A 72,089-nucleotide genomic window follows, 5' to 3' on the forward strand; every position below is an offset into this window, starting at 1 on the left:
CCCCCGCTCACCCCCATACCGTGTCATTCCCACCCAGTCTAATCTCAACCCCCCGCTCACTCCCCATACCGTGTAATATCCCACCCAGTCTTATCTCAACCCCCGCTCACTCCCCACACCGTGTAATATCCCACCCAGTCTAATCTCAACCCAGCTCACTCCCCATACCGTGTAATATCCCACCCAGTCTAATCCCAACACCCCACTCACTCCCCATACCCTGCAATATCACACCCAGTCTAATCTCAACCCAGCTCACTCCCCATACCGTGTAATATCCCACCCAGTCTAATCCCAACACCCCGCTCACTCCCCATACCCTGCAATATCACACCCAGTCTAATCTCAAACCAGCTCTCTCCCCATACCGTGTAATATCCCACCCAGTCTAATATCAATCCCCGCTCACTCCCCATACCGTGTAATATCCCACCCAGTCTAATCCCAGCACCCCGCTCACTCCCCATACCCTGCAATATCACATCCAGTCGAATCTCAAACCAGCTCACGCCCCATACCGTGTAATATCCCACCCAGTCTAATCTCAACACCCTGCTCACTCCCCATACCGTGTAATATCCCACCCAGTCTAATCTCAACCCCCGCTCACTCCCCATACCAGGTAATATCCCACCCAGTCTAATCTCAACTCCCCGCTCACTCCCCATACCGTGTAATATCCGACACAGTCTAATCTCAACCCCCCGCTCCCTCCCCATACCGTGTAATATCCCACCCAGTCTAATCTCAACCCCCCGCTCACTTCCCATACTGTGTAATATCCCACCCAGCCTAATCTCAACCCCCGCTCACTCCCCATACTGTGTAATATCCCACCCAGTCTAATCTCAACACCCCGCTCACTCCCCACACCGTGCAATATCCCACCCAGTCTAATCTCAACCCCCCGCTCACTCCCCATACTGTGTAATATCCCACCCAGTCTAATCTCAACCCCGCTCACTCCCCATACCGTGTAATATCCCACCCAGTCTAATCTCAACCCCCGCTCACTCCCCATACCCTGTAATATCCCACCCAGTCTAATCTCAACACCCTGGTCACTCCCCATACCAGGTAATATCCCACCCAGTCTAATCTCAACTCCCCGCTCACTCCCCATACCGTGTAATATCCCACCCAGTCTAATCTCACCCCCCCGCTCACTCCCCATACTGTGTAATATCCCACCCAGCCTAATCTCAACACCCCGCTCACTCCCCATACCGTGTAATATCCCACCCAGTCTAATCTCAAACCCCGCTCACTCCCCATACTGTGTAATATCCCACCCAGTCTAATCTCAACACCCTGCTCACTCCCCATACCGTGTAATATCCCACCCAGTCTAATCTCAACCCCCCGCTCACTCCCCATACCGTGTAATATCCCACCCAGTCTAATCTCAACCCCGCTCACTCCCCATACCGTGTAATATCCCACCCAGTCTAATCTCAACCCCCGCTCACTCCCCATACCCTGTAATATCCCACCCAGTCTAATCTCAACACCCTGCTCACTCCCCATACCGTGTAATATCCCACCCAGTCTAATCTCAGCCCGCGCTCACTCCCCATACCGTGTAATATCCCACCCAGTCTAATCTCAACACGCCGCTCACTCCCCATACCGTGTAATATCCCACCCAGTCTAATCTCAACCCCCGCTCACTCCCCATACCGTGTAATATCCCACCCAGTCTAATCTCAACCCCCCGCTCACTCCCCATACTGTGTAATATCCCACCCAGTCTAATCTCAACCCCCCGCTCACTCCCCATACCGTGTAATATCCCACCCAGTCTAATCTCAAACCCCGCTCACTCCCCATACCGTGTAATATCCCACCCAGTTTAATCTCAACCCCCGCTCACTCCCCATACCGTGTAATATCCCACCCAGTCTAATCTCAACACCCCGCTCACTCCCCATACCGTGTAATATCCCACCCAGTCTAATCTCAACACCCCGCTCACTCCCCATACCGTGTAATATCCCACCCAGTCTAATCTCAACAGCCTGCTCACTCCCCATACCGTGTAATATCCCACCCAGTCTAATCTCAACCCCCGCTCGCTCCCCATACCGTGTAATATCCCACCCAGTCTAATCTCCACCCCCTGCTCACTCCCCATACCGTGTAATATCCCACCCACTCTAATCTCAACCCCCGCTCACTCCCCATACCGTGTAATATCCCACCCAGTCTAATCTCCACCCCCCGCTCACTCCCCATACCGTGTAATATCCCACCCAGTCTAATCTCAAACCCCGCTCACTCCCCATACCCTGTAATATCCCACCCAGTCTAATCTCAACCCCCCGCTCACTCCCCATACCGTGTAATATCCCACCCAGTCTAATCTCCACCCCCCGCTCACTCCCCATACTGTCATATCCCACCCAGTCTAATCTCAACCCCCGCTCACTCCCCATACCGTGTAATATCCCACCCAGTCTAATCTCAATCCCCGCTCACTCCCCATACCGTGTAATATCCCACCCAGTTTAATCTCAACCCCCGCTCACTCCCCATACCCTGTAATATCCCACCCAGTCTAATCTCAACTCCCCGCTCACTCCCCATACCGTGTAATATCCCACCCAGTCTAATCTCAACCCCCGCTCACTCCCCATACCGTGTAATATCCCACCCAGTCTAATCTCAACCCCCCGCTCACTCCCCATACCGTCTAATATCCCACCCAGTCTAATCTCAACACCCCGCTCACTCCCCATACCATGTAATATCCCACCCAGACTAATCTCAACCCCCCGCTCACTCCCCATACCGTGTAATATCCCACCCAGTCTAATCTCAACACCCCGCTCACTCCCCATAACGTGTAATATCCCACCCAGTCTAATCTCAACCCTCCGCTCACTCCCCATACCGTGTAATATCCCACCCAGTCTAATCTCAAACCACCGCTCACTCCCCATACCGTGTAATATCCCACCCAGTCTAATCTCAACCCCCGCTCACTCCCCATACCGTGTAATATCCCACCCAGTCTAATCTCAACCCCCGCTCACTCCCCATACCGTGTAATATCCCACCCAGTCTAATCTCAACCCCCGCTCACTCCCCATACCGTGTAATATCCCACCCAGTCTAATCTCAACCACCCCCCCCGCTCACTCCCTATACCGTGTAATCTCACACCCAGTCTAATCTCAACACCCGCTCACACCCCATACCATGTAACATCCCACCCAGTCTAATCTCAACACCCGCTCACACCCCAAACCATGTAATATCCCACCCAGTCTAATCTCAACACCCCGCTCACTCCCCATACAGTGTAATATCCCACCCAGTCTAATCTCATCACCCCGCTCACTCCCCATACCGTGTAATATCCCACCCAGTCTAATCTCAACCCCCGCTCACTCCCCATACCGTGTAATATGCCACCCAGTCTAATCTCAACCCCCCGCTCACTCCCCATACCGTGTAATATCCCACCCAGTCTAATCTCAACACCCCGCTCACTCCCCATACCGTGTAATATCCCACCCAGTCTAATCTCAACCCCCCGCTCACTCCCCATACCGTGTAATATCCCACCCAGTCTAATCTCAACACCCCACTCACTCCCCATAACGTGTAATATCCCACCCAGTCTAATCTCAACCCCCCGCTCACTCCCCATACCGTGTAATATCCCACCCAGTCTAATCTCAACCCCCCGCTCACTCTCCATACCGTGTAATATCCCACCCAGTCTAATCTCAACCCCCGCTCACTCCCCATACCGTGTAATATCCCACCCAGTCTAATCTCAACCCCCGCTCACTCCCCATACCGTGTAATATCGCACCCAGTCTAATCTCAACCCCCCCCTCCGCTCACTCCCCATACCGTGTAATATCACACCTAGTCTAATCTCAACACCCGCTCACACCCCATACCGTGTAATATCCCACCCAGTCTAATCTCAACACCCCGCTCACTCCCCATACAGTGTAATATTCCACCCGTCTAATCTCAACCCCCCGCTCACTCCCCATACCGTGTAATATCCCACCCAGTCTAATCCCAACCCCCCGCTCACTCCCCATACCATGTGATATCCCACCAGGTCTAATCTCAACACCCCGCCCACTCCCCATACCGTGTAATATCCCACCCAGTCTAATCTCAACACCCCGCTCACTCCCCATACCGTGTAACATCCCACCCAGTCTAATCTCAACCCCCCGCTCACTTCCCATACCGTGTAATATCCCACCCAGTCTAATCTCAACCCCCCCCCCGCTCACTCCCCATACCGTGTAATATCCCACCCAGTCTAATCTCAACACCCTGCTCACTCCCCATACCGTGTAATATCCCACCCAGTCTAATCTCAAACCCCGCTCACTCCCCATACCGTGTAATATCACACCCAGTCTAATCTCAACCCCCCGCTCACTCCCCATACCGTGTAATATCCCACCCAGTCTAATCTCAACACCCTGCTCACTCCCCATACCGTGTAATATCCCACCCAGTCTAATCTGAACCCCCGCTCACTCCCGAAACTGTGTAATATCCCACCCAGTCTAATCTCAACACCCCGCTCACTCCCCAAACCGTGTAATATCCCACCGTCTAATCTCAACACCCCGCTCACTCCCCATACCCTGCAATATCACATCCAGTCGAATCTCAAACCAGCTCACGCCCCATACTGTGTAATATCCCACCCAGTCTAATCTCAACCCCCGCTCACTCCCCATACCAGGTAATATCCCACCCAGTCTAATCTCAACTCCCCGCTCACTCCCCATACCGTGTAATATCCGACACAGTCTAATCTCAACCCCCCGCTCCCTCCCCATACCGTGTAATATCCCACCCAGTCTAATCTTAGCCCCCCGCTCACTTCCCATACTGTGTTATATCCCACCCAGCCTAATCTCAACCCCCGCTCACTCCCCATACTGTGTAATATCCCACCCAGTCTAATCTCAACACCCCGCTCACTCCCCACACCGTGCAATATCCCACCCAGTCTAATCTCAACCCCCCGCTCACTCCCCATACTGTGTAATATCCCACCCAGTCTAATCTCAACCCCGCTCACTCCCCATACCGTGTAATATCCCACCCAATCTAATCTCAACCCCCGCTCACTCCCCATACCCTGTAATATCCCACCCAGTCTAATCTCAACACCCTGCTCACTCCCCTTACCGTGTAATATCCCACCCAGTCTAATCTCAACACCCCGCTCACTCCCCATACTGTGTAATATCCCACCCAGTCAAACCTCAACCCCCGCTCGCTCCCCATACCATGTAATATCCCACCCAGTCTAATCTCAACTCCCCGCTCACTCCCCATACCGTGTAATATCCCACCCAGTCTAATCTCAACCCCCCGCTCACTCCCCATACTGTGTAATATCCCACCCAGTCTAATCTCAACACCCCGCTCACTCCCCATATCGTGTAATATCCCACCCAGTCTAATCTCAAACCCCGCTCACTCCCCATACTGTGTAATATCCCACCCAGTCTAATCTCAACACCCTGCTCACTCCCCATACCGTGTAATATCCCACCCAGTCGAATCTCAACCCCCCGCTCACTCCCCATACCGTGTAATATCCCACCCAGTCTAATCTCAACCCCGCTCACTCCCCATACCGTGTAATATCCCACCCAGTCTAATCTCAACCCCCGCTCACTCCCCATACCCTGTAATACCCCACCCAGTCTAATCTCAACACCCTGCTCACTCCCCATACCGTGTAATATCCCACCCAGTCTAATCTCAGCCCGCGCTCACTCCCCATACCGTGTAATATCCCACCCAGTCAAATCTCAACCCCCCGCTCACTCCCCATACCGTGTAATATCCCACCCAGTCTAATCTCAACCCCCCGCTCACTCCCCATACCGTGTAATATCCCACCCAGTCTAATCTCAACACCCCGCTCACTCCCCATACCGTGTAATATACCACCCAGTCTAATCTCAACCCCCGCTCACTCCCCATACCGTGTAATATCCCACCCAATCTAATCTGAACCCCCGCTCACTCCCCATACCGTGTAATATCCCACCCAGTCTAATCTCAACCCCCCGCTCACTCCCCATACCGTGTAATATCCCACCCAGTCTAATCTCAACCCCCGCTCACTCCCCATACCGTGTAATATCCCACCAGTCTAATCTCAACACCCCCTCACTCCCCATACCATGTAATATCCCACCCAGTCTAATCTCAACTCCCCGCTCACTCCCCATACCGTGTAATATCCCACCCAGTCTAATCGCAAACCCCCGCTCACTCCCCATACCGTGTAATATCCCACCCAGTCTAATCTCAACACTCCGCTCACTCCCCATACCGTGTAATATCCCACCCAGTCTAATCTCAACACGCCGCTCACTCCCCATACCGTGTAATATCCCACCCAGTCTAATCTCAAACCCCGCTCACTCCCCATACCGTGTAATATCCCACCCAGTCTAATCTCAACCCCCCGCTCACTCCCCATACTGTGTAATATCCCACCCAATCTAATCTCAACCCCCCGCTCACTCCCCATACCGTGTAATATCCCACCCAGTCTAATCTCAACCCCCACTCACTCCCCATACCGTGTAATATCCCACCCAGTTTAATCTCAACCCCCGCTCACTCCCCATACCGTGTAATATCCCACCCAGTCTAATCTCAACACCCCGCTCACTCCCCATACCGTGTAATATCCCACCCAGTCTAATCTCAACACCCCGCTCACTCCCCATACCGTGTAATATCCCACCCAGTCTAATCTCAACAGCCTGCTCACTCCCCATACCGTGTAATATCCCACCCAGTCTAATCTGAACCCCCGCTCGCTCCCCATACCGTGTAATATCCCACCCAGTCTAATCTCCACCCCCTGCTCACTCCCCATACCGTGTAATATCCCACCCAGTCTTATCTCAACCCCCGCTCACTCCCCATACCGTGTAATATCCCACCCAGTCTAATCTCCACCCCCCGCTCACTCCCCATACCGTGTAATATCCCACCATGTCTAATCTCAACCCCCGCTCACTCCCCATACCCTGTAATATCCCACCCAGTCTAATCTCAACCCCCCGCTCACTCCCCATACCCTGTAATATCCCACCCAGTCTAATCTCCACCCCCCGCTCACTCCCCATAATGTCATATCCCACCCAGTCTAATCTCAACACCCGCTCACTCCCCATACCGTGTAATATCCCACCCAGTCTAATCTCAATCCCCGCTCACTCCCCATACCGTGTAATATCCCACCCAGTTTAATCTCAACCCCCGCTCACTCCCCATACCCTGTAATATCCCACCCAGTCTAATCTCAACTCCCCGCTCACTCTCCATATCGTGTAATATCCCACCCAGTCTAATCTGAACCCCCGCTCACTCCCCATACCGTGTAATATCCCACCCAGTCTAATCTCAACCCCCCGCTCACTCCCCATACCGTCTAATATCCCACCCAGTCTAATCTCAACACCCCACTCACTCCCCATACCGTGTAATATCCCACCCAGTCTAATCTCAACAGCCTGCTCACTCCCCATACCGTGTAATATGCCACCCAGTCTAATCTCAACCCCCGCTCGCTCCCCAAACCGTGTAATATCCCACCCAGTCTAATCTCCACCCCCTGCTCACTCCCCATACCGTGTAATATCCCACCCAGTCTAATCTCAACCCCCGCTCACTCCCCATACCGTGTAATATCCCACCCAGTCTAATCTCAACCCCCCGCTCACTCTCCATACCGTGTAATATCCCACCCAGTCTAATCTCAACCCCCGCTCACTCCCCATACCGTGTAATATCCCACCCAGTCTAATCTCAACCCCCGCTCACTCCCCATACCGTGTAATATCCCACCCAGTCTAATCTCAACCCCCCCTCCGCTCACTCCCCATACCGTGTAATATCACACCTAGTCTAATCTCAACACCCGCTCACACCCCATACCGTGTAATATCCCACCCAGTCTAATCTCAACACCCCGCCCACTCCCCATACCGTGTAATATCCCACCCAGTCTAATCTCAACACCCCGCTCACTCCCCATACCGTGTAACATCCCACCCAGTCTAATCTCAACCCCCCGCTCACTTCCCATACCGTGTAATATCCCACCCAGTCTAATCTCAACCCCCCCCCCGCTCACTCCCCATACCGTGTAATATCCCACCCAGTCTAATCTCAACACCCTGCTCACTCCCCATACCGTGTAATATCCCACCCAGTCTAATCTCAACACCCGCTCACTCCCCATACCGTGTAATATCACACCCAGTCTAATCTCAACCCCCCGCTCACTCCCCATACCGTGTAATATCCCACCCAGTCTAATCTCAACACCCTGCTCACTCCCCATACCGTGTAATATCCCACCCAGTCTAATCTGAACCCCCGCTCACTCCCGAAACTGTGTAATATCCCACCCAGTCTAATCTCAACACCCCGCTCACTCCCCAAAACGTGTAATATCCCACCGTCTAATCTCAACACCCCGCTCACTCCCCATACCCTGCAATATCACATCCAGTCGAATCTCAAACCAGCTCACGCCCCATACTGTGTAATATCCCACCCAGTCTAATCTCAACCCCCGCTCACTCCCCATACCAGGTAATATCCCACCCAGTCTAATCTCAACTCCCCGCTCACTCCCCATTCCGTGTAATATCCGACACAGTCTAATCTCAACCCCCCGCTCCCTCCCCATACCGTGTAATATCCCACCCAGTCTAATCTCAACCCCCCGCTCACTTCCCATACTGTGTTATATCCCACCCAGCCTAATCTCAACCCCCGCTCACTCCCCATACTGTGTAATATCCCACCCAGTCTAATCTCAACACCCCGCTCACTCCCCACACCGTGCAATATCCCACCCAGTCTAATCTCAACCCCCCGCTCACTCCCCATACTGTGTAATATCCCACCCAGTCTAATCTCAACCCCGCTCACTCCCCATACCGTGTAATATCCCACCCAGTCTAATCTCAACCCCCGCTCACTCCCCATACCCTGTAATATCCCACCCAGTCTAATCTCAACACCCTGCTCACTCCCCTTACCGTGTAATATCCCACCCAGTCTAATCTCAACACCCCGCTCACTCCCCATACCGTGTAATATCCCACCGAGTCAAACCTCAACCCCCGCTCTCTCCCCATACCAGGTAATATCCCACCCAGTCTAATCTCAACTCCCCGCTCACTCCCCATACCGTGTAATATCCCACCCAGTCTAATCTCAACCCCCCGCTCACTCCCCATACTGTGTAATATCCCACCCAGTCTAATCTCAACACCCCGCTCACTCCCCATATCGTGTAATATCCCACCCAGTCTAATCTCAAACCCCGCTCACTCCCCATACTGTGTAATATCCCACCCAGTCTAATCTCAACACCCTGCTCACTCCCCATACCGTGTAATATCCCACCCAGTCGAATCTCAACCCCCCGCTCACTCCCCATACCATGTAATATCCCACCCAGTCTAATCTCAACCCCGCTCACTCCCCATACCGTGTAATATCCCACCCAGTCTAATCTCAACCCCCGCTCACTCCCCATACCCTGTAATACCCCACCCAGTCTAATCTCAACACCCTGCTCACACCCCATACCGTGTAATATCCCACCCAGTCTAATCTCAGCCCGCGCTCACTCCCCATACCGTGTAATATCCCACCCAGTCTAATCTCAACCCCCCGCTCACTCCCCATACCGTGTAATATCCCACCCAGTCTAATCTCAACCCCCCGCTCACTCCCCATACCGTGTAATATCCCACCCAGTCTAATCTCAACACCCCGCTCACTCCCCATACCGTGTAATATACCACCCAGTCTAATCTCAACCCCCGCTCACTCCCCATACCGTGTAATATCCCACCCAATCTAATCTGAACCCCGCTCACTCCCCATACCGTGTAATATCCCACCCAGTCTAATCTCAACCCCCCGCTCACTCCCCATACCGTGTAATATCCCACCCAGTCTAATCTCAACCCCCGCTCACTCCCCATACCGTGTAATATCCCACCAGTCTAATCTCAACACCCCCTCACTCCCCATACCGTGTAATATCCCACCCAGTCTAATCTCAACCCCCCGCTCACTCCCCATACCGTGTAATATCCCACCCAGTCTAATCGCAACCCCCCGCTCACTCCCCATACCGTGTAATATCGCACCCAGTCTAATCTCAACACTCCGCTCACTCCCCATACCGTGTAATATCCCACCCAGTCTAATCTCAACACGCCGCTCACTCCCCATACCGTGTAATATCCCACCCAGTCTAATCTCAAACCCCGCTCACTCCCCATACCGTGTAATATCCCACCCAGTCTAATCTCAACCCCCCGCTCACTCCCCATACTGTGTAATATCCCACCCAATCTAATCTCAACCCCCCGCTCACTCCCCATACCGTGTAATATCCCACCCAGTCTAATCTCAACCCCCACTCACTCCCCATACCGTGTAATATCCCACCCAGTTTAATCTCAACCCCCGCTCACTCCCCATACCGTGTAATATCCCACCCAGTCTAATCTCAACACCCCGCTCACTCCCCATACCGTGTAATATCCCACCCAGTCTAATCTCAACACCCCGCTCACTCCCCATACCGTGTAATATCCCACCCAGTCTAATCTCAACAGCCTGCTCACTCCCCATACCGTGTAATATCCCACCCAGTCTAATCTGAACCCCCGCTCGCTCCCCATACCGTGTAATATCCCACCCAGTCTAATCTCCACCCCCTGCTCACTCCCCATACCGTGTAATATCCCACCCAGTCTTATCTCAACCCCCGCTCACTCCCCATACCGTGTAATATCCCACCCAGTCTAATCTCCACCCCCCGCTCACTCCCCATACCGTGTAATATCCCACCCAGTCTAATCTCAACCCCCGCTCACTCCCCATACCCTGTAATATCCCACCCAGTCTAATCTCAACCCCCCGCTAACTCCCCATACCGTGTAATATCCCACCCAGTCTAATCTCCACCCCCCGCTCACTCCCCATAATGTCATATCCCACCCAGTCTAATCTCAACACCCGCTCACTCCCCATACCGTGTAATATCCCACCCAGTCTAATCTCAATCCCCGCTCACTCCCCATACCGTGTAATATCCCACCCAGTTTAATCTCAACCCCCGCTCACTCCCCATACCCTGTAATATCCCACCCAGTCTAATCTCAACTCCCCGCTCACTCTCCATATCGTGTAATATCCCACCCAGTCTAATCTGAACCCCCGCTCACTCCCCATACCGTGTAATATCCCACCCAGTCTAATCTCAACCCCCCGCTCACTCCCCATACCGTCTAATATCCCACCCAGTCTAATCTCAACACCCCACTCACTCCCCATACCGTGTAATATCCCACCCAGTCTAATCTCAACCCCCCGCTCACTCCCCATACCGTGTAATATCCCACCCAGTCTAATCTCAACCCCCCGCTCACTCTCCATACCGTGTAATATCCCACCCAGTCTAATCTCAACCCCCACTCACTCCCCATACCGTGTAATATCCCACCCAGTCTAATCTCAACCCCCGCTCACTCCCCATACCGTGTAATATCCCACCCAGTCTAATCTCAACCCCCCTCTCCGCTCACTCCCCATACCGTGTAATATCACACCCAGTCTAATCTCAACACCCGCTCACACCCCATACCGTGTAATATCCCACCCAGTCTAATCTCAACACCCCGCTCACTCCCCATACAGTGTAATATTCCACCCGTCTAATCTCAACCCCCCGCTCACTCCCCATACCGTGTAATATCCCACCCAGTCTAATCTCAACCCCCCGCTCACTCCCCATACCGTGTAACATCCCACCCAGTCTAATCTCAACCCCCCGCTCACTTCCCATACCGTGTAATATCCCACCCAGTCTAATCTCAACACCCCGCTCACTCCCCATACCGTGTAATATCCCACCCTGTCTAATCTCAACCCCCCCCCCGCTCACTCCCCATACCGTGTAATATCCCACCCAGTCTAATCTCAACCCCCGCTCACTCCCCATACCGTGTAATATCACACCCAGTCTAATCTCAACCCCCCGCTCACTCCCCATACCGTGTAATATCCCACCCAGTCTAATCTCAACACCCTGCTCACTCCCCATACCGTGTAATATCCCACCCAGTCTAATCTGAACCCCCGCTCACTCCCGAAACCGTGTAATATCCCACCCAGTCTAATCTCAACACCCCGCTCACTCCCCAAACCGTGTAATATCCCACCGTCTAATCTCAACACCCTGCTCACTCCCCATACTGTGTAATATCACACCCAGTCTAATCTCAACCCCCCGCTCACTCCCCATTCCGTGTAATATCCCACCCAGTCTAATCTCAACCCCCGCTCACTCCCCATACCGTGTAATATCCCACCCAGTCTAATCTCAACACCCCGCTCACTCCCCATACCGTGTAATATCCCACCCAGTCTAATCTCAACACCCCGTTCAGTCCCCATACTGTGTAATATCCCACCCAGTCTAATCTCAACCCCCCGCTCACTCCCCATACCGTGTAATATCCCACCCAGTCTAATTTCAACCCCCGCTCACTCCCCATACCGTTTAAGATCCCACCCAGTCTAATCTCAACCCCCGCTCACTCCCCATACCGTGTAATATCCCACCCAGTCTAATCTCAACACCCCGCTCACTCCCCATACCGTGTAATATCCCACCCAGTCTAATCTCAACACCCCGCTCACTCCCCATACCGTGTAATATCCCACCCAGTCTAATCTCAACCCCCCGCTCACTCCCAATACCGTATAATATCCCACCCAGTCTAATCTCAACACCCCGCTCACTCTCCATACCGTGTAATATCCCACCCAGTCTAATCTCAACTCCCCGCTCACTCCCCATACCGTGTAATATCCCACCCAGTCTAATCTCAACACCCCGCTCACTCCCCATAACGTGTAATATCCCACCCAGTCTAATCTCAACCCCCGCTCACTCCCCATACCGTGTAATATCCCACCCAGTCTAATCTCAACCCCCCCCCGCTCACTCCCCATACCGTGTAATATCACACCCAGTCTAATCTCAAAACCCGCTCACACCCCATACCGTGTAATATCCCACCCAGTCTAATCTCAACCCCCCGCTCACTCCCCATACCGTGTAATATCCCACCCAGTCTAATCTCAACACCCTGCTCACTCCCCATACCGTGTAATATTCCACCCAGTCTAATCTCAACACCCCGCCGACTCCCCATACCGTGTAATATCCCACCCAGTCTAATCTCAACACCCCGCTCACTCCCCATACCGTGTAATATCCCACCCAGTCTAATCTCAACCCCCCGCTCACTCCCCATACCGTGTAATATCCCACCCAGTCTAATCTCAACCCCCGCTCACTCCCCATACCGTGTAATATCACACCCAGTCTAATCTCAACCCCCCGCTCACTCCCCATACCGTGTAATATCCCACCCAGTCTAATCTCAACATCCTGCTCACTCCCCATACCGTGTAATATCCCACCCAGTCTAATCTCAACCCCCGCTCACTCCCCATACCGTGTAATATCCCACCCAGTCTAATCTCAACACCCCGCTCACTCCCCATACATGTAATATCCCACCCAGTCTAATCTCAACACCCCGCTCACTCCCCATACCGTGTAATATCCCACCCAGTCTAATCTCAACACCCCGCTCACGCCCCATACCGTGTAGTATCCCACCCAGTCTAATCGCAACCCCCCGCTCACTCCCCATACAGTGTAATATCCCACCCAGTCTAATCTCAACACCCCGCTCACGCCCCATACCGTGTAATATCCCACCCAGTCTAATCGCAACCCCCCGCTCACTCCCCATACAGTGTAATATCCCACCCAGTCTAATCTCAACACCCCGCTCACTCCCCATACCGTGTAATATCCCACCCAGTCTAATCTCAACCCCCGCTCACTCCCCATTCCGTGTAATATCCCACCCAGTCTAATCTCAACACCCCGCTCACTTCCCATACCGTGTAATATCCCACCCAGTCTAATCTCAACACCCCGCTCACTCCCCATACCGTGTAATATCCCACCCAGTCTAATCTCAACACCCCGCTCACTCCCCATACCGTGTAATATCCCACCCAGTCTAATCTCAACCCAGCTCACTCCCCATACCGTGTAATATCCCACCCAGTCTAATCTCAACACCCCGCTCACTCCCCATACCGTGTAATATCCCACCCAGTCTAATCTCAACACCCCCGCTCACTCCCCATACCGTGTAATATCCCACCCAGTCTAATCTCAACACCCCGCTCACTCCCCATACCGTGTAATATCCCACCCAGTCTAATCTCAAACCAGCTCACTCCCCATACCGTGTAATATCCCACCCAGTCTAATCTCAACACCCCGCTCACTCCCCATACCGTGTAATATCACACCCAGTCTAATCTCAAACCAGCTCACTCCCCATACCATGTAATATCCCACCCAGTCTAATCTCAACCCCCGCTCACTCCCCATTCCGTGTAATATCCCACCCAGTCTCATCTCAACACCCCGCTCACTCCCCATACCGTGTAATATCCCACCCAGTCTAATCTCAACACCCCGCTCACTCCCCATACCGTGTAATATCCCACCCAGTCTTATCTCAATCCCCGCTCACTCCGCATACCGTGTAATATCCCACCCAGTCTAATCTCAACACCCCACTCACTCCGCATACCGTGTAATATCACACCCAGTCTAATCTCAACCCCCGCTCACTCCCCACACCGTGTAATATCCCACCCAGTCTAATCTCAACCCCCCGCTCACTCCCCATACCGTGTAATATCCCACCCAGTCTAATCTCAACACCCTGCTCACTCCCCATACCGTGTAATATCCCACCCAGTCTAATCTCAACACCCCGTTCACTCCCCATACTGTGTAATATCCCACCCAGTCTAATCTCAACCCCCCGCTCACTCCCCATACCGTGTAATATCCCACCCAGTCTAATTTCAACCCCCGCTCACTCCCCATACCGTTTAAGATCCCAGCCAGTCTAATCTCAACCCCCGCTCACTCCCCATACCGTGTAATATCCCACCCAGTCTAATCTCAACCCCCGCTCACTCCCCATACCGTGTAATATCACACCCAGTCTAATCTCAACCCCCGCTCACTCCCCATACCGTGTAATATCCCACCCAGTCTAATCTCAACCCCCGCTCACTCCCCATACCGTGTAATATCCCACCCAGTCTAATCTCAACCCCCGCTCACTCCCCATACCGTGTAATATCCCACCCAGTCTAATCTCAACCCCCCCCCGCTCACTCCCCATACCGTGTAATATCACACCCAGTCTAATCTCAACACCCGCTCACACCCAATACCGTGTAATATCCCACCCAGTCTAATCTCAACACCCGCTCACACCCCATACTATGTAATATCCCACCCAGTCTAATCTCAACACCCCGCTCACTCCGCATACAGTGTAATATCCCACCCGTCTAATCTCAACCCCCCGCTCACTCCCCATACCGTGTAACATCCCACCCGGTCTAATCTCAACCCCCCGCTCACTCCCCATACCGTGTAATATCCCACCCAGTCTAATCTCAACACCCCGCCCACTCCCCATACCGTGTAATATCCCACCCAGTCCAATCTCAACACCCCGCTCACTCCCCATACCGTGTAATAGCCCACCCAGTCTAATCTCAACCCCCCCTCACTCCCCATACCGTGTAATATCCCACCCAGTCTAATCTCAACACCCTGCTCACTCCCCATACCGTGTAATATCCCACCCAGTCTAATCTCAACCCCCGCTCACTCCCCATACCGTGTAATATCCCACCCAGTCTAATCTCAACCCCCGCTCACTCCCCATACCGTGTAATATCCCACCCAGTCTAATCTCAACAGTGCGCTCACTCCCGATTCCGTGTAATATCCCACCCAGTCTAATCTCAACACCCCGCTCACTCCCCATACCGTGTAATATCACACCCAGTCTAATCTCAACACCTGCTCACTCCCCATACCGTGTAATATCCCACCCAGTCTAATCTCAACACCCCGCTCACTCCCCATACTGTGTAATATCACACCCAGTCTAATCTCAACCCCCGCTCACACCCCATACCGTGTAATATCCCACCCAGTCTAATCTCAACACCCGCTCACTCCCCATACCGTGTAAAATCCCACCCAGTCTAATCTCAACACGCCGCTCACTCCCCATACTGTGTAATATCCCACCCAGTCTAATCTCAAACCCCGCTCACTCCCATACCGTGTAATATCCCACCCAGTCTAATCTCAACACCCTGCTCACTCCCCATACCGTGTAATATCCCACCCAGTCTAATCTCAACCCCCGCTCACTCCCCATACATGTAACATCCCACCCAGTCTAATCTCAACCCCCCGCTCACTCCCCATACCGTGTAATATCCGACCCAGTCTAATCTCAACCCCCGCTCACTCCCCATACCGTGTAATATCCCACCCAGTCTCATCTCAACACCCCGCTCACTCCCCATACCGTGTAATATCCCACCCAGTCTAATCTCAACACCCCGCTCACTCCCCATACCGTGTAATATCCCACCCAGTCTAATCTCAACCCCCGCTCACTCCCCATACCCTGAATATCCCACCCAGTCTAATCTCAACCCCCCGCTCACTCTCCATACCGTGTAATATCCCACCCAGTCTAATCTCAACCCCCGCTCACTCCCCATACCGTGTAATACCCCACCCAGTCTAACCTCAACCCAGCTCACTCCCCATACCGTGTAGTATCCCACCCAGTCTAATCTCAATCCCCCGCTCACTCCGCATCCCGTGTAGTATCCCACCCAGTCTTATCTCAACCCCCGCTCACTCCCCACACCGTGTAATATCCCACCCAGTCTAATCTCAACCCAGCTCACTCCCCATACCGTGTAATATCCCACCCAGTCTAATCCCAACACCCCGCTCACTCCCCATACCCTGCAATATCACACCCAGTCTAATCTCAACCCAGCTCACTCCCCATACCGTGTAATATCCCACCCAGTCTAATCCCAACACCCCGCTCACTCCCCATACCGTGTAATATCCCACCCAGTCTAATCTCAACCCCCGCTCACTCCCCACACCGTGTAATATCCCACCCAGTCTAATCCCAACACCCCGCTCACTCCCCATACCCTGCAATATCACACCCAGTCTAATCTCAAATCAGCTCACTTCCCATACCGTGTAATATCCCACCCAGTCTAATCTCAACCCCCGCTCACTCCCCATTCCAGGTAATATCCCACCCAGTCAAATTTCAACCCCCTGCTCACTCCCCATAACGTGTAATATCCCACCCAGTCTAATCCCAACACCCCGCTCACTCCCCATACCCTGCAATATCACATCCAGTCGAATCTCAAACCAGCTCACGCCCCATACCGTGTAATATCCCACCCAGTCTAATCTCAACCCCCGCTCACTCCCCATACCAGGTAATATCCCACCCAGTCTAATCTCAACTCCCCGCTCACTCCCCATACCATGTAATATCCCACCCAGTCTAATCTCAACCCCCCGCTCACTTCCCATAACGTGTAATATCCCACCCAGTCTAATCTCAACACCCCGCTCACTCCCCATACCGTGTAATATCCCACCCAGTCAAATCTCAACCCCCGCTCACTCCCCATACTGTGTAATATCCCACCCAGCCTAATCTCAACCCCCGCTCACTCCCTATACTGTGTAATATCCCACCCAGTCTAATCTCAACACCCCGCTCACTCCCCATACCGTGTAATATCCCACCCAGTCTAATCTCAACCCCCCGCTCACTCCCCATACTGTGTAATATCCCACCCAGTCTCATCTCAACCCCGCTCACTCCCCATACCGTGTAATATCCCACCCAGTCTAATCTCAACCCCCGCTCACTCCCCATACCCTGTAATATCCCACCCAGTCTAATCTCAACACCCTGCTCACTACCCTTACCGTGTAATATCCCACCCAGTCTAATCTCAACACCCCGCTCACTCCCCATACCGTGTAATATCCCACCCAGTCAAACCTCAACCCCCGCTCGCTCCCCATACCAGGTAATATCCCACCCAGTCTAATCTCAACTCCCCGCTCACTCCCCATACCGTGTAATATCCCACCCAGTCTAATCTCAACCCCCCGCTCACTCCCCATACTGTGTAATATCCCACCCAGTCTAATCTCAACACCCTGCTCACTCCCCATACCGTGTAATATCCCACCCAGTCTAATCTCAACCCCCCGCTCACTCCCCATACCGTGTAATGTCCCACCCAGTCTAATCTCAACCCCGCTCACTCCCCATTCCGTGTAATATCCCACCCAGTCTAATCTCAACCCCCGCTCACTCCCCATACCCTGTAATATCCCACCCAGTCTAATCTCAACACCCCGCTCACTCCACATACCGTGTACTATCCCACCCAGTCTAACCTCAACCCCCGCTCACTCCCCATACCGTGTAATATCCCACCCAGTCTAATCCCACTCTCCTGCTCACTCCCCATACCCTGTAATATCCCACCCAGTCTAATCCCACTCTCCTGCTCACTCCCCAGAAACTGTAATATACCACCCTCCTGCTCACCCCCCAGACCCTGTAATATCCCACTCTCCTGCTCACTCCCCAGACCCTGCAATATCCCACCCAGTCCAATCCCACTCTCCTGCTCACTCCCCACAACCTTTAATATCCCACCCAGTCTAATCCCATTCTCCCCCTCACTCCCCACACCCTTTAATATCCCACCCTGGAATATCACACTCTCCCCCTCACTCCCCAGACCCTGTAATATCCCACCCAGTCCAATCCCACCCTCCTGCTCACTCCCCAGAATCTGTAATATACCACCCTCCTGCTCACTCCCCACAACCTTTAATATCCCACCCAGTCTAATCCCACTCTCCCCCTCACTCCCCACACCCTGTAATATCCCACCCAGTCCAATCCCACCCTCCTGCTCACTCTCCATACCCTGTAATATCCCACCCAGTCTAATCCCACCCTCCTGCTCACTCCCCAGACCCTGTAATATACCACTCTCCGGCTCACTCCCCAGACCCTGTAATATCCCACTCTCCTGCTCACTCCCCAGACCCTGCAATATCCCACTCTCCCCCTCACTCCCCTCAACCTTTAATATCCCACACAGTCTAATCCCACTCTCCCGCTGACTCCCCACAACCTTTAATATCCCACCCAGTCTAATCCCACTCTCCTGCTCATTCCCCAGACCCTGTAATATCCCACTGTCCCCCCTCACTCCCCACAACCTTTAATATCCCACTGTCCCTCTCACTCCCCACAACCTTTAATATCCCACTGTCCCCTCACTCCCCACACCCTTTAATATCCCGCCCAGTCTAATACCACTCTCCCGCTCACTCCCCATACCCTTTAATATCCCACCCAGTCTAACCCCACCCACCTCACTGCCCATACCCTTCACTATCCCACCTCGTTGACTTGAATTGAAATGAACATTGGGCATTGTGTAAAACGAGTCGCTGAATCGTTAGTGTCCATTTTGCACTATTGTCATGGCCATCCCTTAAATTTCTAAAACGGAACCTCAGATCACCATTGACATCACAGCAGCAGAATGATTGAGAAGTTCACAGCCATTGTATATCAGATAACACTATTTCTCCGGTAGTCTGAAAGGAATGCTCAGGGACTGTTTATAAAATCAGACACCTCACCTTGTTATGATAACCTGTCAATATAGAGTGAACATGGGATACATATTTTCAGGGATGCGTGACTGTTTGGCTGTGTTAGCTTCTAATATTTATTTGCTTCCTCTTAATCGGCACATATGAAGAAGGCAGTTTGCAAACACAGAGTCACTTCTGCTCAGTGCTGTGGGCTCGCCACATCAAAGGGCAAAATGAAGGTGTCGCTTTGCATTGTCATCGTCTGCACTTGTTTTGCTGAAGGTGAGTCTGTTCCATTTTAATTAGTTCTTGGGATCGGTGGGACACAGCTCTTGATGGTGCAAGCCCGGGGTACATGTTGTCCAGACCGGGGAATGGTAACAGCTTCCCTTCCTTGAACCAGTTCGGCAAACATCCAGCAGCTTTCCTGCTCAATATTGCTTCTGGTTCTAGTTCACAAATACTGACATTGGGGCCCCAGGTTGCGGAGGAGGAGTGAGGGGGTTTGATGGGGAGAGTGATGGAAATGGATCAGTGAAGTTAACCGGGAAACCGCCAGAGTGATGTTTGAGTCAAGTAATGGAGTAAAACAGACACCTTAATATCCCACCCAGTCTAATCTCAACCCCCGCTTACTCCCCATACCGTGTAATATCCCACCCAGTCTAATCTCAACACCCCGCTCACTCCCCATACCGTGTAATATCCCACCCAGTCTAATCTCAACCCCCGCTCACTCCCCATACCGTGTAATATCCCACCCAGTCTAATCTCAACACCCCGCTCACTCCCCATACCGTGTAATATCCCACCCAGTCTAATCTCAACCCCCGCTCACTCCCCATACCGTGTAATATCCCACCCAGTCTAATCTCAACCCCCGCTCACTCCCCATTCCAGGTAATATCCCACCCAGTCAAATTTCAACCCCCTGCTCACTCCCCATAACGTGTAATATCCCACCCAGTCTAATCCCAACACCCCGCTCACTCCCCATACCGTGTAATATCCCACCCAGTCTAATCTCAACACCCCGCTCACTCCCCATACCGTGTAATATCCCACCCAGTCTAATCCCAACACCCCGCTCACTCCCCATACCCTGCAATATCACATCCAGTCGAATCTCAAACCAGCTCACGCCCCATACCGTGTAATATCCCACCCAGTCGAATCTCAACCCCCGCTCACTCCCCATACCAGGTAATATCCCACCCAGTCTAATCTCAACTCCCCGCTCACTCCCCATACCGTGTAATATCCCACCCAGTCTAATCTCAACCCCCCGCTCCCTCCCCATACCGTGTAATATCCCACCCAGTCTAATCTCAACCCCCCGCTCACTTCCCATACTGTGTAATATCCCACCCAGCCTAATCTCAACCCCCGCTCACTCCCCATACTGTGTAATATCCCACCCAGTCTAATCTCAACACCCCGCTCGCTCCCCATACCGTGTAATATCCCACCCAGTCTAATCTCAACACCCTGCTCACTCCCCATACCATGTAATATCCCACCCAGTCGAATCTCAACACCCCGCTCACTCCCCATACCGTGTAATATCCCACCCAGTCGAATCTCAACCCCCGCTCACTCCCCATACCAGGTAATATCCCACCCAGTCTAATCTCAACTCCCCGCTCACTCCCCATACCGTGTAATATCCCACCCAGTCTAATCTCAACCACCCGCTCCCTCCCCATACCGTGTAATATCCCACCCAGTCTAATCTCAACCCCCCGCTCACTTCCCATACTGTGTAATATCCCACCCAGCCTAATCTCAACCCCCGCTCACTCCCCATACTGTGTAATATCCCACCCAGTCTAATCTCAACACCCCGCTCGCTCCCCATACCGTGTAATATCCCACCCAGTCTAATCTCAACACCCTGCTCACTCCCCATACCATGTAATATCCCACCCAGTCGAATCTCAACACCCCGCTCACTCCCCATACCGTGTAATATCCCACCCAGTCTAATCTCAAACCCCGCTCACTCCCCATACTGTGTAATATCCCACCCAGTCTAATCTCAACACCCTGCTCACTCCCCATACCGTGTAATATCCCACCCAGTCCAATCTCAACCCCCCGCTCACTCCCCATACCGTGTAATATCCCACCCAGTCTAATCTCAACCCCGCTCACTCCCCATACCGTGTAATATCCCACCCAGTCTAATCTCAACCCCCGCTCACTCCCCATACCCTGTAATACCCCACCCAGTCTAATCTCAACACCCTGCTCACTCCCCATACCGTGTAATATCCCACCCAGTCTAATCTCAGCCCGCGCTCACTCCCCATACCGTGTAATTTCCCACCCAGTCTAATCTCAACACCCCGCTCACTCCCCTTACCGTGTAATATCCCACCCAGTCCAATCTCAACACCCCGCTCACTCCCCATACCGTGTAATATCCCACCCAGTCTAACCTCAACCCCCCGCTCACTCCCCATACATGTAATATCCCACCCGGTCTAATCTCAACACCCGCTCACTCCCCATACCGTGTAATATCCCACCCAGTCTAATCTCAACCCCCCGCTCACTCCCCATACAGTGTAATATCTCACCAGTCTAATCTCAACCCCCGCTAACACCCCATACCGTGTAATATCCCACCCAGTCTAATCTCAACACCCCGCTCACTCCCCATACCGTGTAATATCCCACCCAGTCTAATCTCAACCCCCGCTCACTCCCCATACCGTGTAATATCCCACCCAGTCTAATCTCACCAACCGCTCACTCCCCATACCGTGTAATATCCCACCCAGTCTAATCTCAACCCCCGCTCACTCCCCATACCGTGTAATATCCCACCCAGTCTAATCTCACCAACCGCTCACTCCCCATACCGTGTAGTATCCCACCCAGTCTAATCTCAACCCCCACTCACTCCCCATACCGTGTAATATCCCACCCAGTCTAATCTCAACCCCCCGCTCTCTCCCCATACCGTGTAATATCCCACCCAGTCTAATCTCAACACCCCGCTCACTCCCCATACCATGTAATATCCCACCCAGTCTAATCTCAACCCCCGCTCACTCCCCATACCCTGTAATATCCCACCCAGTCTAATCTCAACCCCCCGCTCACTCCCCATACCGTGTAATATCCCACCCAGTCTAATCTCCACCCCCCGCTCACTCCCCATAATGTCATATCCCACCCAGTCTAATCTCAACACCCGCTCACTCCCCATACCGTGTAATATCCCACCCAGTCTAATCTCAACCCCCCGCTCACTCCCCATACCGTGTAATATCCCACCCAGTTTAATCTCAACCCCCGCTCACTCCCCATACCCTGTAATATCCCACCCAGTCTAATCTCAACTCCCCGCTCACTCTCCATATCGTGTAATATCCCACCCAGTCTAATCTGAACCCCCGCTCACTCCCCATACCGTGTAATATCCCACCCAGTCTAATCTCAACCCCCCGCTCACACCCCATACCGTGTAATATCCCACCCAGTCTAATCTCAACACCCCGCTCACTCCCCATACCGTGTAATATTCCACCCAGTCTAATCTCAACACCCCGCTCACTCCCCATACCGTGTAATATCCCACCCAGTCTAATCTCAACCCCCCGCTCACTCCCCATACCGTGTAATATCCCACCCAGTCTAATCTCAACACCCCACTCACTCCCCATAACGTGTAATATCCCACCCAGTCTAATCTCAACCCCCCGCTCACTCCCCATACCGTGTAATATCCCACCCAGTCTAATCTCAACCCCCCGCTCACTCTCCATACCGTGTAATATCCCACCCAGTCTAATCTCAACCCCCGCTCACTCCCCATACCGTGTAATATCCCACCCAGTCTAATCTCAACCCCCGCTCACTCCCCATACCGTGTAATATCCCACCCAGTCTAATCTCAACCCCCCTCTCCGCTCACTCCCCATACCGTGTAATATCACACCCAGTCTAATCTCAACACCCGCTCACACCCCATACCGTGTAATATCCCACCCAGTCTAATCTCAACACCCCGCTCACTCCCCATACAGTGTAATATTCCACCCGTCTAATCTCAACCCCCCGCTCACTCCCCATACCGTGTAATATCCCACCCAGTCTAATCTCAACCCCCCGCTCACTCCCCATACCGTGTAACATCACACCCAGTCTAATCTCAACCCCCCGCTCACTTCCCATACCGTGTAATATCCCACCCAGTCTAATCTCAACACCCCGCTCACTCCCCATACCGTGTAATATCCCACCCTGTCTAATCTCAACCCCCCCCCCGCTCACTCCCCATACCGTGTAATATCCCACCCAGTCTAATCTCAACCCCCGCTCACTCCCCATACCGTGTAATATCACACCCAGTCTAATCTCAACCCCCCGCTCACTCCCCATACCGTGTAATATCCCACCCAGTCTAATCTCAACACCCTGCTCACTCCCCATACCGTGTAATATCCCACCCAGTCTAATCTGAACCCCCGCTCACTCCCGAAACCGTGTAATATCCCACCCAGTCTAATCTCAACACCCCGCTCACTCCCCAAACCGTGTAATATCCCACCGTCTAATCTCAACACCCTGCTCACTCCCCATACTGTGTAATATCACACCCAGTCTAATCTCAACCCCCCGCTCACTCCCCATTCCGTGTAATATCCCACCCAGTCTAATCTCAACCCCCGCTCACACCCCATACCGTGTAATATCCCACCCAGTCTAATCTCAACACCCCGCTCACTCCCCATACCGTGTAATATCCCACCCAGTCTAATCTCAACACCCCGTTCACTCCCCATACTGTGTAATATCCCACCCAGTCTAATCTCAACCCCCCGCTCACTCCCCATACCGTGTAATATCCCACCCAGTCTAATTTCAACCCCCGCTCACTCCCCATACCGTTTAAGATCCCACCCAGTCTAATCTCAACCCCCGCTCACTCCCCATACCGTGTAATATCCCACCCAGTCTAATCTCAACACCCCGCTCACTCCCCATACCGTGTAATATCCCACCCAGTCTAATCTCAACACCCCGCTCACTCCCCATACCGTGTAATATCCCACCCAGTCTAATCTCAACCCCCCGCTCACTCCCAATACCGTATAATATCCCACCCAGTCTAATCTCAACACCCCGCTCACTCTCCATACCGTGTAATATCCCACCCAGTCTAATCTCAACTCCCCGCTCACTCCCCATACCGTGTAATATCCCACCCAGTCTAATATCAACACCCCGCTCACTCCCCATAACGTGTAATATCCCACCCAGTCTAATCTCAACCCCCGCTCACTCCCCATACCGTGTAATATCCCACCCAGTCTAATCTCAACCCCCCCCCGCTCACTCCCCATACCGTGTAATATCGCACCCAGTCTAATCTCAAAACCCGCTCACACCCCATACCGTGTAATATCCCACCCAGTCTAATCTCAACCCCCCGCTCACTCCCCATACCGTGTAATATCCCACCCAGTCTAATCTCAACACCCTGCTCACTCCCCATACCGTGTAATATTCCACCCAGTCTAATCTCAACACCCCGCCCACTCCCCATACCGTGTAATATCCCACCCAGTCTAATCTCAACACCCCGCTCACTCCCCATACCGTGTAATATCCCACCCAGTCTAATCTCAACCCCCCGCTCACTCCCCATACCGTGTAATATCCCACCCAGTCTAATCTCAACCCCCGCTCACTCCCCATACCGTGTAATATCACACCCAGTCTAATCTCAACCCCCCGCTCACTCCCCATACCGTGTAATATCCCACCCAGTCTAATCTCAACCCCCGCTCACTCCCCATACCGTGTAATATCCCACCCAGTCTAATCTCAACCCCCGCTCACTCCCGAAACCGTGTAATATCCCACCCAGTCTAATCTCAACACCCCGCTCACTCCCCATACATGTAATATCCCACCCAGTCTAATCTCAACACCCCGCTCACTCCCCATACCGTGTAATATCCCACCCAGTCTAATCTCAACACCCCGCTCACGCCCCATACCGTGTAGTATCCCACCCAGTCTAATCGCAACCTCCCGCTCACTCCCCATACAGTGTAATATCCCACCCAGTCTAATCTCAACACCCCGCTCACGCCCCATACCGTGTAATATCCCACCCAGTCTAATCGCAACCCCCCGCTCACACCCCATACAGTGTAATATCCCACCCAGTCTAATCTCAACACCCCGCTCACTCCCCATACCGTGTAATATCCCACCCAGTCTAATCTCAACCCCCGCTCACTCCCCATTCCGTGTAATATCCCACCCAGTCTAATCTCAACACCCCGCTCACTTCCCATACCGTGTAATATCCCACCCAGTCTAATCTCAACACCCCGCTCACTCCCCATACCGTGTAATATCCCACCCAGTCTAATCTCAACACCCCGCTCACTCCCCATACCGTGTAATATCCCACCCAGTCTAATCTCAACCCAGCTCACTCCCCATACCGTGTAACATCCCACCCAGTCTAATCTCAACACCCCGCTCACTCCCCATACCGTGTAATATCCCACCCAGTCTAATCTCAACACCCCCGCTCACTCCCCATACCGTGTAATATCACACCCAGTCTAATCTCAACCCCCGCTCACTCCATACCGTGTAATATCCCACCCAGTCTAATCTCAACACCCCCGCTCACTCCCCATACCGTGTAATATCCCACCCAGTCTAATCTCAACACCCCGCTCACTCCCCATACCGTGTAATATCCCACCCAGTCTAATCTCAAACCAGCTCACTCCCCATACCGTGTAATATCCCACCCAGTCTAATCTCAACACCCCGCTCACTCCCCATACCGTGTAATATCACACCCAGTCTAATCTCAAACCAGCTCACTCCCCATACCATGTAATATCCCACCCAGTCTAATCTCAACCCCCGCTCACTCCCCATTCCGTGTAATATCCCACCCAGTCTCATCTCAACACCCCGCTCACTCCCCATACCGTGTAATATCCCACCCAGTCTAATCTCAACACCCCGCTCACTCCCCATACCGTGTAATATCCCACCCAGTCTTATCTCAATCCCCGCTCACTCCCCATACCGTGTAATATCCCACCCAGTCTAATCTCAACACCCCACTCACTCCGCATACCGTGTAATATCACACCCAGTCTAATCTCAACCCCCGCTCACTCCCCACACCGTGTAATATCCCACCCAGTCTAATCTCAACCCCCCGCTCACTCCCCATACCGTGTAATATCCCACCCAGTCTAATCTCAACACCCTGCTCACTCCCCATACCGTGTAATATCCCACCCAGTCTAATCTCAACACCCCGTTCACTCCCCATACTGTGTAATATCCCACCCAGTCTAATCTCAACCCCCCGCTCACTCCCCATACCGTGTAATATCCCACCCAGTCTAATTTCAACCCCCGCTCACTCCCCATACCGTTTAAGATCCCAGCCAGTCTAATCTCAACCCCCGCTCACTCCCCATACCGTGTAATATCCCACCCAGTCTAATCTCAACCCCCGCTCACTCCCCATACCGTGTAATATCACACCCAGTCTAATCTCAACCCCCGCTCACTCCCCATACCGTGTAATATCCCACCCAGTCTAATCTCAACCCCCGCTCACTCCCCATACCGTGTAATATCCCACCCAGTCTAATCTCAACCCCCGCTCACTCCCCATACCGTGTAATATCCCACCCAGTCTAATCTCAACCCCCCCCCGCTCACTCCCCATACCGTGTAATATCACACCCAGTCTAATCTCAACACCCGCTCACACCCAATACCGTGTAATATCCCACCCAGTCTAATCTCAACACCCGCTCACACCCCATACCATGTAATATCCCACCCAGTCTAATCTCAACACCCCGCTCACTCCGCATACAGTGTAATATCCCACCCGTCTAATCTCAACTCCCGCTCACTCCCCATACCGTGTAACATCCCACCCGGTCTAATCTCAACCCCCCGCTCACTCCCCATACCGTGTAATATCCCACCCAGTCTAATCTCAACCCCCGCTCACTCCCCATACCGTGTAATATCCCACCCAGTCTAATCTCAAACCCCGCTCACTCCCATACCGTGTAATATCCCACCCAGTCTAATCTCAACACCCTGCTCACTCCCCATACCGTGTAATATCCCACCCAGTCTAATCTCAACCCCCCGCTCACTCCCCATACCGTGTAATATCCCACCCAGTCTAATCTCAACCCCCGCTCACTCCCCATACCGTGTAATATCACACCCAGTCTAATCTCAACCCCCCGCTCACTCCCCATACCGTGTAATATCCCACCCAGTCTAATCTCAACACCCTGCTCACTCCCCATACCGTGTAATATCCCACCCAGTCTAATCTCAACCCCCGCTCACTCCCCATACCGTGTAATATCCCACCCAGTCTAATCTCAACCCCCGCTCACTCCCGAAACCGTGTAATATCCCACCCAGTCTAATCTCAACACCCCGCTCACTCCCCATACATGTAATATCCCACCCAGTCTAATCTCAACACCCCGCTCACTCCCCATACCGTGTAATATCCCACCCAGTCTAATCTCAATACCCCGCTCACGCCCCATACCGTGTAGTATCCCACCCAGTCTAATCGCAACCCCCCGCTCACTCCCCATACAGTGTAATATCCCACCCAGTCTAATCTCAACACCCCGCTCACGCCCCATACCGTGTAATATCCCACCCAGTCTAATCGCAACCCCCCGCTCACTCCCCATACAGTGTCATATCCCACCCAGTCTAATCTCAACACCCCGCTCACTCCCCATACCGTGTAATATCCCACCCAGTCTAATCTCAACCCCCGCTCACTCCCCATTCCGTGTAATATCCCACCCAGTCTAATCTCAACACCCCGCTCACTTCCCATACCGTGTAATATCCCACCCAGTCTAATCTCAACACCCCGCTCACTCCCCATACCGTGTAATATCCCACCCAGTCTAATCTCAACACCCCGCTCACTCCCCATACCGTGTAATATCCCACCCAGTCTAATCTCAACCCAGCTCACTCCCCATACCGTGTAATATCCCACCCAGTCTAATCTCAACACCCCGCTCACTCCCCATACCGTGTAATATCCCACCCAGTCTAATCTCAACACCCCCGCTCACTCCCCATACCGTGTAATATCACACCCAGTCTAATCTCAACCCCCGCTCACTCCATACCGTGTAATATCCCACCCAGTCTAATCTCAACACCCCCGGTCACTCCCCATACCGTGTAATATCCCACCCAGTCTAATCTCAACACCCCGCTCACTCCCCATACCGTGTAATATCCCACCCAGTCTAATCTCAAACCAGCTCACTCCCCATACCGTGTAATATCCCACCCAGTCTAATCTCAACACCCCGCTCACTCCCCATACCGTGTAATATCACACCCAGTCTAATCTCAAACCAGCTCACTCCCCATACCATGTAATATCCCACCCAGTCTAATCTCAACCCCCGCTCACTCCCCATTCCGTGTAATATCCCACCCAGTCTCATCTCAACACCCCGCTCACTCCCCATACCGTGTAATATCCCACCCAGTCTAATCTCAACACCCCGCTCACTCCCCATACCGTGTAATATCCCACCCAGTCTTATCTCAATCCCCGCTCACTCCCCATACCGTGTAATATCCCACCCAGTCTAATCTCAACACCCCACTCACTCCGCATACCGTGTAATATCACACCCAGTCTAATCTCAACCCCCGCTCACTCCCCACACCGTGTAATATCCCACCCAGTCTAATCTCAACCCCCCGCTCACTCCCCATACCGTGTAATATCCCACCCAGTCTAATCTCAACACCCTGCTCACTCCCCATACCGTGTAATATCCCACCCAGTCTAATCTCAACACCCCGTTCACTCCCCATACTGTGTAATATCCCAGCCAGTCTAATCTCAACCCCCCGCTCACTCCCCATACCGTGTAATATCCCACCCAGTCTAATCTCAACCCCCGCTCACTCCCCATACCGTGTAATATCACACCCAGTCTAATCTCAACCCCCGCTCACTCCCCATACCGTGTAATATCCCACCCAGTCTAATCTCAACCCCCGCTCACTCCCCATACCGTGTAATATCCCACCCAGTCTAATCTCAACCCCCGCTCACTCCCCATACCGTGTAATATCCCACCCAGTCTAATCTCAACCCCCCCCCGCTCACTCCCCATACCGTGTAATATCACACCCAGTCTAATCTCAACACCCGCTCACACCCAATACCGTGTAATATCCCACCCAGTCTAATCTCAACACCCCGCTCACTCCGCATACAGTGTAATATCCCACCCGTCTAATCTCAACCCCCCGCTCACTCCCCATACCGTGTAACATCCCACCCGGTCTAATCTCAACCCCCCGCTCACTCCCCATACCGTGTAATATCCCACCCAGTCTAATCTCAACCCCCGCTCACTCCCCATACCGTGTAATATCCCACCCAGTCTAATCTCAACAGCGCGCTCACTCCCGATTCCGTGTAATATCCCACCCAGTCTAATCTCAACACCCCGCTCACTCCCCATACCGTGTAATATCACACCCAGTCTAATCTCAACACCTGCTCACTCCCCATACCGTGTAATATCCCACCCAGTCTAATCTCAACACCCCGCTCACTCCCCATACTGTGTAATATCACACCCAGTCTAATCTCAACCCCCGCTCACACCCCATACCGTGTAATATCCCACCCAGTCTAATCTCAACACCCGCTCACTCCCCATACCGTGTAAAATCCCACCCAGTCTAATCTCAACACGCCGCTCACTCCCCATACTGTGTAATATCCCACCCAGTCTAATCTCAAACCCCGCTCACTCCCATACCGTGTAATATCCCACCCAGTCTAATCTCAACACCCTGCTCACTCCCCATACCATGTAATATCCCACCCAGTCTAATCTCAACCCCCGCTCACTCCCCATACATGTAATATCCCACCCAGTCTAATCTCAACCCCCCGCTCACTCCCCATACCGTGTAATATCCGACCCAGTCTAATCTCAACCCCCGCTCACTCCCCATACCGTGTAATATCCCACCCAGTCTCATCTCAACACCCCGCTCACTCCCCATACCGTGTAATATCCCACCCAGTCTAATCTCAACACCCCGCTCACTCCCCATACCGTGTAATATCCCACCCAGTCTAATCTCAACCCCCGCTCACTCCCCATACCCTGAATATCCCACCCAGTCTAATCTCAACCCCCCGCTCACTCTCCATACCGTGTAATATCCCACCCAGTCTAATCTCAACCCCCGCTCACTCCCCATACCGTGTAATACCCCACCCAGTCTAACCTCAACCCAGCTCACTCCCCATACCGTGTAGTATCCCACCCAGTCTAATCTCAAACCCCCGCTCACTCCGCATCCCGTGTAGTATCCCACCCAGTCTTATCTCAACCCCCGCTCACTCCCCACACCGTGTAATATCCCACCCAGTCTAATCTCAACCCAGCTCACTCCCCATACCGTGTAATATCCCACCCAGTCTAATCCCAACACCCCGCTCACTCCCCATACCCTGCAATATCACACCCAGTCTAATCTCAACCCAGCTCACTCCCCATACCGTGTAATATCCCACCCAGTCTAATCCCAACACCCCGCTCACTCCCCATACCGTGTAATATCCCACCCAGTCTAATCTCAACCCCCGCTCACTCCCCACACCGTGTAATATCCCACCCAGTCTAATCCCAACACCCCGCTCACTCCCCATACCCTGCAATATCACACCCAGTCTAATCTCAAATCAGCTCACTTCCCATACCGTGTAATATCCCACCCAGTCTAATCTCAACCCCCGCTCACTCCCCATTCCAGGTAATATCCCACCCAGTCAAATTTCAACCCCCTGCTCACTCCCCATAACGTGTAATATCCCACCCAGTCTAATCCCAACACCCCGCTCACTCCCCATACCCTGCAATATCACATCCAGTCGAATCTCAAACCAGCTCACGCCCCATACCGTGTAATATCCCACCCAGTCTAATCTCAACCCCCGCTCACTCCCCATACCAGGTAATATCCCACCCAGTCTAATCTCAACTCCCCGCTCACTCCCCATACCATGTAATATCCCACCCAGTCTAATCTCAACCCCCCGCTCACTTCCCATAACGTGTAATATCCCACCCAGTCTAATCTCAACACCCCGCTCACTCCCCATACCGTGTAATATCCCACCCAGTCAAATCTCAACCCCCGCTCACTCCCCATACTGTGTAATATCCCACCCAGCCTAATCTCAACCCCCGCTCACTCCCTATACTGTGTAATATCCCACCCAGTCTAATCTCAACACCCCGCTCACTCCCCATACCGTGTAATATCCCACCCAGTCTAATCTCAACCCCCCGCTCACTCCCCATACTGTGTAATATCCCACCCAGTCTCATCTCAACCCCGCTCACTCCCCATACCGTGTAATATCCCACCCAGTCTAATCTCAACCCCCGCTCACTCCCCATACCCTGTAATATCCCACCCAGTCTAATCTCAACACCCTGCTCACTACCCTTACCGTGTAATATCCCACCCAGTCTAATCTCAACACCCCGCTCACTCCCCATACCGTGTAATATCCCACCCAGTCAAACCTCAACCCCCGCTCGCTCCCCATACCAGGTAATATCCCACCCAGTCTAATCTCAACTCCCCGCTCACTCCCCATACCGTGTAATATCCCACCCAGTCTAATCTCAACCCCCCGCTCACTCCCCATACTGTGTAATATCCCACCCAGTCTAATCTCAACACCCTGCTCACTCCCCATACCGTGTAATATCCCACCCAGTCTAATCTCAACCCCCCGCTCACTCCCCATACCGTGTAATGTCCCACCCAGTCTAATCTCAACCCCGCTCACTCCCCATTCCGTGTAATATCCCACCCAGTCTAATCTCAACCCCCGCTCACTCCCCATACCCTGTAATATCCCACCCAGTCTAATCTCAACACCCCGCTCACTCCACATACCGTGTACTATCCCACCCAGTCTAACCTCAACCCCCGCTCACTCCCCATACCGTGTAATATCCCACCCAGTCTAATCCCACTCTCCTGCTCACTCCCCATACCCTGTAATATCCCACCCAGTCTAATCCCACTCTCCTGCTCACTCCCCAGAAACTGTAATATACCACCCTCCTGCTCACCCCCCAGACCCTGTAATATCCCACTCTCCTGCTCACTCCCCAGACCCTGCAATATCCCACCCAGTCCAATCCCACTCTCCTGCTCACTCCCCACAACCTTTAATATCCCACCCAGTCTAATCCCATTCTCCCCCTCACTCCCCACACCCTTTAATATCCCACCCTGGAATATCACACTCTCCCCCTCACTCCCCAGACCCTGTAATATCCCACCCAGTCCAATCCCACCCTCCTGCTCACTCCCCAGAATCTGTAATATACCACCCTCCTGCTCACTCCCCACAACCTTTAATATCCCACCCAGTCTAATCCCACTCTCCCCCTCACTCGCCACACCCTGTAATATCCCACCCAGTCCAATCCCACCCTCCTGCTCACTCTCCATACCCTGTAATATCCCACCCAGTCTAATCCCACCCTCCTGCTCACTCCCCAGACCCTGTAATATACCACTCTCCGGCTCACTCCCCAGACCCTGTAATATCCCACTCTCCTGCTCACTCCCCAGACCCTGCAATATCCCACTCTCCCCCTCACTCCCCTCAACCTTTAATATCCCACACAGTCTAATCCCACTCTCCCGCTGACTCCCCACAACCTTTAATATCCCACCCAGTCTAATCCCACTCTCCTGCTCATTCCCCAGACCCTGTAATATCCCACTGTCCCCCCTCACTCCCCACAACCTTTAATATCCCACCGTCCCTCTCACTCCCCACAACCTTTAATATCCCACTGTCCCCTCACTCCCCACACCCTTTAATATCCCGCATAGTCTAATACCACTCTCCCGCTCACTCCCCATACCCTTTAATATCCCACCCAGTCTAACCCCACCCACCTCACTGCCCATACCCTTCACTATCCCACCTCGTTGACTTGAATTGAAATGAACATTGGGCATTGTGTAAAACGAGTCGCTGAATCGTTAGTGTCCATTTTGCACTATTGTCATGGCCATCCCTTAAATTTCTAAAACGGAACCTCAGATCACCATTGACATCACAGCAGCAGAATGATTGAGAAGTTCACAGCCATTGTATATCAGATAACACTATTTCTCCGGTAGTCTGAAAGGAATGCTCAGGGACTGTTTATAAAATCAGACACCTCACCTTGTTATGATCACCTGTCAATATAGAGTGAACATGGGATACATATTTTCAGGGATGCGTGACTGTTTGGCTGTGTTAGCTTCTAATATTTATTTGCTTCCTCTTAATCGGCACATATGAAGAAGGCAGTTTGCAAACACAGAGTCACTTCTGCTCAGTGCTGTGGGCTCGCCACATCAAAGGGCAAAATGAAGGTGTCGCTTTGCATTGTCATCGTCTGCACTTGTTTTGCTGAAGGTGAGTCTGTTCCATTTTAATTAGTTCTTGGGATCGGTGGGACACAGCTCTTGATGGTGCAAGCCCGGGGTACATGTTGTCCAGACCGGGGAATGGTAACAGCTTCCCTTCCTTGAACCAGTTCGGCAAACATCCAGCAGCTTTCCTGCTCAATATTGCTTCTGGTTCTAGTTCACAAATACTGACATTGGGGCCCCAGGTTGCGGAGGAGGAGTGAGGGGGTTTGATGGGGAGAGTGATGGAAATGGATTAGTGAAGTTAACCGGGAAACCGCCAGAGTGTTGTTTGAGTCAAGTAATGGAGTAAAACAGACACCTTAATATCCCACCCAGTCTAATCTCAACCCCCGCTCACTCCCCATACCGTGTAATATCCCACCCAGTCTAATCTCAACACCCCGCTCACTCCCCATACCGTGTAATATCCCACCCAGTCTAATCTCAACCCCCGCTCACTCCCCATACCGTGTAATATCCCACCCAGTCTAATCTCAACCCCCGCTCACTCCCCATTCCAGGTAATATCCCACCCAGTCAAATTTCAACCCCCTGCTCACTCCCCATAACGTGTAATATCCCACCCAGTCTAATCCCAACACCCCGCTCACTCCCCATACCGTGTAATATCCCACCCAGTCTAATCTCAACACCCCGCTCACTCCCCATACCGTGTAATATCCCACCCAGTCTAATCCCAACACCCCGCTCACTCCCCATACCCTGCAATATCACATCCAGTCGAATCTCAAACCAGCTCACGCCCCATACCGTGTAATATCCCACCCAGTCGAATCTCAACCCCCGCTCACTCCCCATACCAGGTAATATCCCACCCAGTCTAATCTCAACTCCCCGCTCACTCCCCATACCGTGTAATATCCCACCCAGTCTAATCTCAACCCCCCGCTCCCTCCCCATACCGTGTAATATCCCACCCAGTCTAATCTCAACCCCCCGCTCACTTCCCATACTGTGTAATATCCCACCCAGCCTAATCTCAACCCCCGCTCACTCCCCATACTGTGTAATATCCCACCCAGTCTAATCTCAACACCCCGCTCGCTCCCCATACCGTGTAATATCCCACCCAGTCTAATCTCAACACCCTGCTCACTCCCCATACCATGTAATATCCCACCCAGTCGAATCTCAACACCCCGCTCACTCCCCATACCGTGTAATATCCCACCCAGTCTAATCTCAAACCCCGCTCACTCCCCATACTGTGTAATATCCCACCCAGTCTAATCTCAACACCCTGCTCACTCCCCATACCGTGTAATATCCCACCCAGTCTAATCTCAGCCCGCGCTCACTCCCCATACCGTGTAATTTTCCACCCAGTCTAATCTCAACACCCCGCTCACTCCCCTTACCGTGTAATATCCCACCCAGTCCAATCTCAACACCCCGCTCACTCCCCATACCGTGTAATATCCCACCCAGTCTAACCTCAACCCCCCGCTCACTCCCCATACATGTAATATCCCACCCGGTCTAATCTCAACACCCGCTCACTCCCCATACCGTGTAATATCCCACCCAGTCTAATCTCAACCCCCCGCTCACTCCCCATACAGTGTAATATCTCACCAGTCTAATCTCAACCCCCGCTAACACCCCATACCGTGTAATATCCCACCCAGTCTAATCTCAACACCCCGCTCACTCCCCATACCGTGTAATATCCCACCCAGTCTAATCTCAACCCCCGCTCACTCCCCATACCGTGTAATATCCCACCCAGTCTAATCTCACCAACCGCTCACTCCCCATACCGTGTAATATCCCACCCAGTCTAATCTCAACCCCCGCTCACTCCCCATACCGTGTAATATCCCACCCAGTCTAATCTCACCAACCGCTCACTCCCCATACCGTGTAGTATCCCACCCAGTCTAATCTCAACCCCCACTCACTCCCCATACCGTGTAATATCCCACCCAGTCTAATCTCAACCCCCCGCTCTCTCCCCATACCGTGTAATATCCCACCCAATCTAATCTCAACACCCCGCTCACTCCCCATACCATGTAATATCCCACCCAGTCTAATCTCAACCCCCGCTCACTCCTCATACCGTGTAATATCCCACCCAGTCTAATCTCCACCCCCCCGCTCACTCCCCATACCGTGTAATATCCCACCCAGTCTAATCTCAACCCCCGCTCACTCCCCATACTGTGTGATATCCCACCCAGTCTAATCTCAACCCCCGCTCACTCGCCATACCGTGTAATATCCCACCCAGTCTAATCTCAACCCCTGCTCACTCCCCATACCGTGTAATATCCCACCCAGTCTAATCTCAACCCCCCGCTCACACCCCATACATGTAATATCCCACCCAGTCTAATCTCAACCCCCCACTCACTCCCCATACCGTGTAATATCCCACCCAGTCTAATCTCAACCCCCGCTCACTCCCCATACCGTGTAATATCCCACCCAGTCTAATCTCACCAACCGTTCACTCCCCATACTGTGTAATATCCCACCCAGTCTAATCTCAACCCCTGCTCACTCCCCATACCGTGTAATATCCCACCCAGTCTAATCTCAACACCTGCTCACTCCCCATACCGTGTAATATCCCACCCAGTCTAATCCCAACACCCCGCTCACTCCCCATACCCTGCAATGTCACACCCAGTCTAATCTCAAACCAGCTCACTCCCCATACCGTGTAATATCCCACCCAGTCTAATCTCAACTCCCGCTCACTCCCCATACCAGGTAATATCCCACCCAGTCTAATCCCAACACCCCGCTCACTCCCCATACCCTGCAATATCACATCCAGTCGAATCTCAAACCAGCTCACGCCCCACACCGTGTAATATCCCACCCAGTCTAATCTCAACCCCCGCTCACTCCCCATACCAGGTAATATCCCACCCAGTCTAATCTCAACTCCCCGCTCACTCCCCATACCGTGTAATATCCCACACAGTCTAATCTCAACCCCCCGCTCACTCCCCAAACCGTGTAATATCCCACCCAGCCTAATCTCAACCCCCGCTCACTCCCCATACTGTGTAATATCCCACCCAGTCTAATCTCAACACCCCGCTCACTCCCCATACCGTGTAATATCCCACCCAGTCTAATCTCAACCCCCCGCTCACTCCCCATACTGTGTAATATCCCACCCAGTCTAATCTCAACCCCCGCTCACTCCCCATACCGTGTAATATCCCACCCAGTCTAATCTCAACCCCCGCTCACTCCCCATACCCTGTAATATCCCACCCAGTCTAATCTCAACACCCTGCTCACTCCCCATACCGTGTAATATCCCACCCAGTCTAATCTCAGCCCCCGCTCACTCCCCATACCGTGTAATATCCCACCCAGTCTAATCTCAACACCCCGCTCACTCCCCATACCGTGTAATATCCCACCCAATCTAACCTCAACCCCCGCTCACTCCCCACACCAGGTAATATCCCACCCAGTCTAATCTCAACTCCCCGCTCACTCCCCATACCATGTAATATCCCACCCAGTCTAATCTCAACTCCCCGCTCACTCCCCATACTGTGTAATATCCCACCCAATCTAATCTCAACACCCCGCTCACTCCCCATACCGTGTAATATCCCACCCAGTCTAATCTCAACACCCCGCTCACTCCCCATACTGTGTAATATCCCACCCAGTCTAATCTCAACTCCCCGCTCACTCCCCATACCGTGTAATATCCCACCCAGTCTAATCTCAACCCCCGCTCACTCCCCATACCCTGTAATATCCAACCCAGTCTAATCTCAACACCCTGCTCACTCCCCATACCGTGTAATTTCCCACCCAGTCTAATCTCAACACCCCGCTCACTCCCCTTACCGTGTAATATCCCACCCAGTCTAATCTCAACACCCCGCTCACTCCCCATACCGTGTAATATCCCACCCAGTCTAACCTCAACCCCCGCTCACTCCCCATACCGTGTAATATCCCACCCAGTCTAATCCCACTCTCCTGCTCACTCCCCATACCCTGTAATATCCCACCCAGTCTAATCCCACTCTCCTGCTCACTCCCCAGAAACTGTAATATACCACCCTCCTGCTCACCCCCCAGACCCTGTAATATCCCACTCTCCTGCTCACTCCCCAGACCCTGCAATATCCCACCCAGTCCAATCCCACTCTCCTGCTCACTCCCCACAACCTTTAATATCCCACCCAGTCTAATCCCACTCTCCCCCTCACTCCCCACACCCTTTAATATCCCACCCTGGAATATCACACTCTCCCCCTCACTCCCCAGACCCTGTAATATCCCACCCAGTCCAATCCCACCATCCTGCTCACTCTCCATACCCTGTAATATCCCACCCAGTCTAATCCTACCCTCCTGCTCACTCCCCAGACCCTGTAATATCCCACTCTCCCGCTCACTCCCCAGACCATGTAATATCCCACTCTCCTGCTCACTCCCCAGACCCTGCAATATCCCACTCTCCCCCTCACTCCCCTCAACCTTTAATATCCCACACAGTCTAATCCCACTCTCCCGCTGACTCCCCACAACCTTTAATATCCCACCCAGTCTAATCCCACTCTCCTGCTCATTCCCCAGACCCTGTAATATCCCACTGTCCCCCCTCACTCCCCACAACCTTTAATATCCCACTGTCCCTCTCACTCCCCACAACCTTTAATATCCCACTGTCCCCTCACTCCCCACACCCTTTAATATCCCGCCCAGTCTAATACCACTCTCCCGCTCACTCCCCATACCCTTTAATATCCCACCCAGTCTAACCCCACCCACCTCACTGCCCATACCCTTCACTATCCCACCTCGTTGACTTGAATTTAAATGAACATTGGGCATTGTGTAAAACGAGTCGCTGAATCGTTAGTGTCCATTTTGCACTATTGTCATGACCATCCCTTAAATTTCTAAAACGGAACCTCAGATCACCATTGACATCACAGCAGCAGAATGATTGAGAAGTTCACAGCCATTGTATATCAGATAACACTATTTCTCCGGTAGTCTGAAAGGAATGCTCAGGGACTGTTTATAAAATCAGACACCTCACCTTGTTATGATCACCTGTCAATATAGAGTGAACATGGGATACATATTTTCAGGGATGCGTGACTGTTTGGCTGTGTTAGCTTCTAATATTTATTTGCTTCCTCTTAATCGGCACATATGAAGAAGGCAGTTTGCAAACACAGAGTCACTTCTGCTCAGTGCTGTGGGCTCGCCACATCAAAGGGCAAAATGAAGGTGTCGCTTTGCATTGTCATCGTCTGCACTTGTTTTGCTGAAGGTGAGTCTGTTTCATTTTAATTACAATACAATACAATACAAATCGCTTTATTGGCATGATAAGGTACATCTTATGTTGCCAAAGCATCAAAATACATTTATGGTTGAACACATAAACGCGGTTCCATTCATAGTGTATAAGCAGGTATATCCCTGAGTTTATAAATATACATTCGCCTTGTTTATATATACTCTTGTCTTAGTTTACTGGTTGTCCTTCTGTTCATGGCAAGCTGTAACATAGTGTGCCGCCAGTGTTACACAGCTTCTCTCCTCCCCCAGTAGGAATGGGAGTTTTTGGTTGTCAGTCAGATTTCTGAATTCAGGGCATATTTGTGAGAATTTTTGGTAGAAATTCTCTCTGATGCCCTGATATTTTCCACAGGCTGTGAGGAAGTGCATCTCTGTCTCAACTACTCCCTGACTGCAGTGAGAGCATATCCTGTCTTCTCTTGGCAGCCTGGTCTGCCTGTGTCTGCCTTTTTCGATCGCTAGGCTTTGTTCGCTAAGTCTGTACCTTGTCAAGGTTCTTCTCAGTTTGTTATCCTTTACCATGGTCAGGTAATCAGCTATGTTGTATTGTCTGTTTCGGGCCAAGTAGCAATTGAGTTTGCTTTGGGTTTTTGTTGTTTCTGCCCAATATGTCAGATATTTTTCCTTTTGCTTAGCGACGATTGTGTTGGGTCGAATTCTTTGTGTTACCCTGTCACTGTCCTGGGACTGGTTATTGTTAGTATTGTTATTAGTTACTTTATTGAGTCCCAGGACTAGTTGACTGAGGGTATTCTTCTTTATGGTCAGCTCTTGGCATTTCAGGGCGTCGTAGTGATAGCATTGGGGGTTGCTCATTTATAGATGATTCCAAAATTTGGTGGCTCTTTTTTGGATAGTGATTATTAATGGGTATTGGCCTAGTTCCGCCCTGCATGCGTTGTTTACTGTTTTCCTTTGAGTCCGGAGGATACTTTTACAGAATTCCGCATGTAGGATCTCAATTGGGTGTTCTTGGGATCTGTGGGACACAGCTCTTGATGGTGCAAGCCCGGTGTACATGTTGTCCAGACCGGGGAATGGTAACAGCTTCCCTTCCTTGAACCAGTTCGGCAAACATCCAGCAGCTTTCCTGCTCAATATTGCTTCTGGTTCTAGTTCACAAATACTGACATTGGGGCCCCAGGTTGCGGAGGAGGAGTGAGGGAGTTTGATGGGGAGAGTGATGAAAATGGTTAATGAAGTTAACCGGAGAACCACCAGAGTGTTGTTTGAGGAAAGTCATGGAGTAAAACAGACACCTTAATATCCCACCCAGTCTAATCTCAACACCCCACTCACTCCCCATACCGTGTAATATCCCACCCAGTCTAATCTCAACTCCCCGCTCACTCCCCATACTGTGTAATATCCCACCCAGTCTAATCTCAACCCCCGCTCACTCCCCATACTGTGTAATATCCCACCCAGTCTAATCTCAACTCCCCGCTCACTCCCCATACTGTGTAATATCCCACCCAGTCTAATCTCAACCCCCGTTCACTCCCCATACCGTGTAATATCCCACCCAGTCTAATCTCAACCCCCGCTCACTCCCCATACCGTGTAATATCCCACCCAGTTTAATCTCAACCCCCGCTCACTCCCCATACCCTGTAATATCCCACCCAGTCTAATCTCAACTCCCCGCTCACTCCCCATACCATGAAATATCCCACCCAGTCTAATCTCAACACCCGCTCACACCCCATACCGTGTAATATCCCACCCAGTCTAATCTCAACACCCGCTCACTCCCCATACCGTGTAATATCCCACCCAGTCTAATCTCAACCCCCCGCTCACTCCCCATACCGTGTAATATCCCACCCACTCTAATCTCAACCCCCCGCTCACTCCCCATACCGTGTAATATCCCACCCAGTCTAATCTCAACACCCCGCTCACTCCCCATAACGTGTAATATCCCACCCAGTCTAATCTCAACACCCCGCCCACTCCCCATACCGTGTAATATCCCACCCAGTCTAATCTCAACACCCCGCTCACTCCCCATACCGTGTAATATCCCACCCAGTCTAATCTCAACCCCCCGCTCATTCCCATACCGTGTAATATCCCACCCAGTCTAATCTCAACCCCCGCTCACTCCCCATACCGTGTAATATCACACCCAGTCGAATCTCAACCCCCCGCTCACTCCCCATACCGTGTAATATCCCACCCAGTCTAATCTCAACCCCCGCTCACTCCCCATACTGTGTAATATCCCACCCAGTCTAATCTCAACCCCCCGCTCACTCCCCATACCGTGTAATATCCCACCCAGTCTAATCTCAACACCCCGTTCACTCCCCATACTGTGTAATATCCCACCCAGTCTAATCTCAACCCCCCGCTCACTCCCCATACCGTGTAGTATCCCACCGAGTCAAATTTCAACCCCCTGCTCACTCCTCATACCGTGTAATATCACACCCAGTCTAATCTCAACCCAGCTCACTCCCCATACCGTGTAATATCCCACCCAGTCTAATCCCAACACCCCGCTCACTCCCCATACCCTGCAATATCACACCCAATCTAATCTCAAACCAGCTCACTCCCCATACCGTGTAATATCCCACCCAGTCTAATCTCAACCCCCGCTCACTCCCCATTCCATGTAATATCCCACCCAGTCTAATCTCAACCCCCGCTCACTCCCCATACCGTGCAATATCCCACCCAGTCTAATCTCAACCCCCGCTCACTCCCCATACCGTGTAATATCACACCCAGTCTAATCTCAACACCCCGCTCACTCCCCATACCGTGTAATATCCCACCCAGTCTAAACTCAACACCCCGCTCACTCCCCATACCCTGTAATATCCCACCCAGTCTAATCTCAACCCCCCGCTCACTCCCCATACCGTGTAATATCCCACCCAGTCTAATCCCAACACCCCGCTCACTCCCCATACTGTGTAATATCCCACCCAGTCTAATCCCAACACCCCGCTCACTCCCCATACCCTGCAATATCACACCCAGTCTAATCTCAAACCAGCTCACTCCCCATACCGTGTAATATCCCACCCAGTCTAATCTCAACCCCCGCTCACTCCCCATACCAGGTAATATCCCACCCAGTCAAATTTCAACCCCCTGCTCACTCCCCATAACGTGTAATATCCCACCCAGTCTAATCCCAACACCCCGCTCACTCCCCATACCCTGCAATATCACATCCAGTCGAATCTCAAACCAGCTCACGCCGCATACCGTGTAATATCCCACCCAGTCTAATCTCAACCCCCGCTCACTCCCCATACCGTGTAATATCCCACACAGTCTAATCTCAACCCCCCGCTCACTCCCCATACCGTGTAATATCCCACCCAGTCTAATCTCAACCTCCCGCTCACTCCCCATACTGTGTAATATCCCACCCAGTCTAATCTCAACACCCCGCTCACGCCCCATACTGTGTAATATCCCACCCAGCCTAATCTCAACCCCCGCTCACTCCCCATACTGTGTAATATCCCACCCAGTCTAATCTCAACACCCCGCTCACTCCCCATACCGTGTAATATCCCACCCAGTCTAATCTCAACCCCCCGCTCACTCCCCATACTGTGTAATATCCCACCCAGTCTAATCTCAACCCCGCTCACTCCCCATACCGTGTAATATCCCACCCAGTCTAATCTCAACCCCCGCTCACTCCCCATACCCTGTAATATCCCACCCAGTCTAATCTCAACACCCTGCTCACTCCCCATACCGTGTAATATCCCACCCAGTCTAATCTCAGACCCCGCTCACTCCCCATACCATGTAATTTCCCACCCAGTCTAATCTCAACACCCCGCTCACTCCCCTTACCATGTAATATCCCACCCAGTCTAATCTCAACACCCCGCTCACTCCCCATACCGTGTAATATCCCACCCAATCGAACCTCAACCCCTGCTCACTCCCCATACCAGGTAATATCCCACCCAGTCTAATCTCAACTCCCCGCTCACTCCCCATACCGTGTAATATCCCACCCAGTCTAATCTCAACCCCCCGCTCACTCCCCATACTGTGTAATATCCCACCCAGTCTAATCTCAACACCCCGCTCACTCCCCATACCGTGTAATATCCCACCCAGTCTAATCTGAACCCCCGCTCACTCCCCATACTGTGTAATATCCCACCCAGTCTAATCTCAACACCCCGCTCACTCCCCATACAGTGTAATATCCCACCCAGTCTAATCTCAACCCCCTGCTCACTCCCCATACTGTGTAATATCCCACCCAGTCTAATCTCAACCCCGCTAACTCCCCATACCGTGTAATATCCCACCCAGTCTAATCTCAACCCCCGCTCACTCCCCATACCCTGTAATATCCCACCCAGTCTAATCTCAACACCCTGCTCACTCCCCATACCGTGTAATATCCCACCCAGTCTAATCTCAGCCCCCGCTCACTCCCCATACCGTGTAATTTCCCACCCAGTCTAATCTCAACACCCCGCTCACTCCCCTTACCGTGTAATATCCCACCCAGTCTAATCTCAACACCCCGCTCACTCCCCATACCGTGTAATATCCCACCCAGTCTAACCTCAACCCCCGCTCACTCCCCATACCGTGTAATATCCCACCCAGTCTAATCCCACTCTCCTGCTCACTCCCCATACCCTGTAATATCCCACCCAGTCTAATCCCACTCTCCTGCTCACTCCCCAGAAACTGTAATATACCACCCTCCTGCTCACCCCCCAGACCCTGTAATATCCCACTCTCCTGCTCACTCCCCAGACCCTGCAATATCCCACCTAGTCCAATCCCACTCTCCTGCTCACTCCCCACAACCTTTAATATCCCACCCAGTCTAATCCCACTCTCCCCCTCACTCCCCACACCCTTTAATATCCCACCCTGGAATATCACACTCTCCCCCTCACTCCCCAGACCCTGTAATATCCCACCCAGTCCAATCCCACCCTCCTGCTCACTCCCCATACCCTATAATATCCCACCCAGTCTAATCACACTCTCCTGCTCACTCCCCAGAACCTGTAATATACCACCCTCCTGCTCACTCCCCACAACCTTTAATATCCCACCCAGTCTAATCCCACTCTCCCCCTCACTCCCCACACCCTATAATATCCCACCCTGTAATATCCTACACTCCCCCTCACTCCCCAGACCCTGTAATATCCCACCCAGTCCAATCCCACCCTCCTGCTCACTCTCCATACCCTGTAATATCCCACCCAGTCTAATCCCACCCTCCTGCTCACTCCCCAGACCCTGTAATATCCCACTCTCCCGCTCACTCCCCAGACCCTGTAATATCCCACTCTCCTGCTCACTCCCCAGACCCTGCAATATCCCACTCTCCCCCTCACTCCCCTCAACCTTTAATATCCCACACAGTCTAATCCCACTCTCCCGCTGACTCCCCACAACCTTTAATATCCCACCCAGTCTAACCCCACCCACCTCACTGCCCATACCCTTCACTATCCCACCTCGTTGACTTGAATTGAAATGAACATTGGGCATTGTGTAAAACGAGTCGCTGAATCGTTAGTGTCCATTTTGCACTATTGTCATGACCATCCCTTAAATTTCTAAAACGGAACCTCAGATCACCATTGACATCACAGCAGCAGAATGATTGAGAAGTTCACAGCCATTGTATATCAGATAACACTATTTCTCCGGTAGTCTGAAAGGAATGCTCAGGGACTGTTTATAAAATGAGACACCTCACCTTGTTATGATCACCTGTCAATATAGAGTGAACATGGGATACATATTTTCAGGGATGCGTGACTGTTTGGCTGTGTTAGCTTCTAATATTTATTTGCTTCCTCTTAATCGGCACATATGAAGAAGGCAGTTTGCAAACACAGAGTCACTTCTGCTCAGTGCTGTGGGCTCGCCACATCAAAGGGCAAAATGAAGGTGTCGCTTTGCATTGTCATCGTCTGCACTTGTTTTGCTGAAGGTGAGTCTGTTCCATTTTAATTAGTTCTTGGGATCTGTGGGACACAGCTCTTGATGGTGCAAGGCCGGGGTACATGTTGTCCAGACCGGGGAATGGTAACAGCTTCCCTTCCTTGAACCAGTTCGGCAAACATCCAGCAGCTTTCCTGCTCAATATTGCTTCTGGTTCTAGTTCACAAATACTGACATTGGGGCCCCAGGTTGCGGAGGAGGAGTGAGGGGGTTTGATGGGGAGAGTGATGGAAATGGATTAGTGAAGTTAACCGGGAAACCGCCAGAGTGTTGTTTGAGTCAAGTAATGGAGTAAAACAGACACCTTAATATCCCACCCAGTCTAATCTCAACCCCCGCTCATTCCCCATACCATGTAATATCCCACGCAGTCTAATCTCAATCCCCTCTCACTCCCCATACCGTGTAATATCCCACCCGGTCTAATCTCAATCCCCTCTCACTCCCCATACCGTGTAATATCCCACCCAGTCTAATCTCAACACCCCGCTCACTCCCCATACCGTGTAATATCCCACCCAGTCTAATCTCAACACCCCGCTCACTCTCCATACCGTGTAATATCCCACCCAGTCTAATCTCAACACCCCGCTCACTCCCCATACCATGTAATATCCCACCCAGTCTAATCTCAACCCCCCGCTCACTCCCCATACCGTGTAATATCCCACCCAGTCTAATCTGAACCCCCGCTCACTCCCCATACCGTGTAATATCCCACCCAGTCTAATCTGAACCCCCACTCACTCCCCATACCGTGTAATATCACACCCAGTTTAATCTCAACCCCCGCTCACTCCCCATACCGTGTAATATCCCACCCAGTCTAATCTGAACCCCTGCTCACTCCCCATACCGTGTAATATCACACCAGTTTAATCTCAACCCCCGCTCACTCCCCATACCGTGTAATATTTCACCCAGTCTAATCTGAACCCCCGCTCACTCCCCATACCGTGTAATATCCCACCCAGTCTAATCTCAACCCCCCGCTCACTCCCCATACTGTGTAATATCCCACCCAGTGTAATCTCAACACCCCGCTCACTCCCCGTACCGTGTAATATCCCACCCAGTCTAATCTCAACCCCCCGCTCACTCCCCATACCCTGTAATATCCCACACAGTCTAATCTCAACCCCCCTGCTCACTCCCCATACCGTGTAATATCCCACCCAGTCTAATCTCAACAGCCCCTCACTCCCCGTAACCTTTAATATCTCACCCAGTCTAAGCACTGTCTACTGCTCATTCCGCACACCCTTTAATAGCCTACTCAGTCTCATACTACCCTCCTGCTCACTCCCTATACTTTTTAATATCCCACCCTGTTTAATCCCACTCTCCTGCTCACTCTCCATACCGTTGAACAACCCTCCTAGTCTAATCTCGCCCCGTGTACTCTTTAATATCCCACCAATCTAATCTCACACTCCTGCTCACTCATCATACCGTTCAATAATCCACCTTGTCTAATCTCACTCTCCTTTACAGTCCACTGATGAAGGAGCAACATTGCATTGAGTTACAGAGAATTTACAACACAGAAACAGTACATTCTGTGCTAGTGTTTATCATGCACACGGACCTCCTCCCACCTTAGTTCATCTCACCTGCATTGAAGGGGAAGCCCGATGAAAACCTGAGGCAGATAGTAATAGAAGATTATACCGATAGGGTGCGATGAAATGGCGTGGGTGGCGGCTCGTGTGCAGAATACACACTGGCAGGAACAGTTGGTCCAAATGGCCCACCTCGTGTAGTACAGTCCATGTAATACATCTCTGCTGTTATCTGCTTGTTCATTTACTTTCCAATCCCATTCAGTGCAGCGTCATCTTTCTGTCTTTCGAAGTCTAGATGTAATTCGACCAGTAGCTAAAACAATAATAATATACAAAGCGGTCGATTGTTACTTCAGCCATACTTTCAAACTCACCTGGTTATTAAGATGTGTGGAAAGTCTATTGGGGATGGGGTCAGCTAACATAAGTATGTAATATGAAAGTTCAAGGTATTACAATATAAAGGATAGAACCGAAGTAAAGGTACAATAGGGACCACATCCCTGAACTAACAAGAGCCTCTATTTGAAACTCAGAAATGGCTCAATTTCCCCCACTCTTTCTCTTCCAGTGTCAGCTCTGAACTGTTACACTTGTTACGCACCGTCGGGTTCGTGTAAACCAGATACAACAACATGCAAATCTGGGATCACGGCATGTGAGACCATTTCATACACAACCATCGCCGGTAATGCTGCTTTTTACAAAACTGTTTTGATATTGCATGAAAATTGTGACATTTTAAAAAGTGTTTGTTGATTTCCGAAACGTTTTCACTCTTTCTTGGCTTCTAGCTCATTGATAGAAAGAAAGACTTGCATTTCAATCGCGCCTTTCACGACCTCAGGACATCCCAAAGTGCTTCACAGTGAATGAAGTAATTTTTGAAGTGTAGTCAGTGTTGTAATGTAGGAACTGCGGCAGCCAATTTACGCACAGCAAGCTCCCACAAACAGCAATGTGATGATGACCAGTTGATTTATTTTTAGTGATGTTGATTGAGGGATAAATATTGGCCCCAGGACACTGGGGAGAACTCCCCTGCTCTCCTTGAAATAGAGCCACGGGATCTCTTACATCCACCTGAGAGAGCAGACAGGGACCTCGGTTTAACATCTCACCCGAAAGACGGCACCTCCGACAGTGCAGCGCTCCCTCAGCACTGCGCTGGTGTGTCAGCCTAGATTTTTGTGCTCAAGTCTCTGGAGTGGGACTTGAACCCACAACCTTCTGACTCAGAGGCGAGGGGTGCTACCCACAAAGACTTTGCACATCCATTAGTAGAATTTATTGATTGCTGATGTGGCAAAAACTTGCCTTATTATCGGAGGGGCTTTTGAAGGGTCTTGATAGATTAAGCAAGAAGAAATTGCTGCCAGTGGACAGAGATTTGAGGGAAAGATGTGGAGAATTTTTTTAATGCAGCGAGTTGTTATGATCTGGAATGCATTGCCTGAAAGGGCGGTGGAAGCAGATTCAATAATAACTTTCAAAAGGGAATTGGATGAATACTTGAAAGGTAACATTTTGCAGGGCTATGGGACTAATTGGTTAGATATTTCAAAGAGCCAACACATGCGTGATGGGCTGAATGGCCCCTTTCAGTGCTGTATCGGTCTATAATTCGATGATATTCAACATGGGCTGTGTTTGGCAATTCGGGTGGGGATGGGGTGGGGGTTTAGGAGGATCTTGGTGAGTTTGGGGGTTAGTCAGTGGGCGGTAATCTCATAGGGTGCTGATATGCAGGTGGTCTGCACTCTATCGATTTATCCAATCATCTTGGGTTCACTTACAGTCAGAGGGTGACAGGCGGTGTGGACTGTGGTGATAAAGCCTGTCAATGTTGATTCTCCACTCCATGCACAGCCTGTGCAACACTCGCGCATCTCTGTAAGTGTGCCTCGGGTTTATTCAGCACATTGTTGGCATAGTGGTTAGCACTGTTGCCTCACAGCGCCAGGGACCCGGGTTCGAATCCGGCCTCGGGTGACTGTCTGTGTGGAGTTTGCACATTCTCCCTGTGTCTGCGTGGGTTTCCTCCGGGTGCTCCGGTTTTCTCCCACAGTCCAAAGATGTGCGGGTTAGGTTGATTGGCTATGATAAAATTGACCCTTAGTGTTAGGGGGATTAAATACGTGGGGTTACGGGGATCGGGTGGGATATGTGTCAGTGCAGGCTCGATGGGCCAAAATGGCCTCTATCTGCACTGTGGGGTTTCTGTGATTCTGTGATTGTTGGATTGCACCATAGCTGGAGGCGGGGGCACACCCATCATCGTTCTGTTCAAAGTGAGAACTGGACGAAGCTCCTGGCCATTGGCTAATCGTCCTATTGGCAGCAGGCCTTGTTGGCAAGGGTTGCGGTCTAGCCTTTGAAAGTAGCATCATATCTTCAGCATCTCTGCCGAGAGAACATGGAGATTGCAAGTCCACCAGAGTAGGTTGAGCGGAGCGTTTGTTTTGGCTGAAATGTTCCTAGCTCTCCATTGTTAGAACAGATTGTGTTGGGTGGGATATGTTTGATGTGAAAATTGGAGCTGGCGTGTTTTTGCATGTTGCAGGTCGAAGGGCAAGAATGAGTGGATGTATAATTGGGTTGGGTGGCCCCTGAACGAGGGGGCAGCCTAAACAGTTCTATCCCCTGTTCCTGACCATCATCCAATGGCCACAATGGATGGTGATTGAAGCTGTCTGTACAGAAGATTGAGCTTGGCTGTTGAAATGACTTCTTAGAAGGGGCTTTACTGCCACCGATGCGACCCAGCGCTTCAGAGAGTTGGAAGGAAAGAACATGAGAAGGAGGACGAGGTGGTTTAGCAAGCTCTGTAGGCTCCATCTAACGCATCTTGGGCAACTGCCTGCCCATACTGTCGTAAAATAATCCTCAAAAATCTTTCAGTTTCAATGGGCAAACACTTGTGTTAAAATAGGTCGAACGGGAGGTTAGTTTGAACTCAAGAAATTTCACCCCACCCTCTGCTGTAGATCGAGCGTTTCCTTTGATTTGCACTTGTTCAAAGCAAGCCTCCAGCGGCTGACAGAAGGGGAAGCTTGGGCAGAAAACAGTGAGAGAAATTATGGTCTGGATATGTCACTTACACTAAGGTTCCTCAAATTATAGAATGTGATCAAACTCAGTGGAGAAGATGCAAGCATTTTAAGGTAATTGACAAAAGAACCAGAGTGGGAGATGAGGAGGATTTTTGTTACGCAGCGAGTTGTTGTGATCTGGAATGCACTGCCTGAAAGGGTGGCGGAAGCAGATTCAATAATAACTTTCAGAACGGAATTAGAAAAATACTTGAAAAAGCAACATTTGCTGTGCTTTGGGAAAAGAGCAGGGTATTGGGACTAATTGGATAGCTCTTTCACAGAGCCATCACACGCACAATGGGCCGAATGGTCTGTTTCAGTGCTGTACCCATCTGTGATTCTATGAGCTTCTGGTCCAACCCAGATTTGTGTTTCACTCCTTTTGCTGGGGCTCTGGTTGTGAAGAAGCATTTAAATGTCAGGGAATTAACTTGCAAAACAGAGTTGCATGAGAGTGCGATGAATAGGTCGATACAGAGAAAGACATAGACAGATTGGGGGTGATTTGAACTTTTAGGTGATAGTGTAAAATGCGTGATCTTGAATTAGCCTCTCATTATACAACCCGCCCAATGCTTCCTTCTATTGACTTTAATCAGGCGCTAAATCCACATCGCCCATTTTACACTATCACTCAAAGTTGTCATGACCCCCATTGAGTGAAGACACACAGATAGATGGACAGAGAGATAGATAGATAGAAAGCAAGGAGAGCAGAGCAGAGAAGGCTAAGAGGAGATTTGATAGAGGTTTTTAAATCTTAAAGGGTTTAGATGGAGCAAATAAGGAGAAACTGTTTCCAATGGCTGAAGGGTTGATTGGCAAAAGAACCAGAGGAGAGATGATGAAAACTTGCTTACGAAACAAGTGGTTAGGATTTAGCTGATAGGGTGATGGATGCCGATATATTAGTAGCCTTCAGAAGGGAATTGGATAAATACTTGAAGTAGTAAAAATTGCAGGGATATGGGGAAAGAACGGGAGGAGTGGGACTAACTGGATTGTTTGTCAAAAGAGCTGGCGCAGACTCGATGGGCCGAATGGCCTCCTCCTGTGCTGTACTATTCTATTATTGTATGACTCTAAGAGACAGAGAAAGAGGTAGATGCACAGACAGAGAGACAGAAAGCTGAGGTTATTTCTTGGACCATGACGAGGAATTGAATAATGGTCTTTGTTGAGCTGAATTGAATTGCTCTCAACACAATCATACTGAACTATGACCAAAAATGAGGAAAAAGTGTCAAGTTCCAACTCTGACTTGTGCTTGTTTTCAGAGGGAACAACCACCAGTATGATTAGGCAAACGTGTGCCTCTTCCTCTGAAGACATTTCTTTTAACAGTGGAGTCGTGTCCATCTCCCAGACCAGCAGATTCTGTGATTCTGATCTCTGTAATGATCAGATTTTTGCAGGTAAGGCTACAGTGCGTGATTATCTAATTCAGATCCGATAGATCTATTTAATGGGTGTATGTAATGCGCATCCCCGATTATCATCAGATGCTTAGGCCCTAATCTTTGGAATTCCCTCCCTAATCCGCTCCGCCTTTCTACCTCTCCCACCTCCTTAAAACCTACCTCTGACCAAGCTTTTTAGACACCTGTCCGAATATCTCTCTATGTGGCTCGGTGCCAAACTGTGTTTGATAAAGCTCCTGTGAAAGAAAGACTTGCATTTCTATAGCGCCTTTCATGATCTCAGGACGTCCCAAAGGGTTTTACAGCCAATGAGGTACTTTAACAAATCGGCAGTACTGAAGCATCCTGGGACGTTTTACTACGTTAAAGGCGCTATTTGAATGCATTTTTTTGTTATTGTTGTAATCCATATATTTATATGTAAAATAGTGTTGTCATTGGCCCAGAAATTCGGGTCTTCACGCGTGAGTACACACTGGGTACTCACACGTAGGCCCAACGAAAGTGCCGGTTTCATGCATGCACTGCGCATAAGCGGGAAACCGGAACTTCCGTTCCCCTGAAAGAAGGGGTTGACAGGTGGAACGCGTGTGCGGGAGAGGCAGCGCGGGCGCATCGAACTTACGTTCCTTTTGCAGGTTTCTCTGGGAGGGTAAGTCTCCAGCAGTTACACTTTTAAAAAGCAGGTGCAAGGCCTGCTTTTAACAAGGAAGGTGGCAAATTAATTAAAATTAAAACATTTTTTCCACAGGTTTATTATTTTTAAATACTTTAAAGAAAGGTAAGTTTATTTTTAGCCCTGTTAGAAAATGTAATTAATTTTTTCAAAAATTTTAATTATTATTTAAAATAGTTATTTCATGTAATTTATAATTATTTTAAAAATGTGATTTAAATTTTTTTTTGTGGAATTTTAGTGATGTTTTGGGGCTTATAGTATTTATAGGTTTGACAGCTCTTCCTGTCAAACTTATGAATGCAGCATTTCCTGCTACCATTGGCTCTCCATGGCCCATGTGATCCCAGTGGACGCATCGAACGAACTGCGCCCCTGGGATACGCGAGCACTGCGCGCCGGCAGTTGGAGGAGGCCCAGGATCGGAATCCCACGCGGGCCCACAGCTCAACGGCCGACACGCTAGGTAAGTGCAGGTCGGGGGCTTGCACCCGCTGGAAGCCTCCGACCCGAATTTCTGGGCCAATATAACTTACTAACAGTCCTCATAGATACACAACCATCATGGCCTGGATTTACCAGCCAAAAGATGTAGTTTAGCGCAACACCTCTTTAAATCACCTTTCGATGAGTTCAGCCACAGTTCCCCACGGAATATCAGTTATTACTCCAGGCCCCAGAGAGGGTATTTGATCCGTGTGTGAACTGGGTGAAAACTAATTGCGCAGATTGCTTCAGCTTAACTCTCACTTTTCCGTGTTAAGAAATTCCTAGCAATTTGGTCGTTGAGGTGCTGTGGGGTGAAATTGGTCCTGGGCGGTAGCACAAAATGGGCGACGGCAAGTCGGCGCCCATCTTACCCCCCCAACCACCAGTTTACTGTTCCACTGAAGTCAATTGAAAACGAATATCGTGCGGGGCGTAACATGGGCGGCCGATTTGCTCCTGCCCACGAATAATTTGACCCCGCTGTGTTGAACTGATGAATTTGCATCAAGCACGTCCTAATGGGATTGGTTTTATTTTATTAAATTCATGGGATGTGGGTGTCGCTGGCAACGCCAGCATTTATTGCCCATCCCTAATTTCCCTCGAGAAGTTGCGATGAGCCACTTTCTTGAACCACTGCAGTCCTCCCTGAGGTGAATCAAATCAAATCAAAATCAAATCAAATCAACTTTTATTGTCATTGTTAGTGCACAAGTGCAGTACAACGAAATGTAGGCTTACGGCTCCCGAGAGTGTACATTTAGATGAAGACATTTAAACATTCAACATACATTTGGCTTGTAATACATTAACATAAACATAACCATAATAAAGTGCATTGGCAGATGTGCAGGCTTTAGAGTTTATTTGTGGACTTCAGTAGGATGACAGCCCTGGGAAAGAAGCTGTTCCTAAATCTGGTCGTACGGGTGCGAATGCATCTGTAGCGTCTCCCAGATGGCAGGAGGGCGAACAGACTGTGGCTAGGGTGGTTAGGGTCTTTGATGATGGACCGTGACCTCCGTAAACAGCGTTTCTGGTATATGTGCTCTATGGTCGGTAGCCGGGTGCCGGTAATGCGTTGGGCAGTTTTGACTACCCGCTGCAGGGCTTTCCGGTCATAGTAGCTACAGCTGCCATACCATGCTGTGATACAGTTTGTCAGGATGCTCTCTATTGTGCAGCGGTAAAAGTTAGAGAGGATCAGGGGTGACCGGTTACATCCCTTCAGCCTCCTTAGGAAATATAGGCGCTGCTGGGCCTTCTTCACCAGAGAGGAGGTATTGAGAGACCAGGAGAGGTCTTCCGTGATGTGGACTCCGAGGAACTTAGAGCTGTCCACCCTTTCCACCACAGCCCCATGGATGTGGATGGGGGTGTGACTTCTGCCTTTAGACTTCCTGAAGTCCACAATGATTTCTTTGGTTTTCTTGATGTTCAGGGCCAGGTTGTTATCGGCGCACCACTTCACGAGATGCTGGACCTCCTCCCTGTAGGCTGACTCATCGTTGTTGGTGATCTGGCCTATTACCGTGGTATCACCCGCAAACTTGATGATGGTGTTGGAACCATGAACAGACACACAGTCGTGGGTGAAGAGGGAGTAGAGGAGGGGGCTCAGCACACATCCTTGTGGGGCCCCCGTGTTCAGGGGGATCTCCCACAGTGTTGTTAGGATTCTTATTGGTTTTCCTAGTGGTTTGGTACAACTGATGGGCTTGCTAGGCCATTTCAGAGGGCAGTTAAGAGTCAACCACGTTGCTTTGGGTCTAGAGTCACGTATGGGTCAGACTGGGTAAGCACGGCAGATTTCCTTCCCTAAAGGACATTAATGAACCAGATTTTTTTTTACAACAATCCGGTAGTTACATGGTGACCAATCCTGAAACTTGCTTTTTATTCCAGATTTATATAACTAACTGAATTTCAATTCCACAGCTGCCGTGGTGGGATTTGAACTCATGTCTTTGGATTAATAGTCCAGTAACATCACCACTATGCTACCGTTCCGAAGAATGAAAATGTTAGTGATATCCAATACATGGTTCCTTTTCTTTGGTTTCCATTTCAGAGCCACCCATTACCACCCTGAATGGATTGGAATGCTACGGATGTTATGTGGAATCCCGTGAGTCCTGCAGGAGTAAACAACAAATAGTGAAGTGTGTCGGACAAGAAAATCAGTGCCTAACTGGATCAGGCCGTCAGAGAGTGTGTATGTTTAACGTTTCTGTTTCATCGATGTAACTTCTTCTAAATGCTGGCCTGTCTCATTCTGAACAAATGAAAAGAACTCAACATAAAATTTATCTGTCACTCAGCGTCAGTTCGAAAGGAGTTCTGTTCAGGTACATGGAATCATGAAATGATAGGGCGCAGAAGGAGGCCATTTGCCCCATCGTGCCTGTGCCGGCTCTTTGAAAGAGCTATTCAATTAGGCCCACTCCCTCTGCCCTTTCCCCATAGAGCTGGAAGTATCCCCCCTGTCAGAAACCGTTACCTGATCTGCATAGATGGGCCTTATGTGTAACCACAGGAAACAGTGGGTGCAGGGGGGGGCGGGGGGGGGTGCTGCAGGGGGCTGTTTGGGGAGGGGTTCGATCTTCAACTTGCCACCTGGGCCTGAAACTGGAGGGTTTCAACCTGCACTTTGTAAAGTTGGGCGTGAAACGGGCGGTAGAGGATTGGTGACCAATTTTACAACTCTGCCCAATTTACTTTTAAACTGACGATTTTAGGAGGACGATGTAGGCATAGAAATCAGGCAGGGGGATTGTGATATACTTAAACAAATTAGTATTGAGAGGGAGGAGGTACTAGCGGTTTTAGCGGGCTTGAAAGTGGATAAATTCCCAGGCCCAGACGAGATGTATCCCAGGAGGCTGTGTGAGGCAAGGGAGGTTGCAGGGGCTCTGGCACAAATTTTCAGAACCTCTCTGGCCACAGGGGAGGTGCCAGGGGACTGGAGGACAGCTAACGCAGTGCCATTATTCAAGAAGGGAAGTAGGGATAAACCAGGGAATTACAGGCCAGTGAGCCTAACATCAGTGGTAGGGAAAATATTGGAAAAAATTCTGAGGGAAAGAACCAGTCTCCACTTGGAGATGCAAGGATTAATCAAAGATAGTCAGCATGGCTTTATCAGGGGGAGATCATGTCTAACCAATTTGATTGAATTTTTCGAGGGGGTGACTAGGTGTGTGGATGAGGGCAGTGCAGTTGATGTAGTCTACATGGACTTCAGTAAGGCTTTTGACAAAGTCCCGCATAGGAGACTGGTCAAGAAGGTAAGAGCCCATGGGATCCAGGGCAATTTGGCACATTGGATCCAAAATTGGCTTAATGGCAGGAGGCAGAGGGTGATGGTTGAAGGTTGTTTTTGTGACTGGAAGCCTGTGTCCAGTGGTGTACCGCAGGGATCGGTGCTGGGTCCTTTGCTGTTTGTAGTGTACATTAATGATTTAGATATGAATGTAGGAGGTATGATCAGTAAGTTTGCAGATGATATGAAAATTGGTGGAGTGGTAAATAGCGAGGAGGGAAGCCTCAGGCTACATGATGATATAGACGGGTTGGTCAGATGGGCAGAACAGTGGCAAATGGAATTTAACCCTGAAAAGTGTGAGGTGATGCATTTTGGTAGGACTTACAAGGCAAGGGAATACACAATGTATAGTAGGACCCTAGGAAGGACAGAGGATCAGAGGGACCTTGGTATGCATGTACATAGATCCCTGAAGGCAGCAGGACAGGTAGGTAAGGTTGTTAAAAAGGCATATGGGATACTTGAGGCCAATTCATTAAATATATTCAAAAAGGAGTTAGATATATTTCTTAAGGCTAAATTGATCAAGGGATATGGGGAGAAAGCAGGGACAGGATGATCAGCCATGATCTGATTAAATGGCAGAACAGGCTCGAGTGGCCGAATGGCCTACTCCTGCTCCTATCTTATATGTTTCTATGTTTGCCTTCATTAGCCGAGGCATAGAATATATGAGCAGGGAGGTTATGATGGAGCTGTACAAAACTCTAGTTAGGCCACAGCTGGAATACTGTGTGCAGTCTGGTCGCCACACTATAGGAGGGATGTGATTGCATTGGAGAGGGTGCAGAGGAGATTCACCAGGATGTTACCTGGGCTGGAGCGCTTCAGCTATGAAGAGAGACTGGACAGGCTGGGGTTGTTTTCCTTAGAGCAGAGAAGGCTGAGGGGGGACCTGATTGAGGTGTACAAAATTATGAGGAGCATAGATAGGGTAGATAGAAAGGAACTTTTCCCCTTAGTAGAGGGGTCAATAACCAGGGGGCATAGTTTCAAGGTAAGAGGCGGGAGGTTTAGAGGGGATTTGAGGAAAAACATTTTCACCCAGAGGGTGGTTGGAATCTGGAACTCACTGCCTGAAAGGGTGGTAGAGGCAGGAACCCTCACAACATTCAAGAAGCATTTAGATGAGCACTTGAAACGTCACAGCATACAAGGCTACGGACCAAGTGCTGGAAAATGGGATTAGAATAGACAGGGCTTGATGGCTGGCGTGGACATGATGGGCCGAAGGGCCTCTTTCTGTGCTGTATAACTCGATGACATCAGTGGAAAGGAATATCAGGGTATAAAACGGGCCAACGATTCGCCAAAGCCTATTTTGCCCAGTTATTTTTTTGCAGTGTACAAAGTAACTGCTGCATACGGGATCCTGGGCTTTATAAACAGAGGCATTGTGTATAAAAGCAAGGAAGTTACGGCAAAATCAAAGCCAATGCAATTAAAGGGTCAGTTGCAGAGTGATTCCTAAACAGGCTCAGTGATAGAAAGCAGAAATAACAACAGAAAACGCTGGAAAAACTCAGCAGGCCAGGCAACATCCGTGGAGAGAAAATAGAGACAACGTTTCGGGTGAAAACCCCTTTGTCAAGACTAAAGAAGCACAGGAAATGAAATAGGTTAAGAGACCGGGCTGGGAGAGAACAAAAGAGAAGAGACATTAAGAGGTATTCAAAACGAGACGAGATGGTGATCGGACTAGTGGAGACAAAAGACGGCTCTAGATTGGGTGTGAAATGCGCTGGCAGAATGGGAGACAGCTGCCATGTGGGAGAGAGAAAAAGGGGGGGGGGGAAAGGCCAAAACAAAGGTGTGGATTAAAAATGTAATAGGGGCCGAGGTTATGATCTGAAATTGTTGAACTCGATGTTGAGTCCGGATGGCTGTAAAGTGCCTTATCGGAAGATGAGGTGCTGTTCCTCGAGCTTACGCTGAGCTTCCGTGGAACAATGCAAGAGCCCGAGGACGGTGAGGTCTGAGTGGGAATGGGGCGGTGAATTAAAATGACAGGCGACCGGAAGCTCGGGGTCACCCTTACGGACTGAACGGAGGTGTTCCGCAAAGCGGTCACCCAATCTGCGTTTGGTCTCCCCAATGTAGAGGAGACCACATTGTGAGCAGCGAATACAGTATACTAGATTGCAAGAAGTACAAGTAAATCGCTGTTTCACCTGGAAGGGGTGTTTGGGGCCCTGGACAGTGGGAAGGGGGGAGGTATAAGGGCAGGTGTTACATCTCCTGCGCTTGCACGGGAAGGTGCCAGGCAAAGGGGAAGGGGTGCTGGGGGTGATAGAGGAGTGGACTAGGGTGTCTCGGAGGGAGCGGTCCCTATGGAATGCTGAAAGGGGAGGGGAGGGGAAGATGCGTCTGGTGGTAGGATCACTTTGGAGGTGGCGGAGGATGATCCGTTGAATGTGAAGGCTGGTGGGGTGAAAGGTGAGGACAAGGGGAACCCTATCGTGGTTCCGGGAGGGAGAGGCAGGGGTGAGGGCAGAAGTGCGGGAGATAGAACGGACACGGTCAAGGGCCGTGTCAACCACGGTAGAGGGGAATCCTCGGTTGAGGAAAAAGGAAGACATGTTGGAAGCACTGGTGTGGACGGTGGCATCGTCTGAGCAGATGCGGCGGAGACGGATAAACTGGGAGAATGGAATAGAGTCCTTACAGGTGGCAGGGTGGGAGGAAGTGTAGTCCAAGTAGCTGTGGGAGTCAGTGGGCTTGTAGTGAATGTTGGTCAATAACCTATCCCCAGAGATGGAGATGGAGAAGTCGAGGAAGGGAAGGGAAGAGTCAGAAATGGACCATGTGAAGGTGAGGGAAAGGTGGAAATTGGAGGCAAAGTGAATGAAATTGTCTAGTTCAGGGCGAGAGCAGGAAACGGCACTGATACAGTCATCAATGTATCGGAAAAAGAGGTGAGGGAGGGGACCCAAGTAGGACTGGAACAAAGTGTGTTCCACATATCCCACGAAAGGCAGGCATAGCTAGGACCCATGCGGGTACCCATAGCAAGACCTTTGATTTGGAGAAAATGAGTGGAGTCAAAGGAGAAGTTGTTCAATGTGAGAACAAGTTCAGCCAGGCGGAGGAGGGTAGTGGTGGATGGGGACTAGTCGGGCCTCTGTTCAAGAATGAAGTGGAGCGCCCTCAGGCCATCCTGGTGGGGGATGGAGGTGTAGAAAGCAGAGAGTTGTGGTGAATGGTTGTTTTTCAGACTGGAGGGAGGTATACAGTGGTGTTCCCCAGGGGTCAGTATTGGGACCACTGCTCTTTTTGATACATATATTACTGACCTGGACTTGGGTATCATATCAAAGTTTGCATATGACACAAAACTCGGAAATGCACTAAACAATGAGACAGATAGTAACAGACTTCAGGAGGACATAGACAGACTGGTAAAATGCGCAGACACGTGGCAGATTACATTTAATGCAGAGAAGTGATTCATTTTGGAAGCAAGAATGAGGAGAGGCAATATAAACTAAATGGTACCATTTTAAAGGGTGGGGGAAGGAACAGAGAGATTTGGGGGGCTTCACGTACACAAATCTTTGAAGGTGGCAGTGGAAGTTGAGAAGGCTGTTGAAAAAGCTTCTGGGACCCCAGGCTTTATAAATAGAGGCATAGAATACAAAAGCAAGGAAGTTAGGCTAAACCTTTATAAAACACAAGCTCTCAGCTGGAGTATTGTGTCAAATTCTGGGCACCACACTTTAGGAAGGATGTCAAGACCTTGGAGAGGGTGCAGAGGAGATTTACGAGAATCGTACCAGGGATGAGAGGCATGTTTCCACAGCCTTCTCATCTTGCCTTCCACTTTCAAAGACTTTTGTATGTGAGCCCCCAGGACTCTCTGTTCCTGCACCCCCTTTAAAATTGCACCATTTACTTCACATTGCCTCTCCTCATGCTTTCTTCCAAAATGATTCGCTTCACACTTCTCTGCTTAAATTTCATCTTCCATGTGTCTGCCCATTCCACCAGTCTGTCTGTGTCCTCCTGAAGTCTCCTACTATCCTCCTCACTGTTTACATATCACAATAAGCATCCAAATCATGTTAAGGGATGGAAAGCCACAGTCCGAGGGGCAGAATTTCACAATGTACACTTCAAGTATATTGTGGTCGGTGTTCTGTTAGTCTCCGATCCCTCTTACTGACGCCTGCGCTCCTGGGGCTAGCAGTAGACAGCTCCTTATAACTGACAGTCGATGTCCTGCTGTGCAAAGTACACGGTGGGCATGGTAGTGTTCTGGTTAAATTACTAACAACCAAAAGAACTGGGTTACTAATTGAGACCAAAGTCAGTTCAAATCCCAGTAAAGGCAATCAGAGGATGTGCTTCGGGAATATCTGCCAAGGCGAAGTCAGTTTGCAGCCATTTTTAATATCACTGGGTCCGAATTCTACGTGTTGTATGGGTAACCTGTGCAACGGTGATGCAAGGAGCACCACCACAACTGATCCAGGTAAAGGTGATACAACCGCCGTGGAGCGTGTTCAGCAGACAACCTCCTTTCTCCTCTGGTTCACAATTGGCCCAGAAATTCGGGTCGGAGGCTTCCCACGGGTGCAAGCCCCCGACCTGCACTTACCTTGCGCGCCGGCCGTGAGCTGTGGGGCCCGCGAGGGATTCCGATCCTGGGCCTCCTCCAGCTGCCGGCGCGCAGTGCTCGCGTATCCCAGTGGGCGCAGTTAGTTCAATGCGTCCCCTGGGATCACGTGGGCCATGGAGAGCCAATGGTAGCAGGGAATGCTTCATTCATAAATTTGACAGGAAGAGCTGTCAAACCTATAAACACTATAAGCCCCAAAACATAACTAAAACTTCAAATAAATTTAAAAAAGAATCACATTTTAAAATTAAGTATAAATTACATGAAATAACTATTTTAAACAATAATTTAAATTTTTGGAGAAGTAATTACATTTTCTAACGGGGCTAAAAATAAACTTACCTTTCTTTAAAGTAATTTAAAATAATAAACCTGTGGAAATTTTTTTTAAATTTTAATTAATTCACCACTTGCTTTTTAAAAGTGTAACTACTGGAGACTTATCCTCCTGGAGAAACCTGCAAAAAAAACATAAGTTCGATGCGCACGCCCTGCCTCTCCGGTGCACGCATTCCACCTCTCAACCCCTTCTTTCAAGGAACGGAAGTTCGGTTTCCTGCGCATGTGCAGTGTATGCACGATACCGGCACTTCGTTGGGCCTATGGGCGAGTACCCAGCGCGTACTCACACGTGGGGACCCGAATTTCTGAACCATCATGTTTTGAGACTTCGAACAGACTTTATTGATGCACAGTCAAGGTGATCGGTCTTTAACTGTATACACAGAGTGGCGATTCGGTTTCTGTATCGTTCGAGTACATTCTGACAAACTGTTGAAAATCATGCTCCTTTATAGACCACTAGCTGAAGTGCCCGCGGTGCCGAGGCTTTTTCGAGGGCATGTTGTTGATGGAAGAGAGAGAGAGAGCGACTGGGGGGAAGAGAGAGAGTGACTGGGGGGAAGAGAGAGAGCGACTGGGGGGAAGGGAGAAAGCGACTGGGGGGAAGAGAGAGCGTGACTGGGGGGAAGAGAGAGAGCGACTGGGGGGGAAGAGAGAGAGCGACTGGGGGGGGAAGAGAGAGAGCGACTGGGGCGGGGAGGGAAGGGAGGGGAGGGCGGGTAAGGGAGGGCAGAGGAGGGGGGTGGAAGGGAGGGAGGGGGTGGGAAGGGAGGGCGGGGGGGGAAGGGGAGGGGTGGGGCCCCCCCACGAGGGTCGCGGCCCCCCCCACGAGGGTCGCGGCCCCCCCACACGAGGGTCGCGCCCCCCCCCCACACGAGGGTCGCGGCCCCCCCACACGAGGGTCGCGGCCCCCCACACGAGGGTCGCGGCCCCCCACACGAGGGTTGCGGCCCCCCACACGAGGGTCGCGGCCCCCACACGAGGGTCGCGGCCCCCCACACGAGGGTCGCGGCCCCCCCACACGAGGGTCGCGGCCCCCCCCACACGAGGGTCGCGGCCCCCCCACGAGGGTCGCGGCCCCCCTCACGAGGGTCGCGACCCCCCCACGAGGGTCGCGGCCCCCCCACGAGGGTCGCGGGCCCCCCTCCCCACGAGGGTCGCGGCCCCCCCTCCCCACGAGGGTCGCGGCCCCCCTCCCCACGAGGGTCGCGGCCCCCCTCCCCACGAGGGTCGCGGGCCCCCCCCCCCACGAGGGTCGCGGGCCCCCCCCCCCCACGAGGGTCGCGGGCCCCCCCCCCCACGAGGGTCGCGGGCCCCCCCCCCCCACGAGGGTCGCGGGCCCCCCCCCCCACGAGGGTCGCGGGCCCCCCCCCCACGAGGGTTGCGGGCCCCCCCCCGAGGGTCGCGGCCCCCTCCCCCCCCCCCGAGGTGAAGACCGCCGATTGCGCGCGCAGCAGGAGCTGAGACGCGGCGTCTCTGGCTCGGCCGGCGGGCCCGGTTGCCAGGGTAACCGTGACGCTGACCAAGCCCCGCCCCCCGGCCGAGCAGAGAGAGAGACGTCACGTCTCAGCTGCTCCTGCTGCGCGCGCGGCCCCCCCCCCCCTGAGGGTCGCGGCCCCCCCCCCCCCCCGAGGTGAAGACCGCCGATTGCGGCTGTGCCAGACGTCCGGCGGGTCCGGTTGCTAGGGTAATGCTGGACGCTAGCCAGAGAGAGACGTCGCGTCTCAGCTCCTGCGCGCGCACCCTAGCGGCGCTGGGCTGAGGCTCGGCCCTCCAGCCTTCCAGTGGGGCCGGGAGGTGCCTAGCTCGGGCGTGGTTGCGGAGGAGACGCCGAGGCTTCTAGGCCTACCTGGAAAAATGGGGAAAGGTAGGAAAATTAATGAGATTAGATAAGTTAATTACTTTCTAAATCATTTTTTTAAAAAACAATATGTGTTTTAAAAGCAACGATTTTTTTTAAGACGCAGAAAGCGGGAAAAAGAAAGGAAAAGTTTGGAATCAAGATGGCGGCGACTCACCTCGGTTCAGAACGATAATGCCCGGCCACACACGCACCGATTGGCCCGGCGGCACACGCCAGCAACCCGGCGTACGATTGGTCGAGCTCGAGGTCACTCTGTCGCTAATGAGCGGATAATGAGATGCTAATGAGCGGAACGTTGAAGGTTTTTGGGATACCGCGGGCAGGATTTTAGCCCGGCCGAAACGTAAATACGCTTAAAACCGTCTCGGAAACGTAAGCTTTCTTTGGAGGTAACGCGCGCGTAGGTACGCCCTGTAACTTTCGAGCGCATACCCGCAAGACGCACAGGCAACGACAGACCGCCCGACAGACCGCCCGACAGACCGCCCGACAGACCGACAGACAGACCGAATGACAGACAGACCGAATGACTGACAGACCGAATGACTGACAGACAGACACACCAACCGATTTATATATATAGATAGATAGATATTTTGACAACATCAAAGTAAAATGACATAGATAAGTCTGTATGACGTTTCTATTTCCCAACTCCTTTGAAAACAGGTTATTTATGTAAACGGTTTGCAATTGTTTACCTCCAGAACCACTTCCCTTAAACAAGACTTCCTCAAATGGATTTGCTACCACTGTTTTATTGCCCTAAAACTAAAGCTACATTTTATTACCTACACTTATTCCCTTACACAAGCACTTCATATCTCAGGAAACAAGCCATGCTTTCTCCTCACGCCACTTCAAATTCATCCTGTTTATATCTTGGAAAGTGTTACATCCGTGTATAATAAGACACAGACTGCAGGAGAACGGTAAAACAGGTGTTTACTCAACGTGGCTCAAACGGGAACTGATCTGTACAGATTACTACTCAGCGTTATATACAGGTGTGGTCACTGCCGGTACTACAGTATACATGAGCTGTAAAATGTAGTTCCCCCCTTTAAAGGTATATACATTACAATTCCTCCCCTTTTAGATTAACAGTACTATAACACTCATTTAACAATTAAATATCAAACTAATTACAATTAACACTTTTAACATGCAACATTAGCTGAAAATAATCTATTTATATATTCAGTCTTTGGGGAGGCTTCCTGATCCTTTCTGGATAGCGCCTTTCCCGAGTGTCTTGCTCTTGGTGCGGAGGCGATTCTGGCCCCCTGTCGTCAGTTTGTTCATCAGCTTCCGATGCTACTCTTTCTGGGGTAGATGCGACCTGTACGTCGGGTTCATCACCAGGTACGTATGGGCGAGGCATGGAGTTGACTTGTTCCTGTGACTCTAGGATCTGGTCAGCATGGCATCTCACGATGCTCTCCCCAACGTCCACTGTGTACATTAGTGGGCCCTGCCGTGTGCATATCGTTCCTGGCTGCCATTTTTCTGTTCGGAAGTCGCGGGCCAAGACTCGTTGCCCTACATTGAAGCTCCTTGTTGGCTTCTCATGGATGTGCTGGAATTGCTTACTCTCAACATCTCTTCGTACGTTTGGTCTGAGCAAATCCAGGTGAGATCTTAACCTCCGGTTAAAGAACATCATGGCTGGGGCCTGGTTGGTGACTGCATGTATCGCATTCCGGTGGGCGAACAGGAAATTGTCCACCTTGTGCTGCAGCGGAATGTTGTCATTGTACATAGCCTTTATTGCCTTCTTAAAGGTTTGTACGAACCTCTCAGCCAATCCATTTGTGGCTGGATGATACGGGGCAGATGTGTAATGCCTTACCCCATTCTTTTTCAAGAACCTCCGGAACTCTTCGGACACAAACTGTGGTCCGTTGTCAGAGCAAATCTGTTCTGGCCAGCCATTCCTGGCAAAAATGGTCCGTAGGACTGCAATAGTTTTCTCCGTGGTGGTGGAGGACATTTTGATGACCTCAGGCCATTTCGAGTGCGCATCCACGGCTATTAAAAATATTGAGTCCATGAATGGACCAGCAAAATCAATATGCACCCGTTGCCATGGAGATGAGGGCCACTCTTGGACACACGAATCTCCATCAAAGACGGACACCTCAGCACTTTACTCTACCGCAAGCCCACGGACAACCTCACGATGCTCCACTTCTCCAGCTTCCACCCTAACCACGTTAAAGAAGCCATCCCCTATGGACAAGCCCTGCGAATACACAGGATCTGCTCAGACGAGGAGGAACGCGATGGACACCTACAGATGCTGAAAGACGCCCTTGTAAGAACGGGATATGACGCTCGACTCATCGATCGACAGTTCCGACGGGCCACAGCGAAAAAATCGCATAGACGTCCTCGGAAGACAAACACGGGACACATCCAACAGAGGACCCTTCATCGTCCAGTACTTCCCCGGAGCGGAGAAACTACGCCATGTTCTTCGCAGCCTTCAACATGTCATTGATGATGATGAACACCTCGCTAAGGCCATCCCCACGCCTCCACTACTCGCCTTCAAACAGCCGCCTAACCTCAAACAGACCATCGTGCGCAGCAAATTACCCAGCTTTCAGGAGAACAGCGACCACGACACCACACAACCCTGCCACGGCAACCTCTGCAAGACATGCCAGATCATCAACACAGTTACCATCATCACACGTGAGGACACCACCCACCAGGTACATGGTACATACTCATGTGACTCGGCCAACGTTGTCTACCTCATACGTTGCAGGAAAGGGTGCCCCGGAGCATGGTACATCGGCAAAACCATGCAGACACTGCGACAACGGATGAACGGACACTGCACAACAATCGCCAGGCAGGAGTGTTCCCTCCCAGTCGGGGAACACTTCAGCAGTCAAGGACATTCAGCCTCCGATCTTCGGGTAAGCATTCTCCAAGGCGGCCTTCGAGACACACGACAACGCAAAATCGTCGAGCAGAAACTGATAGCCAAGTCCCGCACTCATGAGGACGGCCTCAACCGGGATCTTGGGTTCATGTCACGCTACATGTAACCCCACCTGATGTAGAGTCATCCAGACTCGAGTTGTCGTTGGTTTGATCTCTCTACACAGATGCGGCCGGACCTGCTGTGATTCCCAGCAAAAAAATCGTTTTTTTTTGTTTTTTGTTTTTCATACAGACCCCAGCATCTGCAACATTTGACCTCTTGTGACCCCACCTTATTGTTCTTTGATGTAATGTTTTCCTGACTGACCTGTTTGGACACCATTCACATCTTTGATTGCTGTGATTATCTCTCTGCTGAGGTGTGATAAAGGGCAGTAGAAAGATTACCTGTAACCATCTGGCAGTATTCTCTGACTATATATGCTGTGCCTATATGCATCTCTCCACTTCACCTGACGAAGGAGCAGCGCTCCGAAAGCTTGTGATTTCAAATAAAGCTGTTGGACTATATCCTGGTGTTGTGTGACTTCTTAGGTTTTAAGCAAGTGCAGGGACAGGGAAAGCGGGGAGGGGAAGAAAGAACAAAAGGGAAGGCCTGTGAGAGGCAGTGGTGATGAAATGACGAAAGGGATGATTGTGCAAAGCAAAAGGAGTTGGTAATGGGACAGATAAAGAAACAAAAGATGGGTCTAGAAGAGATGTAAATGGGAATGGCAGAATCATCAACAGCTGCCATCTGAAAAAATAGGGGCAGAGGTTTGGTCTGAAATTATTGAACTCGATGTTGTGTCTAGTGCCTAATCGAAAGATGAGATGCTGTTCCTTGAGCTTACGTTGAGCTTCGTTGCAACAGTTTAAGAGGCCTAGGACAGAGAGGTCAGAGTGGGAGTGGAGCGGAGAATTAAAGTGACAGGCGACCGGAAGCTCAGGGTCACGTCTGTGGACTGAACGGTGGTGTTCTGCAAAGCGATGACCCAATCTGAGTTTGGTCTCACCATTAAAGAGGAGACCACATCGTGAGCAGTGAATACAGTATAGTGAATTGCTAGAAGTACAAGTAAACCACTGTTTCACCTGGAAGGAGTGTTTGGTGCCCTGGGCAGCGGGAAGGGAGGAGGTAAAAGGACAGGTGTTGCATCTCCTGCGCTTGAACAGGAAGGTGCCACAGGGTGTATTGTAGGTAACTGAAGAGTGGACCAGGGTCTCGCGAAGGGAATGGGGAGGGGGGGGAAGATGTGTTTGATGGTGGGATTATGCTCGAGGTGGGGGATATGGCGGAGGATGATCCGTTGAATATGGAGTCTGCTGGGGTGGAAAGTGAAAACAAGAGGACCTCTATCATGGTCTGGGAGAGAGGGGAAGGGGGTGAGAGCAGAAGTGCAGGAAATGGAATGGACACGGTCGAGGGCCTTGTCAACCATGGTAGAGGGGAATAGAAGGGGAGCATCCTCAAGCCGTCCTGGTGGGGGATGGAGGTGTGGAGGGACTGGACGTCCATAGTGACAAGGAGACGGTTGGTGCCAGGACATTGGAAACTGTTAAAATGGTGGAGGGTTTCAGCAGAATCGCGGATGTAGGTGGGAAGAGACTGGAGAAGTGGTGATAAAAGAGTCGCGATAGGAAGAAATCAGTTCCATGGGGCATGAACAGGCTGAAACGATGGGTCTACCAGGGCAGTCCTGTTTGTGGAACATGGGACCGAGGTAGCAGTGGGCTGTGCGGGATTGAGGGACTACGAGGTTGGCGGCCATGGAGTGAACTTTCCTCCTCTTTAAGTCCCTCAATGGCCCTAGTCCATCCAATGTGACCATACTCCTCCAGCCACAGGGCCCTTCAATTAGTTCTGCACTCCTGGGCAATAAATGCTCACTTTGCCAGTGACGCCCACGTCCCAGGAATGAGTTTTTAAAAAATCAGTTCCACTTCCCTCAATAGACCGGAATATCAACTGGGGTGTGTACCAGGCTGCTGATGGAATACTGCAGGTTTAGTGTAACCGTGAAGAGCAATTTCTAAGCTAAACTCTGGGAGCTCTTAATAAAAAAACATGAGGTGTGTTCTAAAGAATGGAGAAACGTGTGCGTATGTGTTTGGATGGGTGGACGTGTGTGTGGATGGGTGCGGGAGGGGGGTTAAGAAAGTCATGTAGGCATAAACATTCCGCACACCGGAATCATTCTTGATGGCTCACAGGCACTTGCTTACCTCGATATTCGATCCATTAAACCTGCGGAGCCCTGCAAGCAGTGTGCACTTTATTTGAAAATTGACCTGAATGGACGGAATTGCACATCCAATTTTCTCACAGCCTGCTCACGATGTGGGAGGTCTGGCTCATCGCAGTGGTCACGGGGAAATTTGCCTTCATATTAGCACAGTGTGCAAGGAGGCGGCGAGACAAACGATTTTGGAAGAAAATTCCAAAGGGCAGGGCCACAGCGACTGAAATCTCGGCTTCCTACCGCAGGGTGTAGGGCGGCAGTGAAGAAAGAAGGAACTTGCATTTAGGTAGCGCCTGTTACGACCGTAGGATGTCCCCAAGCGCTTTGGAGGGAATGAACTGCTTTTGAAGTGTAGCCAATGCTGTAAGATAGGGAACCTCAGCAGTCTATCAGCAGTCAAAGGTGCAGGGCTATTTGATGGGGCCTCTAGCTGGGGGAATACGGTCACGTTTGATGGACTGGGGCCATTGAGGGAATTAATGAGGAGGATAAGGATCTTAAAGCCAGTTTGGTGGGGAATGACTGGGATAGAATCCAGCTAAAGATTCGATGTTGATTAAACTGTTTGCATGTGCCCACGAGAGTGCGCCCTTGGTGTTATTTAGAGGGTGTCAATGGCCGGATTTTCTGTTTAATGCTAATAATTACACACTCAATGTTACACCTTATCACTTACTCGTACTTATTTTAATATTGTTTTGTACCTCAACTGAGAAAAAGCGCAGTAATTACTTTAATAAATCTGTGTCAAATTGTTCATTACCAATCTGTCAATTATCGCAAGGAAAATTTGTCAACATTCCCTTAGTTCACATTCAGTGTGAGAAATACGGGGTCTTTTTTAAAGCACAACAGCCCCATCTGCTAGGCCCAACAGGGGAAACTCGATGGTCCTAACACTGCATGGCTCCTACAATGCTTGACTTACAATTGTAATTAGATATTATTGGGTTATTTTTCAGCACTGAATATTGGACTCAAAGTCGGAATAACTCTTGGAACCACAGCTGGCTTGGCGATTTCTCTACTTGTTGTAAATGGAACAGCACAGAAGGAGGCCATTCGGCGCATCATGTCGGTGTCCGGCTCTTTGAAAGAGCTCTCCAATTAGTCGAACCACCCCCGCTCTTTTCCTATAGCCCTGCAATATTTATCCCTTCAAGTATTTATGAAATTCTCCTTTGGAAAGTTACTATTTAATCTGCTTCCACCGTCCATCAGGGCAGTGCATTCTTGATCACAACAACTCGCTGCGTAAAACAAACTCCTCTGCTCACCTCTGGAAGTTCTTTCTCCAATTTTCTTAAATCCGAATCATCTGCTGATATACCCTTCTGCCACTGGCAACAGTTTCTTCTTATTTACTCTATTAAAACGCTTCATGATTTTGAACACATCTATTAAATCTTGCCTTTAACTTCCCTGCTCTAAGGAGAACTATCCCAGCTTCTCTAGTCTCTGAAAGTAACTGAAGTCCATCATTCCTGTTACCAGTCTGGTAAATCTTCTCTGGACCCTGCACCAGATACCCTAGGTCAGTACTGCTCACTACGGTGTCCTTCTCAGTGGTCCCATTGATACAGGACCCACCTCACTCCGACACAGCTGATTATCTTCCTATGCCTATAATTCTCAGTTACATATAATTATATAAAATGTACAGCACAGAAACAGGCCAATCGGCCCAACTGGTCTATGCCGGTGTTGATGCTCCACACGAGCTGCCTCCCACCCTACTTCATCTAACTCTATCAGCATATCCTTCAGTCCTTTCTCCCTCATGTACTTATCCAGCTTCCCCTTAAACGGAACTATGGAATTCCCTCAGCTACTCCCTGTGGTAGCGAGATCCACATTCTCACCACTCTCGGAATAAAGAAATTTCTCCCGAATTCCTTATTGGATTTATTAATGACTATCTTATATTAATGACCTTTAGTTTTGGACTCCCCACAATTGGAAATATCACCTCTATGTCTATCCTATCAAACACTTTCAAAATTTAAAGAACTCTATCAAGACACCCCTCAGCCCTCTCTTGTCTAAAGTAAAGACCCATAACCTGTTTATTTAAAGGGCTTAATATTTTCTCGAAAAAAAGTCAGTAATTTTGTTTGTTGTAACCACTCTGTTCAGGTATAACTTTTTTGCACCTTCTCCACTGCCTCTATATCCTTTATTATATCCTTAGATTCCAGTCCTAACCACAGATCTAGACAGCTGTATGTTAAAGCACAGCATTCATTGGTTTATCAAACTGTATTGTGGTTCAATGCCACATGCACACGGAGTGAGTTTTCTGTATGAAGTGATGTCAAATCTGTATTGAAGAACAGGCTTGTGTTTGGGAATTGCGATGAAATTCTTTCAAAAAATTGTTTCTCTTTATTTCTCCACTCTTCTCCTGAAATTGCGAGTTAGCTGTCAGCTCCACGAGTACAACTTCGACCCCAGCTGCCACCAGTGCATCGACCCCAGCTGAGACCAGTACATCGACCCCAGCTGAGACCAGTGCATCGACCCCAGCTGAGACCAGTGCATCGGCTCCAGCTGCCACCAGTACATCGACTCCAGCTGAGACCAGCACATCGACTCCAGTTGCCACCAGTACATCGACTCCAGCTGAGACCAGCACATCGACTCCAGTTGCCACCAGTACATCGACTCCAGCTGCCAGCAGTACATCGACTCCAGCTGAGACCAGCACATCGACTCCAGTTGCCACCAGTACATCGACTCCAGCTGAGACCAGCACATCGACTCCAGTTGCCACCAGTACATCGACTCCAGCTGCCACCAGTACATCGACCCCAGCTGAGACCAGTACATTGACTCCAGCTGCCACCAGAACATCAACTCCAGCTGAGACCAGCACATCGACTCCAGTTGCCACCAGTACATCGACTCCAGCTGCCACCAGTACATCGACTCCAGCTGAGACCAGCACTTCGACTCCAGCTGAAACCAGCACATCGTCTGATCCAGGTAAAGGTGACACAACCGCTCCGAGAGCATCAGTGATAGTTCCCTTGTATCATAAGACACCATCGAACAAGTTAGTGCCCTTTAGTTGCTGAGCACCGACCCCTGCAAAGACCGTGTTTGGCATGCAGAAGGAAGGTTCTGGAAACTTCCTATCCGTTTCTATTGGTGAATCGTACAAACTCCAGAACCCCCAACCAATCATAAAGAATCAGAGAATGATACAGTACAGAAGGAGGCCATTCGGTGCATCATGTCTGTGTCTGGCTCTTTGAAAGAGCTCTCCAATTAGTCCCACTCCCCCGCTCACTCCCCATAGCACTGCAATATTTATCCCTTCAAGTATTTATGCAATTCCACTTTTGAAAGTTATTATTGAATCTGCTTCCATCATCCTTCAAGGCAGTGCATTCTTGATCACAACAACTCGCTGTGTAAAACAAACTCCTCATGTCACCTCTGGAAGTTCTTCCCCCAATTTTCTTAAATCCAAATCATCTGCTTATATACGCTTCTGCCACTGGAAACAGTTTCTCCTTATTTACTCTATTAAAACGCTTCATCATTTTGAACATCTCTATTAAAACTTACCTTTAACTTCCCTGCTCTAAGGAGAACAATCCCAGCTTCTCTAGTAACTGAAAGTAACTGAAGTCCATCATCTATGTTACCAGTCTGGTAAATCTTCTCTGGACCCTGCACCAGATATCCTACAACTGCTCACTACGGTGTCCTTCTCAGTGGTCCCATTGATACAGGACCCACCTCGCTCTGACACAGCTGATTATCTTCCTATGCCTACAATTCTCAGTTACATATAATTGTATAAAATGTACCGCACAGAAACAGGCCAATCGGCCCAACTGGTCTATGCCGGTGTTGATGCTCCACACGAGCTGCCTCCCACCCTACTTCATCTAATGCTATCAGCATATCCTTCAGT

At 50.8% G+C, this 72,089-nt stretch overlaps 1 protein-coding gene across 2 annotated transcripts; it reads left to right on the plus strand.

Annotated features, from left to right (window-relative positions):
• The first annotated feature begins 39,158 nt into the window (after nucleotides 1-39,158).
• On the plus strand, nucleotides 39,159-55,144 carry LOC147109891 (uncharacterized). Of its 2 annotated transcripts, XM_086004225.1 has the most exons (5): nucleotides 39,159-39,584; nucleotides 45,464-45,578; nucleotides 47,726-47,842; nucleotides 51,527-51,664; nucleotides 54,907-55,144. In XM_086004225.1, exons 2-5 carry the CDS (start codon nucleotides 45,530-45,532, stop codon nucleotides 55,080-55,082), a joined length of 480 nt encoding a protein of 159 aa, XP_085860351.1. In that variant the 5' UTR covers nucleotides 39,159-39,584; nucleotides 45,464-45,529; the 3' UTR covers nucleotides 55,083-55,144. The 2 variants fall into 2 exon arrangements, with proteins under 2 accessions (XP_085860351.1, XP_085860350.1); XM_086004224.1 differs by lacking the exon at nucleotides 39,159-39,584 and having other exon boundaries at nucleotides 45,043-45,578.
• The last annotated feature ends 16,945 nt before the right edge of the window (nucleotides 55,145-72,089 follow it).

This window comes from Somniosus microcephalus, chromosome 12 (assembly GCF_052327205.1).
Source record: "Somniosus microcephalus isolate GS21.2 chromosome 12, FLI_Smic_1.0, whole genome shotgun sequence".
NCBI lineage: Eukaryota > Metazoa > Chordata > Chondrichthyes > Squaliformes > Somniosidae > Somniosus > Somniosus microcephalus.

Bases quoted from the DNA above. Each gene is read 5' to 3' on its own strand.
- LOC147109891 (XM_086004224.1), top strand. From the start codon at position 45,458: ATGAAGAAGGCAGTTTGCAAACACAGAGTCACTTCTGCTCAGTGCTGT. The intron at 45,579-47,725 runs GTGAGTCTGTTC...TTTCTCTTCCAG, and splicing joins CTGCACTTGTTTTGCTGAAG to TGTCAGCTCTGAACTGTTAC. The intron at 47,843-51,526 runs GTAATGCTGCTT...GCTTGTTTTCAG, and splicing joins TTCATACACAACCATCGCCG to AGGGAACAACCACCAGTATG.